Source organism: Amblyomma maculatum, chromosome 7 (genome assembly GCF_055883805.1).
Source record: "Amblyomma maculatum isolate TAMU_Amacu chromosome 7, ASM5588380v1, whole genome shotgun sequence".
Classification (NCBI taxonomy): Eukaryota; Metazoa; Arthropoda; class Arachnida; order Ixodida; family Ixodidae; genus Amblyomma; species Amblyomma maculatum.
In genome coordinates, this window is record NC_139350.1 from 132788144 (window position 1) to 132860232 (window position 72089).

Sequence of the window (72089 nt, forward strand, 5' to 3'; positions counted from 1 at the left end):
TTCAAAAAGTTTACCTCCTTGGAGCACCAGAAAAGCTCCCACTTGAAGCAATGAAATTTAATGTGTTTTTGCGGCTTCGCTCTTTGCGAAGTAAGCGAATCACGACAAGAGTTCCCAAAAGGAAAATAATTAAATTCCCTTGGAAGTATTTCACGTGTAATATCAATCTTGTTAACAATTATAGTCTGGTTACTACTGCAAAGAGCACCCGCGTCAAGTAGCCCGATTATATATAGCCCGGTAAGCAGTAGTTGCAAGTATATCCAGTCGATTACTCATATCCCCCCCCCCTCCTCATACCACACACTCAAAGAATAAAAACGCATTATGTCCGCATTTGATTTTGGCACTATATTAATTGCTTGCGTATTAGGTGCTCGTCATCTTTTTAGCATTTTTCCGCTTTCTCTCGGTGCGCGCCAAGAACTGCATTATACCTGCCAATTCGACGCGCAATTATCAGTGCTTTTATTTGTTTGTTTGCTCTGTACCATTTGATGTCAGTAAAGCGTCCGCACTGTAGTGCCTACTATGAACGTATTACGTATGTGACAGGTTTAATTCGTCACATTTTATTTGAAGTAATGCCCTAGCTTTACTAGACTTTTTTTTTCATCTAAATAGCTGGTTCATTCTTTGGTTAGTAGTAGTACAAGACTTTATTGCTTTGGTTAGTGGCACGCAAACAAATATAGTGGCTGCACAGCAACCATAAATCTGCATAAAGAAAGTAACAAAATTCCCATAAAGAAAGGTGTTAGGCAAGGAGACACAATCTCCCCAGTACTATTCACAGCTTGCTTAGAGGAGGTATTCAGAGACTTGGAATGGGAGCAGTTAGGGATAAGGGTAGATGGAGAATACCTCAGTAATCTGCGATTTGCTGATGACATTGCCTTGCTAAGCAGCTCGGGGAATGAACTGCAAATAATTATTGACGACCTAGACACGAAAAGTAGAAAGGTAGGCTTGAAAATCAATATGCAGAAGACTAAGGTAATGTTCAACAGCCTCGGGAAGGAACAGCAGTTTACATTAGGTAGCGAAATACTGGAAGTAGTAGGCGAATATGTCTATACTTAGGACAGGTAGTAACCGCAGATCCGCACCATGAAAAGGAAATAACAAGAATAAGATTGGGATGGAGCGCATTTGGCAAGCACTCGCAGATTATGACTAGCAGCTTACCGGTATCGCTCAAAAGGAAAGTGTACAACAGTTGCATCTTGCCTGTACTCACCTATGGGGCTGAAACGTGGAGGCTAACCAAGAGAGTTCTACTTAAGTTGAGGACAACCCAGAGGGCTATGGAACGAAAAATGGTAGGGGTAACATTAAGAGATAGAAAGCGTGCAGAGTGGGTCAGAGAAATAACTCAAGTTACCGACATTCTAGTAGAAATTAAGAAGAAGAAATGGACATGGGCAGGACATGTAGTGCGAAGAGAGGATAACCGCGATGGTCGCTGAGGGTAACAAACTGGATTCCAAGGGAAGGAAAGCGTAGCAGGGGGCGGCAGAAAGTTAGGTGGGCGGATGAGATTAAGAAGTTCGCAGGGGTCACGTGGATGCAGCTAGCACAGAACCGGGTTAAGTGGAGAAATATGGGAGAGGCCTTCGCCCTGCAGTGGGTATAATCAGGCTGATGATGATGATGACGCAAACAAATGTCCGCGATATACGTATATGTTAATCACGAACAAAGAATAAATGCTTGAGTCGCGTATACCTTGTTTATTTTTTTTTGCCGGTAAATACCACAGTGCTTTAAATTAGTACGGTAGTGAATAAATGTGCTTTGCTCGCACACTGTATTTGTAATTCCTATAAGCGGGGATTAGGGCACATAAATTAAGAACACCGATTTAAGAGATATATCACAGATTACTGACGATTTAAGATAAACGTTTTTATGTATTAATAAGCGCAAGCTGCAAAATGTAAGCAGGTGTTCGTAAATAAGGTTTGTAAAAAATAATTGTTCCTAAAAAGGCCTTACGAAGCACAAGCTTTGATTCGCATGTACACTGTTTTTCACCGCGTGTTAATAGCGCTCCTGGGCAGTAGCCTTTATTCCTTTACGGGAAGAAAGAATGCAAAACACCACGCTTCGTTGCAAACATTAAGTACAAATTGCTCATCTGTGCTATTTGTAACTGTCCGCAGGAAGAAATCTTAAGTTTCAGATAGCGATTGAAACATCGCGCGCTGCTCCGAAGGACTACCCAAGCGTGCACGATGTCTCCAGATAGACGTAAAAGAAGGGCAGGGATCAGTTTAAGCACCTGGAATAAGTAGCCTCTTTATTAATTATCACACTAATTGCGTAGCGTCTGAAAATCGCTCCAAAGAGAACCGCACCCCTCCTATGTACCCCCGCTATCCCGCGGCCGCTACGCGCCGAGCGGCGAACGTGGCACCCCTGTTGCACGTCGCGCCCTCTCGCGGGAGTCGGTTCTTGTCATCGCAAAAGCGGCCCGCTCTCCGGCGCCGGTCGTCACACTGCCCAATATTCTAGAGCACTATACCTCCGCGATCGGCTCGCAGCGCCGTTGCTCCGGCCGTCCCATTCGGCGCGCGCCCCAGCGGAAAATTGTAATTTCGCTAGCTCCGTAACACGCCGCGAGGTGGCGACCTTAGCCCATGGCTCGAGCGGCGCGCGCGTGGCCGGCACTGCCTGCGATTTCAGTCACGTCGTTAGTTTTTTTGGCACGTTTCCACGCGGAACAGCCGTGAATGCGTTGTCAATTTCTTTCGACTTCTACGTCAAGATCAGGTACGTTGTATAACACTTAGGATCGCCTTTGCATGCAGTTTTTGTGGCCGTTTAAAAGGTGATTGAGGCAACCGAGGCTTTTACCGTGCAGCATGTCGTCCGGTGTGCATGCTATTGTGCTGATTTTTTTTGTGTATATGTGTGTGTGCTGCAAAAGTTGCCACGCTATATGACACAACTTACGCATGCCTTTTTGTGCCTTTCAGACGACGTTTATTTATAGCGAAGCTCTCTCTGACTCGAACATATAATTACGATAAGCGCTCGTGCATTGTTATACGCCACTACGCCAGTCACAAGTTCTGACTTCTGTTTTTTGTACTTGAGTAGAGTAGTTTGAGCGAAAATACTTTCGTGGCCTTTGTTTTGCTATGTTGCATGTGCTCCCTCTATGTGAAAGTGGTTTCGCGCAGCTAATGTGATCCCGCTATTAAATTATTTGCGGTGTGACGAAAGCTGCATCGATTCTCTGTCATCCGCTTCACACGGCAATCCTATCTCTTTCTTTATTTTTCAGATAAATGTATTGCTGTGTCCCTTTCTGTCGCTCCGATAGAAAAAAGAACCACGGAATAAGTTTCCATGAATTTCCTTCAAATGATGAGCGTAGGCAAGCATGGCTAAAGGCCATATCAAGAAAAGATTTTGTGCCAAATGACAAGTCTGCTAGCAGTGTCGTCTGCAGCCATCACTTTTTAGACTCTGATTATAAATTGGGGTCCACAAAGGTGCGCCGTCTGAAACGGGATGCTGTTCCGAGCGTGTTCGCGGGTTACCCGAGCTACATGCAGCCGCAACAGCCACAAAAAAGACGTAAGATAGAGCGATTGTCGCAGAATTCCGCACCAAACCAAGAAAGGGCATCAAGTTTATCAAGCGGCCGCGATGAAGATGCAGAGTCAGCCTATGGTCGCGAAGAAAGCACAAGCCGTTCATCAACTTCTGCCTGCTCATTTTCTCTAGTGCATGAAGGCAGCCTGATTCATTCATCCTTGGAAGGAGATGAAGCAGGTCCTAACGGTGCAGCATATGAGAAGCAGCAGCCTAGTGATTGCGCAACGCAAACTACCGATGACCTTCTTCTACGCAAGCAGTCCGATGCAAGGGGTCTAAACCGAATGCGAGTGCAATTGTTCAGGAAAGCAGACACTATCAGGAGATTGCAACGAGAAAACAGCCGCCTAAAAAGAAAGCTCAATGGTTATGAAAACCACACTCTCCACTCGGCGTTGAAAAAATGCCTGGACAAGGTCGGCACAGCCCAGTTCTGCTTAGAGGACTGCCTAGCGGAACAGATCACCAATGCGTCAAGGCAACGGCCCGTGTGGTCTGCAGACTTTGTACGGGAATGTGTAGTTTTGTACTACTTGTCCCCTAAGGCATACCGTTACATACGTAACAGAGGCCTTTTGAAACTGCCATCAAAAAACACGCTACTTCGCTATGTTGGCAAATCCAATAGTGAAAGTGGGATCACACCACTAATGAAAGAACGCCTGAAGCAAGAGGTGGGGCAGTTAAAAGAGCAAGCGCGGTTTTCCTCTATTATTGTGGATGAAATGGCTATAAGCTCCAAATACATCTATGATCGTAAAATGGACTGCTTTTTCGGTCAACAAACTGCGAGAGAAGACGCTGGGACAGGGGAGAACGTGAACAACATCGTGCTTGCCAACAAAGTGTTGTGTTTCGTTGCAGCAGGCCTGTCCACGTCTTACAAGATTCCTTGCGGCTTTTTCTTCACTAACCGATTAAGTGGCAAGCTCCTGTATCAGCTGACAAAAGAAGTTATAACTGAAGTTGAAAAGTGTGGCCTCTATGTCGTCCGGATCGTCACGGATAACCACAAGATTAATGTTACAATGATGCGCCACCTGGGCAATGGCTCCCTCAAGCCAGTGGTCAATCATCCATGTGATCCAGAGAGAAGCCTATTCTTGTCCTTTGACCAGTGCCATATTATAAAAAACGTGCGAAGCCTTCTCCTGGAGGGGGACATGACAGATGGAACCCAGCCAATAACTGGACAGTTTGTGAAGCAGCTCTATGTCCTTCAAAAGAACGAGATTGTTAAACCAGTTCGATTCCTAACACAGAAGCACATAGAGCCAACTAATTTTGAGAAGATGCATGTGGGAAGAGCAGTGCAGCTGTTTTCAGATGAAGTTATCTCAGCGCTTTCTTTTTTGAAAGAATACCCCAGGTACCACCCTCAGGCAGAACAGTTCAGGAACGCTGACGCAACAATATTGTTTATGAAGATGATGCAGAAGTGGTTTTCCATCCACAATGTGGCCAACCGAACGGCACATGTGCATTTGAGAAAGCCTGACCAAATGCAATTTTTCTGTGCTACCGACGAACGCCTACAATGGCTGGAGAAGGAGTTCCCAGACTACCTCGAAACTATCTACAATGCCTGTAAAAGGAACGGGAAAAAGTTTCTTAGTGCTGAAACCTACGAAGCTCTCTTGCTGACAAGTAAATCTACTGTACTATGCATCAAGTACCTTCTCGAGAACGGCTTCTTTTATGTTTTAACAAGGAACCTCTCCAGTGACCCCGTAGAGCTCCTCTTCAGTTCTTTGCGGCAAATGGCTGGTGGGAACGACTGTCTTGATGCAAGGGCTGTGACATTTAGCCTGGAAAGGATCTTGCGGACTGGAAGCATGTGCCCATCTCAAGCTTCAAACATTGAAAATGGACAGACTGTTTTGAGGTAGGTACATGGTATTTGAGTTCTGGAGCGAGAGCTCGTAGTTGGCAGCTGGTTATCTCTTGTTTCAAAACACAAAGCTAATCACTTTCATGCCCTTGCACAACTAAAATTTCACAACGCGAGCAGCTCTACTGTTGTAGTCTGCCTGCTTGGTGGAAATGTTTAGTTCAGACCATGTGAGCGCGTAAAACCTGCTTTGCCGATGGGCAATGTGTTACAACCATTTTTTGCTTTTATGTGGCTGCTGATTATTAGTGGCGATAACTATTTTACATATATTGCAGTTTGCATGGTGCCTCCCTGAATGTGACGTCCTCCGAACTGGATGTTCCAGCTTGAGCAACAGCACAGACAACCCCGCATGCTTTGACAGAGACAGCACAAGTCGCCCCAGCCAGGTATATGTTGCATACGATTTTTCAAGAACTTACGCTTCGTTGGCTCGCTGGACTACTATTGTGTTTATTTTGCAGCCTACAGCGATTTGGCTAACACATATACTTTTCTGATATAGATACTATGCATATTTTTGTTCCAGGTTCACGGGAACTGAGGATTTTGTGATGGAAATCGACGAGCTCTTCAGATCCCTGAAAGCGATGCCTCGTGAGTACACACTCGTTCACCCACTCTATCCATGTGAATTGGAACTGAAAACCGACCATTTCGCGTTATTGCACGGCTCTAACAGATGACTGGTGGCAATGCCTAAATGTGAAATTTTTTAGAGAATGCACGCTGAGTTTGAACATGATAAACCTTTTTTATAGGTTTGTGCCATAAGCTGAATTTTTTTGCTCGCACAAATGGCAGTACATTGCAGAATGTCTAGCTCCAAATGCTAATATGGGTATATTCTATTTCAGTGCAGCGGCCACAATCAACCATAGCAAATGCCAGCATCGCTTATATAGCAGGTTTTGTGGCGAAGGCAGTTGAGGAGCGAAGAACATGCAGTTTCTGCCCTTCCCTCCATCAGTCGCATGGATCAAGTTCGGTGCTGATGCGGCTTATTAGCCTGCAGTCAAGGGGTGGGTTAATTTTCCCAAAGTCTGAACTTGTCACTGTCCTCGTGACCATTAAAAAAGCAGTTGATATTGCCCTGCCGCACATAAAAAAGACCAACGTGCGTCAGCAACTGGCTGAACTGTCACTGCCTCGACTGGAGCAGTGCCCCCTTTTCGTATGCCCAGCAAGAGACGACCACGCCACAAGCACACTAGCTGTAGTTTTCGACAAGTTCATTAGGCCACTTTTATCCAACGTCGGCGCTACTGTAACGGACCGGGCAGCATACCGCAAGAAGCTCGCCTGCAAGCCACTGCACAGGAAAGTGCTGCGCGTTTAGAATAAAGAAAATGTGAAAAACTGATGCTGAACATCATGGCTCCAATTTTGTCTTTTTAAATAAAGTGCAATTTGTATCCTCAAATGATTTCATCTGTATTCCTGCCAAGCTGTAGGTTTATTGAATTAAACCCTCTTTTTTTTGCTTGCCGAGGATGAAAAGAAAAGAAAAAGACTAAATCCGCCTTAGTTCCCTCCACTACAAGGTCAAAAAACTTTATCCATTGCAGGCTGTTGTGCACTGCCCTGGCCAAAATAGGAATGGGACAATGCATTGAGTGGCATCTGCAAGCGCTGAAAGCTAACATTTATTGCACGCATTTAAGTATAAACCAGATTTTACACCATGTCTACACAGGAAAACTGGCAGAATTCCTTGATCCCCATAAATGAAAAGTAATTTCTCGTTCTAAGCTAATATGCACAAGAATTTAAGAATTAAAATAAACCGCTCTGTTCAACTGCAAAATATTTCGTGTTTTGAAACCCTGAACAGCTACACAAAGAAAATTACCTGCATGTTGCAAAAGGCACGCTCTCATGACGATTTGCCTTTCCCCGGTTCTAAGTCAGCATCAGAATTCAAGAAGCAATTGCCTAATTGCACCAACAAGCTACTTTGTTTTTCACCAGCACTTCTGGGCGGTAATTTGCTCGTGCGCGTCGCACACAGCCTGCGATAAGTGCGTTTTCGTCGTCTGTGCCCGTCCGCATCAGGGGAAGCGAGCCATTAAAGCCCCTCCAAGGATAGAGGGGCTTTACGAGCCATGGGGAGCGCGCGCCACGCGCGGCGAGAGCAGCAGTCACACCGCATTACGCTCTCTCCGTGCGAATGGGACGGCCGGAGCAACGGCGCTGCGACGGAGCCGATCGCGGAGGCCACGCCCGAGCACGGCCGGTCTCGAGGGAGAGAGCGCGCACTCTTTCTTACGGCCTTCTCAATCGCCACGTGAACAATGGGAACATATTCTAGGCACTATAACAGTAGCACAGTAGCCGCCAGTTAACTGCACGGCGCCATCTTCCCACGATCTACGTTGCCAGCTTCAAACCATCTTCATGTGCCCGATTTAGCAAGTAAAAATCATCTGGCAACCATTAAACAGTGTGATGATGGCGGCAATCACGCGGTCACTACTCGAATGCATTGGCTGAACGGGCAGCTTTCCCTCTAGAGTCTTTGTATTAACTCTATGACAGCCGGTATCGAGGGAGAGAGCGCTTCTCTTCTCTTACGGCCTCTCCAATGGGGTCTGTTTCTACCGCCCGCCGCGCCTCGGTGGGGTCGCCACCGCCCCACTGCTGCTCCTCCGCTACAGCCGTTCACGCGCAAGGGAAATGTGCGCTCGCTTTTAGCTTCGCCCGCGTCAGTTGCAACCAGCAGGTCCTGACATTTCACCCCTTATGGTTTATACAAAATCCGTAATCAACATCGAATATTTATCGTGTACGAGGAATAAAATACAGTCAACAATCCGCTCACGCGCGCGCTCCTTCGTCAGTGCGGCCTTGCACGGTCGAATGAAGCTTCGGGAACACTTCAACATTTTTTACCCCTAAGTTTTGTACAAAACTAAATTTACCAGGCTATGCAATGTGCCTTTGAATGTTTGGATGGATGGATGGATAAGGCTGAACCCTTTGAATCGGGCGGCGGCGCCACAGGCCGCCTAGCCCTGAATAGTAATATATAGTGTGGACCTATTCTTGCCTAAGCAGGTGTAGCGCGACCTGACGTGAGTGCATGGTGAACTGTTGGGTGGAAATTCTGTCAACCGCTACCGTTTTCGTTTAGACCAAAAGAGGTACGGGCAAAAATTCAGGGCGCGTCTCAGATTCAGAATAAAGAACAAAAATTTACTCATATAGTAAAAATTTCACTTGTCTAGTGGAGTGGGCTGTTCTAGCTTCGTTCAAAACATATCAGTCAGTTGAAAGACCGAAGATGTATACGTAGTCTCGCGACTACTTTTAATCAAGGAAATCGGCATAAACAGTTAAGCAGAATCGAAAAGAGTGGCAAACAATAAAAAGATTGTCCTTCAAAGTTACACATTGCACTACGTATATGTTCATCAATTCATCAAAATGCGACCTGCGTCTAGAAAATTCAATCTCAAGATCTTCCTGCACGGCTTGTGCACATAAGGAGTTGGCCTCTCGGTCTTCTCTGTCACTTTCCTGGTATAATTAATTGAGAAGAATAATTCTGAGAAGTGTTTCAAATATCAAAGAAGCGGACCTAATAACATAGCTCTTGTCAATTCCTTTCGGGCAACTCAGTGTTGAATTCTGAAATGCTTACTGAATCAGGATCTTAAGTACTTCGAGAACATTTGTGTGTATAGTAGGTACACGACAGCTTTTTCCAAAAAAAAAAAAGCTTGTCCAATAGGGCAACAAGCTCTAGTTTCGGATAATGCAGTCCACTAGAATATTGTCCTCGTAGAAGAGCGTACTACATGGGGCTGCTTCTTTCGCTAGTTTCAAGAAGAATAGAGCAAGCGTCACACCCGAAGTTGATTACCTAAACGATATATCCAGCGGCGTAAGGTAAACCGGAATATGTGACAGTGGGAAATGGAATGGTAGGAGATGCCATAACTTCCTTCAGTGCATTGATTTTGCTCTCAGATGAAACGTCCGTCTTGACAATGTAGTCATGTGCCGCTAGCTATTAGGGCCCTCGCATCTAGCTTATGTCATTCCCTTCCGCACATTACACTTACTTTCCTGAAAAGAGCCTCAATGTGTTGCTATATAAGGCTTGAAATGAGTACCATTTTTTAGTGCTTTCATAACAAGCTTAATGTCATGTAAAAATTTCATTAAAACAATGTTTATTTGCAAAATTAAAATAATGTTTATAATACCACACATTGGCTAATATATGAATTGTAATAACATTTAAAACTCAACGCTACAATGTTTACTTTGACTGTTATACTAATACTTTATATCATGCAAGCATTTTGTAATTTACATTACATTTTTATGAAATTATTTTCATCTTCGTGCTACATGAATGGTTTCGCATCTAGCGCTGAAAGACGGTTTTGCTGTTGCAGACGAGTTGCTGTCATGTTAGCCTTGAAGAAGCTTCGGTGAGATCACTTCTCATTAAGCTTTTTTTCCCCCTATTCTTGTACAGGCTTGGGAAAAAATTCGGATTAAAATGGACAAAAGTAGCTACCATGCCGCAATGTATGCCATGCTTGTCGAACGTTTGCTGAACGACAGTGTTTTTTATATCCGTTCGCGTGTGTAGTACGTTGACGACATGCCGCTGCATCATCTACGTTCTGTGTTCTTTAATTTCGGGGCTGCACTAACCACGAAACTCGCGAGCGGCAGCGCGAAAACAGGCAAAAGCCACCCGCCGCCGCTGAAGCAGACGCGGAGCGAACAGTGAGCAGGTCGCGCTCCTTGCGGTGGCGGAGAGCGCAACTCAAGGAGAAACATTCCCATTGTTCCCGCGGCGATTGAGTGAGTGAGTGAAAAACTTTATTAAGTATATTTAAGGGAGGGGGATGTGTAGGTGGGGTCTCTAGTGCGGGACTCCAGCGGCTGCCGCTGCTACCCGCGCACGTGTCACGAGGGCCCGTTGGGCCTCTAGTCCAGAGCTGGATAGGGCAGCCTCCCACCCCTCAATTGTTGGCACTGCATTCGGATCATCTGGAGGATTGTGTGGGCAGGTCCACACCATGTGGTGCAGGCCTGCCTTTTCCCCGCAATATTTGCATTTGGGGTCGCAGAACCCGGGGTGTATTGTGTTTAAACGGGCTGGTGTGTTATATGTACCTGTCTGTAGGCGTCGCCATCTAACTTCCTCCGCTTTGGAGAGCCCCTTGGCTGGGGGTGGATATTTTCTGCGAGAGAGTCTGCAGTGCTGTAACCTCTCCGCATACGTCGCCAGAGGGCCGGGATAGGGCGGTGTGGAGGATGGAGGGGTCGAGTCCCGGGGGAGGAGAGCGCGGGCAGCGGCATGGGCGCACTCGTTCCCTTCCACGCCTTGATGTCCCGGTGTCCAGACGAGGCATTTGTCTTGTTCGGGGTGTCCATAATTTTTCAATATTCTGGCAGCCTGGGGAAAGAGCGCGCACTCTCCCCCGAGACCGGCCGTGCTCGGGCCACGGCCGGTCTCGAGGGAGAGCGCGTTTCTCTCTTCTCTTACGGCCTCTCCAATGGGATCTGTTTCCACCGCCCGCCGCGCCTCGTGGGGTCGCCACCGCCCCACTGCTGCTCCTCCGCTACAGCCCTTCACGCGCAAGGGAAACGCGCGCTCGCTCTTCGCTCCGCCCGCATCGGTTGCAACCGGCAGGTCCTGATATTTCACCCCTTATGGCTTATAGGAGGAAGTCGTAATCAGCGTCTGATTTATAGTGTATGAGCAATAAAATAGTCAATAATGCGCGTGCGCGCGAGAGCGCGCGCGCCTTCGTCAGTGCTGTCGCGCACGGTCGAATGAAGTTTCGGGTGCACTTACATCAACACTTTTTGCCCCTAAATTTTTCACAAAACTATATGTACCATTTTATGCAGTGTGCCTTTGAAAGCTGTAAGCAGGTATAGCGCGACCTGACGCTAGTGCATGGCAAACTGTTCAGTGGATATTCTGTCAACCGCTGCCGTTTTCGTTTAGAGCAAAAGAGGCACTGACGAAAATTCATAGCACGTCTCAGATTCAGAGTAAAGAACAAAAATTTACGCATACAGTTAAAATTTCAGTTGTCTAGTGAAGTGGGCTGTTCTAGCTTCGTTTAAAACAAATCAGTGGGTTGAAAGACAGCAGATGTATATACGTAGTCTCGCGACTGACGCACACGTAGACAGTCGTAGTCAGATTAATACAGTGATAAAAAACAACAACATTTAATCAAGGAAATGAGCATAAACAGATATGCATAATTGAAAAGAGCAGCAAGCAATAAAAAAAATGCCCTTCAAAGTTAACATATTGCACTCATTCATCAAAACGGTACATGCGGCTAGAAAATTAAAGTCTCAAAATCTTTCTGGACGGTTTGTGCACATAAGGAGGTGGCCTTTCGTTCCTGTCTGTCACCTTCTTAGCATAATTGACAAGAAGGAGTCTGAGAAATTTCTCACATATTAAAGAAGCGGACCTTATAGCATGGCTATTGTCAATGCCTTCCAGGCAACTCAGCAAAGGTGAGTTCTCGAGTGCTGGCTGGATTAAGATTTGAAGGACTTCAAGGACATTTGTGTGTGGTAGGTGCACGACAGCTTTTTCAAAAAAAGACACAACCTTGTCCAAGAGGGCTACAAACTCTGGTTTTGGATAATGCAGTCCGATAGAATCTTGTCATCGCAGAATAGTGTACATGGGGCTGCTTCTTTCGCTGGTTTCAAGAAAGATAGCACAAGCGTCACACCCGAAGTCACTGATTAACTTCACAATTAATGTATGCAGCGACGTAAGCTAAATCAGAATACGTGACAGTGGGTAATGGGATGACAGGAGATACCATCACTTCTTTCAGTTCCTCGGTTACTGATTGCGGCAGAGCTGAAATGATTTCGTCGGTGTCGTAGGTGCCTAGGCGCGCAATACAGCGCGACATACAACTCCTATAGTCACCTCTGAATAAATAGCACAGAGAAAAGCTTTTATATCCATTATTGAGGAGTGTCCCTTGAGTAACGGTGGCGAATGTGTAATAAGCAAAGCATTCTACCAAAATAATGGGGCAGCGATTGCTCTCAAGGCAGGCATTACTGCCCAGATAGTTACAAGGAACTATTAGTTCAAAAACATACTAGAAAAAGAAAGAAAATATTGCTAGGAATTAGTGCTTGAAATAGATTTCCTGTTTTTTTCATGAAATAATCATGATATCATGTGAACATTTCATTAAACCAACGTTTATTTGCAAAATTAAAATAATGTTTATAATACAACATAAAACATTTGCTGGTCTATAAATTATAGCAAAATTGAAAACAAAACTTAAAAGACATAAAAGCGTTTACTCTGACGTTATACTAATACTTTATGTCATGTAAGCATTGTGCAACTTACATTACATTTTTATAAAATTATTTTCATCGTCGGTGTTACCTCGATGGTTTCTCATCTAGCGCTGAAAGACGGTTTTGCCATTGTTGCTGTTATGTTTGCCTTGAAAAAGCTTCGATGTGATCACTGCTCATTCACTTTTTTTATTCATCTTCTTGTACAGGCTTGGGAAGAAATTCAGATTAAAATGAACAAAAGTAGATACCATGCCGCAATACATGTCATATGCTTGTCGAGCGTTCGCTGAGCGACAGTGTTTTTTAATATAAAGACTCCATTCACGTGTGTAGCCCGCTGACAGGATGCCGCTGCAGCATCTACCTTCTGTAATCGTTCATTTAAGGGCTGCACTCACCACGATACCCGCGGGCGACAGCGCGAAACCAGGCAAAAGCCACCCGCCGCCACTGAAGCAGATGCGGAGCGAACAGTGAGCAGGTCGCGCCCCTTGCGGCGGCGGAGAGCGTGACTCGAGGAGAAAAGTATAGTGCCTAGAATATACTGACTAGTGTGTCGAGCGCGCCGGCTGGGATGGCTCGAATAGCAATGAAAGCCGCCGGCGGCCGCATAGCGGCGCTGTGGTGCGAGAGGGTGCGAGCCGGTTTCTCGCGCACATTGCGCCGCGCTGCTGAGAGTTGGAAAGGGAGCTGCGCGTTGCTTTGGCTCACGTTTAATACTTTGTTTTAGAGCTCTTTCAGGAGCTTAGGATTGATATAACGTTTTAACATGCTAATGTTAATATCGAATTGCTTTGTGCAGTTTGCTCGAACTTGAAAGCTCAATCGGTACGTGAGCCGCACGCTAACCCGGTGAACGCACATGAGAGCTTTCGCGTTTGGAGGAATTCAAACTCAAAGAATACAAGTCACGAAACACAGATTCGGTTTAATAGAACGAAAGCAGCATGTTTAATCAAAGGTGACAATGCGAGTGGAAGGCAATGCTGGCATGTTCTTCCCACTTGTCCAGATATCGTAAAAAGTCATCCAAGAAACCCGTGTCTGGGCTACCCGGCTTAAGTGCACGCTTGGTTATCCTGGAGGTCATTACTCATATCAGGCGATTGATTAGCTTGACGAAGTCTTCTATTGGTTGCACCCGAGTGTATATAGTCTCCACATGCCGCCGGTGCAAAAAAAGTCCTTTAATAACCTCATCTCCAAAAAGTTGGAATGCAAGGTCAACTTTCATCTTTTCAAAGTTATTGGGTCTTAAGCATAAGCTAGGCTGTCATCCACGGAAGGTATCCGCATCCATGTAACCGGAATGAGAATGTCCTCAAACGGATGTTCTTCCCACTTGTCCAGATATCCTAAAAAGTCATCCAAGAAACCCGTGTCTGGGCTACCCGGCTTAAGTGCACGCTTGGTTATCCTGGAGGTCATTACTCGTATCAGGCGATTGATTAGCTTGACGAAGTCTTCTATTGGTTGCACCCGAGTGTATATAGTCTCCACATGCCGCCGGTGCAAAAAAAGTCCTTTAATAACCTCATCTCCAAAAAGTTGGAATGCAAGGTCAACCTTCATCTTTTCAAAGTTATTGGGTCTTAAGCATAAGCTAGGCTGTCATCCACGGAAGGTATCCGCATCCATGTAACCGGAATGAGAATGTCCTCAAACGGATGACGGCCTCCGTGGTGGTTAGGTGTCTGCAGTGTAGCCTGGGTGCCACTCTGTTCACCCACAATGCCCGCTTCACTGGAGCCGGAGGAGTCGTTGCAGTCTTGAAAGCCAGCTTCGAGAAAACAGGAGCCCTCGTTGATTTCCGAGCCCGAATCGCCGGGTCCAGTCCCTGCGTCCCGCTTATGGTATTTACGAGCTGGTTGCTGCTCGCATATGTTTCTTTCCTTCCTTTTTGGTGCCGTCTTGGGCACAAGGTGTGGAGGGTATAATGTTAACGTTTTGAAAATAACGATGTTAAAATAACCATCTTCTACATGCTTCTGTTTCGCACCCCAGTTATGTAACCCCCCTCACATAATACTTCAATCGGAGCCCGTGAGGTATTTGAATAAAAAAAAAAAAAAACAGCAGAACACAAACGAGGAACCTTTACTTACAGCGGCTAATTAAGGTACATCGCGGCCTGCGATTGCACAAGGTTTTGTCGAAGTCACCATCTTTTGAATGAAGAAGATGACGAAGTTTTTTTTTTTTTTCTCAGATACACAATATGCACGAGACGCGGCCGGTTAATCGCGATGAAGCTCGTTGGTAATGCCGCGCTTACGGTGAAACATGCGCCTAATATATAACTGCATCCATATGACATATGTGTAGCGCAAAAGGACAATCGAGGGACACATAAAAGGTACACAAAACAGGTGCTGTCTGTAGCGCCTGTGTACACTCTTTGTGCTACACACTGCCATGGATCACCGTTACCGACTCGCCCAGGTTTGCATCCTTGTGAATATAACTGGCACTGCATGCTCTAAAAATGTTTCTCGCCAACAAAAGCAGTTGCCGTTTACCTTCCGTCATTTCTATCGATGCTTCGTTCCCATTGTACAGAATGCGTACTTACGTAGCATCAGATAGCGCAGTAATACGTACGCTCCTTGTTCTAGCGGTAGCCCCATTTGCCAAAAAAGCAAGTCTTCTCTGTGCACCACCGCTTTCTCTTTGGCATTTTTCTTTGCAGTCTAGTGAGAGGCACTGGGGAAACAACAATCGGGAACCGCGCTTCACCACTGGCGACACAGTAAAAAAAGAAGGGATACAGGCGAGCACAAAACGCGCGCACAAAACGAGAGAAAAAAAAAAAAAACCGATGCAATCGTCGCCTAGCAGGTAGAAGTGCGGAACGACTCGCATGAGCAAACACCTACACCGTAAATAAACTACTGCACCTTCGTGAAAGCAAAAGACGCGCAGAAGCAGGTTTAAACACGCACGCACAACACCAACAGATTGCCGTATTCTGAAGAGAGAAAACTGCGTCGTCTGCTCAGGTGGCACCCTCCCGACAAGCAGCGCCCTCTGCCGCTAACGATTGGCTTTCATTGCGAATAGCGCCATCCTCGCCCATAGGGAAGCGCGGGCGCTTGTCACACTAGCCAGTATATTCTAGGCACTATACTAGAACTACTAGAACATAGAGTCTTTGTATTAACTCTATGGCCTAGAATATACTGGCTAGTGTGACGAGCGCCCGCGCTTCCCTATGGGCGAGGATGGCGCTGTTTTTAATGAAAGCTAATTGTTAGCGGCAGAGGGCGCTGCTTGTCGATAGGGTACCACCTGAGCAGACGACGCAGTTTTCTCGCTTCGGAATACGGCAATCTGTTGGTGTTGTGCGTGCGTGTCAAACCTGCTTCTGCGCGTATTTTGCTTTCACGAAGGTGCAGCAGTTTATTTACGGTGTAGGTGTTTGCTCATGCGAGTCGTTCCGCACTTCTACCAGCTCGGCGACGATTGCATCGGGTTTTTTTTTTTTCGCGTTTTGTGCGCGCGTTCTGTGCTCGCCTTCTTCTTTTTTTACTGTGTCGCCAATGGTGAAGCGCGGTTCCTGATTGTTGTTTCCCCAGTGCCTCTCACTAAACTGCAGAAAAAAATGCTTAAGAGAAAGCAGTGGTGCACAGAGAAGACTTGCTTTGTTGGCACACGGGGCTACCGCTAGAACAAGGAGCGTACGTATTACTGCGCTATCTGATGCTACGTAAGTACGCATTCTGTAGAATGGGAACGAAGTATCGGTAGAAATAACGGAAGGTAAACGGCAACTGCTTTTGTTGGCGAGAAACATTTTTAGGGCTTGCAGTCATATTCATAAGGATGGAAACTTGGGCGAGTCGGTATACGGTGCTCTATGACAGTGTGTAGCACAGAGTGTACACAATCAGGCGCTACAGACAGCACCTGTGTTGTGTACCTTTTCTGTGTCCCTCGATCGTCCTTTTGCGCTACAAATATGTCATATGGATGCAGTTATATATTGGGCGCATGTTTCATCGTAAGCGCGGCATTACCACGAGAGCTTCCTCGCGATGAACCGGCCGCGTCTCGTGCCTATTGTGTATCTGAGAAAAAAAAAACTTCATCAGCTTCTTCATTCAAAAGATGGTGACTTCAGCAAAACCTTGTGTACAATCACAGGCCGCGATGTACCTTAGCCGCTGTAAGTAAAGGTTCCTCGTATTGTGCTCTGCTGTTCATGCGATTCTGCCACGTGTGCCTGTGTTTGTTATTACATATACATAAGAGAGTGTTGCGTGAATTTGTTTCCTGTGTTGTTCGCGTATACAATATATAAATAAAACTGCGCGTACGTGTTTACTTGTCAGCAAGTGTACAGGGCACAGAAAGAACCATATATTCATGTCAATAAAAATGAAGCATTTCAATTTGTTCCAAAGATTACAAATATATTTTATATCAATAAATGCCTATGTTTTAATTGTTGTTAAAAGAGAAATTCCGGGTTTCCCTTTGTGAGCATGGGATGTCCGGGACTAAGATGCTCGAACTTCGCAGAAGCCTTCGCAAGCAAGAAGCGTTAAATACGTGCGCCGCTTACAGTCCAAGACAAAACACACACCCTGAAACTTGTAGTCTGCGGCTTCAGTTATAGCTGAGGTCTGCTGCGACTAAATGAGAGCTGAAATGCAGTGCAAGCAGCCCTCTTGGCGAAGATGTGAGAGCGCGGTTGGCAGTAGACAATGCGGCTGGTACCCACCCAGTTTGCAGCGCTCCTAGCGGCGGCCGCCGGCATTCATCGCTCATGGTGCCACCCGGGAGGCATCGGTCGGCACACTAGCCAATATATTCTAGGCACTATAGTTCTAGGCACTGTACCGCCACCATCTTGCCCAGTGTAGCCAGATTTCGCAGCGCCCCCTGTCATTCATTAGATTTATAGTGAACTAGAATACTTTCTAGTGGCGCGAACGGAAGGAAAATGGGCGCCTCTTGCCACGGCCGATCTCGAGGGAGAGAGCGCTTCTCTTCTCTTACGGCCTCTCCAATGGGGTCTGTTTCCACCGCCCGCCGCGCCTCGGTGGGGTCGCCACCGCCCCACTGCTGCTCCTCCGCTACAGCCGTTCACGCGCAAGGGAAACGCGCGCTCGCTTTTAGCTTCGCCCGCGTCAGTTGCAACCGGCAGGTCCTGACATTTCGCCTCTTATGGTTTATACAAAGTCCGTTATCAACATCGAACATTTATTGTGTACGAGGAATAAAATACAGTCAACAATCCGCTCACGCGCGCGCTCCTTCGTCAGTGCGGCCGTGCACGGTCGAATGAAGCTTCGGGTACGCTTCAACAATTTTTTACCCCTAAGTTTTGTACAAAAATAAACTTACCAGGCTATGCAATCTGCCTTTGAATGTTTTAAGCAGGTGTAGCGCTACCTGACGTGAGTGCATGGTGAACTGCTGGATGGAGATTCTGTCAACCGCTACCAGTTTCGTTTAAATCAGAAGAGGCCCCGGCAAAAATTCATGACGCGTCTCAGATTCAGAGTAAATAACAAAAATTTACTCACATAGTAAAAATTTCACTTGTCTAGTGGAGTGGGCTGTTCTGGCTTCGTTCAAAACATATCAGTCGGTTGAAAGACCGAAGGTGTATATGTAGTCTCGCGACTACTCTTAATCAAGGAAATGGGCATAAACAGTTAAGCAGAATCTTAAAGAGCGGCAAACAATAAAAACATTGTCCTTCAAAGTTACACAGTGCACTATATATTCATTAATTCATCAAAATGCGACCTGCGTCTAGAAATTTCAGGCTCAAAATCTTTCTGCACGGCTTGTGCACAGAAGGAGTTGGCCTCTCGGTCTTCTCTGTCACTTTCCTGGTATAATTAATTGAGAAGAAGAATTCTGAGAAATTTTTCAAATATTAAAGAAGCGGGCCTAATAACATAGCTGTTGTCATTTCCTTTCGGGCAACTCAGTGTTGAGTTCTGAAATGCTGACTGAATCAGGATCTTAAGTACTTCGAGAACATTTGTGTGTAGTAGGTGCACGGCAGCTTTTTCGAAAAAAAAAAGTTTGTCCAATAGGGCAACAAACTCTGGTTGCGGATAATGCAGTCCACTAGAACATTGTCCTCGTAGAAAAGCGTACTATATGGGGCTGCTTCTTTCGCTAGTTTCAAGAAGAATAGCGCAAGCGTCACACCCGAAGTCGATTAACTAAATGATATATCCAGCGACGTAAGGTGAACCGGAATATGTGACAGTGGGAAATGGGATGGTAGGAGATGCCATCACTTCCTTCAGTGCCTTGATTTTGGTCTGAGATGAAACGTCCGTCTTGACAATGTAGTCATGTGCCACTAGCTGTTACGGCCCTCGCATGTAGCATATGTCATTCCCTTCCGCACATTAACCTTTCTTTCCCGAAGAGTGCCTCAATGGGTCGCTATATAAAGCTTCAAATGAGTCTTCAGTGAGAGTGTCCTTCTTTAACGCTTTAGAAGTTTCTTGCATACTTTCGATATAGCAGGTGAACTCATTTATAAGTCACTGCATCGAGTATCACCTTCATCATTTATTGGCCTTTTTTTACCACTTCGAGGACAAGTGGTGTCATGAATATGAAACCATTTTTTGTTTTCATAATAAGCAACTATCATGTAAAAATTTCATTAAAACAATGTTTATAATACCACACATTGCCTAGTATATGAATTGTAATAACATTTAAAACTCAACCCTACAACGTTTACTTTGACTGTTATACTAATACTTTATATCAGGCAAGCATTTTGCAATTTACATTACATTTTTATGAAATTATTTTCATCTTCGGTGCTACATGAATGGTTTCGCATCTAGCGCCGAAAGACGGTTTTGCTGTTGCAGACGAGTTGCTGTCATGTTAGCCTTGAAGAAGCTTCGATGTGATCACTGCTCATTCAGTTTTCTTTTTGTTCCTATTCTTGTACATGCTTGGGGAAAATTCGGATTAAAATAGAAGTAGCTACCGTGCCGCAATGTATGCCATGCTTATCGAACGTTTGCTGAACGACAGTGTTTTTTATATCCGTTCACGTGTGGTACGTTGACGACATGCCGCTGCAGCATCTACCTTCTGTGCTCTTTAATTTCGGGGCTGCACTTACCACGAAACTTGCGAGCGACAGCGCGAAACCAGGCGAAAGCCACCCGCCGCCGCTGAAGCAGACGGGGAGCTATAGCGGAGCGAACAGTGAGCAGGTCGCGCCCCTTGCGGTGGCGGAGAGCGTAACTCAAGGAGAAAAGTTTCCATTGTTCCCGCGGCGATTGAGAAGGCCGTAAGAAAGAGCGCTCTCTCTCTCTCGAGACCGGCCGTGCTCTTGCACGCCGGACGTCACTGACCGCCGCTGGTGGCGCTGCAGTTAGGACCGCGTGCGCGTCCGCAAAGGGAAGTCAATGCTTGGCGCGCCGTCCAGTCTGCACATTCTTGCGATTTTTCCCTCTAACTTTCAGTTCTGCCTTTCATCACAGCAACTAAGACATCTCAGCTCTTCAAAAGCACGATGTGCAGTTCGAAATGGCCAGGAAAAAGACCAACTCGCACTGTTTTGCTCCGAGCCGAAGCGCGGCTATCCGGGTGCTCCAGTCAGCTTTGTTTGCTGCTCCGAGGGACAACAAACATCGCACAAAGTGGAAACGAAGCTTGTGAAGGCAGGAAAAGCCTCTCACAGAAACATCGACAGTGTGTGAGCATCATTTCGAGCCGCATCTCATCCTGCTGCGTGACTACGCACATATATACTCAACGGCAGAAGTGAGGATATACCGTGTGAAAAGCCATCACTGGCACCTGATGTGGTGCCTATACACTCTTGCCGGGTTATCCGGCATATATTACCGTCAAACCCGTGAAGCCAAGGCTGGATGTGGGCAATATTGATGTTGCAGAGAGTTGTGCTTAGTGCAGCTTCTTGCTATAAGCCTGTAGCACCAAACGATAGCCGACATATTTATACCGCGTGTCCAAGCTAACTTCAGCCAAGTGTTAAAAATAAACCATTTGAGATAAGCCAGAGAAACATCTTGCTAACAGCCACCTGGCGCACCAGGTCTGAAAAAAAGGAAGACTTCGGGGAAGAAAGCTTCGACTGTTTGCGTGATCTCGAATACTACCACTGGCTCAATAAAGCAGACAGCTGAGATTAAATTAAACTCAATTCCGCAGAGTCATGGTATGTCCTTGGATCTCTAGCTGGCCCATTTATTTAATCATTTATTCATTCTTCATATCATACCCTACTGATATCCCAAGACAATAAATATCGATAAAAAAACGGTGCAGGCAATTTTTCATTTTGAAATTCTAATTTACTAAGTATTGCTTTCAAATAAATGTGATTTGCAAAGTTGTGGAGGACCTTTTGGAACCCCCATTTCATTTATTCCCGATAAAGAAAACCCCACGTGCATAGTTTTTCCCACCTCTATAGAAAGCCCGCGAAATAAAAAAAAATCACGTGACTGACGCATTCATGCGTTACGATATTGCGGTGCTCCTAACCGTGCATGGTTTGAGTGACAGAAATTAGCTGCGGCCGTGACTCAACAGCCCAGTCTCAGCGCTATACTGGCTATACAGGCTGATAATTTTTGTATTTCGCGGGCTTTCTTTAGAGCTTGGAAAAACGATGAGGTTTCTTTATCGGAAATAAATGGAATGGAGGTTTTAGAAGGCGCTCTAAAATTTTGCAAACCCAGTTATTGTCTAAAATGGAGGTTTTAGAAGGCGCTCTAAAATTTTGCAAACCCAGTTATTGTCTAAAGGCAATATAGTCAATTAGAAAAAATAATTACTAATTACGTAACTTCAAAATTAAAAATTGCCTGGGGTGAGCCAGTTGGCTGGCAGCTGTGTACATTTGTGGTCTCTCTATCCTACCTCAAATCGTACCTCAAACTAACTGTGATAAAGGCTTTAATATTTTTTTTAAAGAAAAAGATAAGTCACATGTATTAAACTTGGCTAATTTTCCTAACTTTAAGGACAACAGAGGCCTTTTGTACCCTTCAAGTGATACCAGTTTGTGGCTGACCTTGAGAATGTGTTTACAACATGCTTCAGCCTAAATTCAAGCAGACAGCTTGTACGCAGTATGCTACTGGCCAAGCAAACCTGCTAACTTGGGTGCTCTGACCACTTAAAATTGGTGCAGCTGAAATCACTGCTTAACTACCCGCATGCACTTCTTCACAAAATGCATTAACCAGCGCAATGTCAAGCTTCAATGCAACTGAAGATGAGCAGATGGATGCTCTAAGGACTGTTTGTGTAGTCAATAATTTCACAAAACAACTCATTGTTGATGGCTTTTGTCCCATGCACTCAAATAAAATAAAACAGCTGCGGAGAAGCCTTGTGAAGTACCTAAACAAAACTGCTCTGCCCTCCTCATGTATGTATTTTTGGCATATATGTTATACATATGAGATGATGAAAGGATTTTAACACCTGGCTTACAGCGTTGATTTATAACAGATATTGTTGCTGTGAACAGAGAATAATGGTGACGCCACAGAACATCTCCGGCTGATTCGTTTCAAAGCGTAGGAATTTTTTTTTCATGACCACTTTGTCAAAAAAAAAAAAAGTAACAAATGTAATAGCCTGAAGCTGCTCCTCACTTTACCAGTTGGCAAATTTCCTAACGCTAAGCAGATATCAAGCTAAAATGAGCATTCCTGGTTACCAGTGGATACCGAATAGCGCAGTGTAATATAATCATCATTATTGGCTAAATGAAAGTTACTGCGGCGTGGTTGGAGAGATGCGAGAACCCGTGCCTGCGCACGATGCCTGGCCGCTCTGCTAACAGTCTGCTGCTGACAGTTGAGTTGGCTCTGTAATAAAGCGGGCTCTGCAGGGCTCAGAAATATACCCGTCCCATACAAATGAATGTGCCGTAACGATTTACAGTGCGCGATAACTCGTCCCGCATGAGCTGTAGCAGACGCCAGCGAAATAAGAGCGCTTTCACCATAGTGCAATGGCGAAAACCCGAATAATGTCGAATGAAACGCCTTCTATCATGGGTGGAGGTCCACATACGTCGGCATAGGGAAAAAATCACCACTTTTACTGAATAGGCGCACAAAAGCATCAGTACTATGTCGCACTATTGCAAGAAGGCAATGAAAAGTCGACTAGTAGATGTTGCAGTGGCGCCGTCTGGCGGTGTCAATGAAAATCGGCGTGCCCGAGCGTCGTCGTTCGCGCCACTAGAATGTATTCTAGTTCACTATAATTAGAGTTGAGAATCGCCAGGGCACATCGTTTGTGTCCACCAGTTGTAAAGGGGCTGCCCACGACTACATCATCAAAAGTGACGGCACAAATAAAATTTGGCGGCTGATCATTAAAGCTTGTGCAATCGCTTATCCCGCTAGAATGCGCTGTGAGGAAAAGGTAAAGCCCCACTATCATCATCATCACCACTATATATATCGCTTCACTCGCCACGTTGCCATTCACTTCTGAACACAGTGTACAGTTAGGCTGTCATGTTTTTCGAAATGGTTCTAAGCTGTGCTTGAACTATTTCGAGCCGCCGAATTCGAGCCTTTCACCCCTTTGCTATGGCCTTCGGTGAGTCGAATTTCCTTTCTTTGCCTCCAGCCAGTGCCTCTTTTCGACAGTAGGCACTGCTCGAGCGAACGTGGACGCACGTGGAGAGACGACCATGCTTAGCTGCATCGCTGCACTCTGCTCACAGAGGGAATCGGGATGCATCGGTAAAAATAATCGGTGGGCGCAATAAGTTTATTACAGAATTTGAAAGTAGGTAGAAAGGTAAACGCCAGGGGTATGGTAGTTCTTTGTGAAAGCTTCTCAAACATTCAAATAATCTTCCAAGCTGTTGGCATCGTTCACAGGCTTTCTTCGTGACTTTTCAACATGGCGTCCAATGGTTCGTGCCTTCCCAGGTAGGGGCGCAATATATCATAGTCCCTTGGACGTTATTAGCATTGCTACTCGGTTTACAGTCGCCTGTATTCTTCCGCGCCACGGCCTTGCCGCTCAAGAAGACTTCGATGATACGAATCTCCTTTTTTTGGGCTTGTATACATCACCCAATCACCGCGAGCGCCTTGCAGACGAGAGCTTTTTTTTTGATTCGAATGAGCCCATGAGTCTATCCATATACATCAGCAAAGATTACCAATGGGAGCATTTATTTTATCACAGAATTCAAAGATAATAAGCAGGTGATTGTCACCAGCATTGTATTTCTGAAACAAATCTTGTTGAAGTTATTAAATTTCAAGTACTGAGCAACGATAGCGTGTTTCCTATGATGGCATTAAACATGGCGTCCAATGGTTCGCGGCTTCCCCTGCGGGAGAATATGGCTGCTTGCCCTAGGTTTTTGTCTTAGGCAGTCAGTTTGAGAAACAAGTGTTAGAGATACTGCGCCTTTCCCTTCCTGTAAACAAATTATTATTAGTCTGAGCTGGTTTTATGACCACGGTAGAGCCAATGGCGGCTTACTAGAAGGGGTTCTGTCTTTACCAGTTGATTTGAGTTTTTTTTTTTGCCACGCGAACCCATGAGTCAGTCTATAACATCGGCAAAAATAATTGATCTATGCATATACTTTATCACAGAATTCAAAGACAATGATAGGTAGGCAGTTGTTACCAGCATTGCATTTGGGAGGTAAAGCTTGTTGAAATTAATGAATTGGTTGTTCAAGTAACCAGCAACGCGTCTTTCCTATAGGCACCCTGCACCCGCTAGGCGCCGCTGCTGTAGAAGTATGTAGGGGTAAGTTTATTGAGGGACGTTATGTAGAGGCTGCGTTCAGTGCTTCGCGCTGCCGGTTCCTCGTCCCTAATACGAAGTATGAAGGCTCTCTCGACGTCTCCGCAGGGATGCCGCCTGCTAGCGGTGTGCCGCTGATTGTAGAGTCGGGATTTGGACCTGTTATGGTTTGCAAAATTCTTTCGGGGTGCAAATATCAGAAAAAGAACGAAGCTTTTTGAAGCAGGCCATGTACATGAGGTGAAGGAGGCAATTTCATGTGATGAGGTCCATGTAACAACCTGGTGAATCGTGCAGACAAGCATCGGGTCAGCATCGAAAACTGCGCTCACTTGTGCTGCTGGGTTTATTCAATGTAACAACCGGCCTGATTTGCCGAAGCGTGATAGACAGGAACGGCAACAAAAAATTACGAGGGACTTTAGTGACTAAAGTTGTGAAAGCCGAAAGCCTGAGAAGTCTCATCTTGTCTAGTGTACCTGCCATCTGCAATTCCACACTTGAGCGCGAGCCAAGGAACATCACGCGACAGGCACTGCAAAAGCGGGACGCACTTTGTCCACGACAGTATGAGCCATTTAAGGCTTTCACCTTAAAAACTTGCACACGACGTTTCGAGTTCTTTGTGGGGTTTGTGGGGTGGTTTATTAAAAATAATCAAAGAGGAAGTAAATGAATGTTTAAGCACCTGAGCTGCGGACAGCGGTAGGGGGCAGGATGCAGGAGAGTTTTACCTTTTTTTTATCCGATGATTAGTCTACGCCGGGTCACCGAATGTAGCCCATGCATGTAAGGTGAAAGGGGAGTGATCCTGGGAACAGCTTTGTATCCTTCCTTTTGCTATGATTCCAGCAAGGTCTCCTGTGGGAGCGCGACCATCTCCACCACATTTTTTTTTCAAGCCATTCTTGTGTTGGAATGACCCGCAGTGTGCGACCACCGCGCTGTTTCTGCTCGTTTGTGTGATGTTCGCCTTGTGGTGCCCTTGTTAACTAATATGCAGCATACTGTTTCGCGCTTACAATGAATGATCTACGGAGCCTTTATCCAATGCCATGTATGTGCAGCATGCACGGCAGATGCCAAGAAACGTCCCTTTTGCGCATTTGCATTTTGCGTGCCTACTTCTACAGTATGATGTCCGTAAAAAAAATGGAAAAAAAACGCGACAATGCCATAGCATTCCGCAAAGTAAGTGTGCTGTGCGGACGTAGCGCTCACTATGCAGTACTAAAATTCTAACTAAACTGCGTTTACGTTTTTAAACAACTTTTATAGCCACCACGTCTACTGACACGTCTGAAGTAAGGAGGTTGCAGACGCGGCTTAAGCATGTCTGCTGCCTGCCTGTTTGACATACATCTGCAAATGCAGTGGCTTTTCATGCAAACAAAAGTGGATTTAAGAACGCACAGTTTTATTATTTTATTAGAGTTTTAATACTGCGTACGTAATCATACGCAAAACCCTTGCATACGATGCACGATCTGTATGTACTTTGTATATGTTGTTTGCGAAGGCAAAATTCCCTACACTGCAAAAAAAAATAATCGTAAATTATACGTACGAACCCTCAATAAAAGAGCATACAGCTGCTCATTTCTACCTAAAACGGGCAGAACGGCAATAATGCATCCGTGAAGGTGGTTGCTATGATGTAGACAAAATTCACTTAAGACTGAAACAATGCAAACCACGGTGCTGGCTTGTGTTGTGTCGTTTGCATTCACGAAATAGTGTAGATCTGCTTTCGATAAGCCTTCTAGTTCACAAATGCGATGCGTACGGGTCATGGCGGCGCTGCCTACTTTCCTTAAGGCCTGATACGCAGCCGTTTCTGCCTTTATACGTCCTCCTTTTTATGAAGTTACCGATCGTTTCTGTTCCGGTATAGTTTCGGGTTTTGAAAAATTAGGGCTGTGCAAGTGAAACAGTGGTCGCTGTGGTGGTGCGGTGATCGTTTTTGCCAGCAGGTGAGCAAGATTTCATTCTTTGTTCATTATGGTTCTGGATGCGTGGTTATTTTTTCTTCCGTTCACCACAGTCATCGTTCCACACACCCTCTCAAGCACCTTACTGTAAAAGGAATTTGAACCTACGCTGTCAGTGAATTCGTTGAGTTAACCTAGTAGCGATCGTACCGCAGCCTCTTACCCATGCGAGTTGGAAATTAGTGAGCGGGATAATGTCCACGCATTGTTGAGTTATCGAGGTTTCTGTGCGTTTCGCAAAGCCTGCAGCGGGTAGCAACATTTGTTTGGACTATGCACGGGACTTCATAACTTCGCAAAAACTGTTGGTGTCGGCACCTGCTTGAACAAGTGTAGAACACATATAAAAAAAACGCATGAGCGTGACACTTAAGCTTTAGTACAGGTGCGGGGCACAAACTGAACTCCGTGGCAGAAAAAAAAAAAAAACGAAACAAAAACAAGTGCTGCGTCGATCGACTTCACATGGCTGTCATCTCATTTGTTGCCGGCGACTGTCTGATTCCTGCACCCTAACACACTTTCTCTACGGCTTAACGCTCTGGCTGCGTCTTAAACTTGCATCGAGCCTTGCTTCATTTTTTAGTGCCTTTCTTGGCTACGGAGAAAATGTACCTGGCCTCTGAAATCCAACTAACGCTGCGCATAAGGCAGGTTAATAAACTGTCTGTTATGCCTATTATATCAAACTGGTTCACTTTACAAGTTTTCGATTTTTGCTAGTGTCAGGCCCATGGTTCTTTCATTTTTAATTGGATTAAGTTTGCGATGACTCATTTCGATGCAGGCCCCCTTAACTTTTCTTTTTCATTTTATACAAACAGGAAAACTTACACAGGTTGTGGGCGAAAATAGTTGGCTTTAAGTGCGTCTGATGGACTGAAAAACATTTTACAGGTGTATCCTGCGGATCCAGTAACTATGCTTTAAGGTTGTACTAAAGGCACATTATGCAGACGTGGTACACTCTTCCCTTCTGGTACGGCCTACAGGTCGAAGCAGTATTACTAAATATGACAGATCTCACAATATTTTTCTTTGGTAAAGCAGCCAAGGCAGAGCTTGCTTCCATCAGCTGTATATTTGTTGAAACAATGCAGATTCAAAGGACAGGTTTGCGGGCTATATATAAAAAAAAAAAACAGATCCACATGTCACTATGCGAATATGCATTGCAATATTGAGATGGGGCCATCTTCACCCAATTCTCACTCACAGTGAAAATAACAGGTCATTACCTTATTGCTTTGCGCTTAACTTATGCTGACCTGTTGTGTTTTTTTGAACTGATCTTTCCGTACAGTGAAGCATCCACAAAATGTGATGGGGCCATTTGCGAAGAGGCACCTTTGCTACTACAGCGTACTGAAAACAGGGTCGTGCGCTGACAATTCTGGTCAACATAGGATGTAATCAGTGTGGTTTTTATATGCATTGATCTGAAATTGTACCCAAGTGTAAAAGTAAAATATTAAGCAAAATGACTGGTAGTGTTTTCTCCCAGCGAGATCGGAACCGAAACTAAATTTTACCTGCAGACGGCCAGCTGTGTTTTTTATTTCTTGAACGTCACTTTAGTCACTGCCTCGTCTTTGTCATTGCTTGCTATTCCAGATGTCAGCAAACTTAATGTTTGTTTAATGAACTTCTTTAATTTTGAGTTGTCATGAAGTGTGCTGTGTTCAGTGTGCGATTACAACTGTACTAGTGCTTTCGCTCATGTAGTGCTGTCAAAGTGCAATATTCGACATAAAGGGCCATTCCGAGTCTTGGTAACTTCTCAGTGTGTGTGCTTCATTGTGCTGTGCTTTGTCTAAAGGATGGGTGCTCTGTTTCCAGTTCAAAACAATCAGAAGGAGCAGGCCTGGACAGTTCCGCTCAATGCGACTACATGTTTGATCTGCCAAATATGCAGCAGTACATTTTGCTGAACCTGGATAACATTGAACAGCTGTCTATATGACTACGCAATTGTCTTAAGAGGTAAGCAATATTTATAATCTGAATTTGAAGTACTTGTACACATTGCAAAGTGAGACCGTTAGAGGGATGACGATTTGTATTGTACTGCTGCAGTATTTGTTTTTACAGCCTCTAAGTAGTGTTATAGGCATTTAATTTCGAGTGCCATGAAGTGGTCACAGCATTTGTGGGTTAAGTCATGGTGATTTGTTGCGAGAAGGCATGGTGCAGAAAAGCTGCAGCTTTGGTATAGACCTGGTCGTTTTTGTATTTAAAAAATAATGCTACCGTGTGTGTGCAATGCTTTTTGTGATTGTAGCTTTATTAGCAGGAGGCAGATTGGGTCTTTTTTTAGTTCAATTGGTTGGTGTTAAGTGCTAATCTGCCCACATCTGTCTCTCATTCTACCATTTTAGCTCATGCTAGTTCCCATATTCTTGTGCGTGGGTTTGTTTGTGTTCATGTATGCCCATGCTAGTTTAAATTTATAGTTGGTGGTAAAGATAACAGCCGTATTTTGTTGACACGGGCACTCAAATCACTTTAGCATGCACTTTTTTAGCCATGTCAGTTGACTGCTGGATCCATCCAACCTAGGATCGGGATCCTGTTGGTATTACAAACAAAGGTAAATTTTTTGTATCTGGATTTACATTTTTCATCGCATGAACAATTTTTTATGCCCATCTTGTGTCTGGCTGCCTAGACTGTAGGTTTTGGCATTTTGATTGCATTGGATTTGTTATTGGTTTTGTTCTTGGTATGGTTTTGGACACGCATAGGCAGATTTTTCTCCACAGCAGCACAATGATATGCTTACAAGATGAAGACAAGTCCCCTTGTCGAAATGTTGACTTGACTTGAAAATGCTGGTTCCCCTACAACTCATGCTCAGTGCTTTTTCATACTGTCTTTCGCTTGTTCTACCTTTGATTTATTGAGTCACATAAAATGATGAGTTACCATTCTCTTTTTCTTAAAATTATTGCTTGAAACAGAACAATACAGTGCAGTAGTGACAGGGGCAAGGAAGACGAATGCAAACACTAGAGCTGACTAACAACACTGTTTGTAGGCTTGAACCAGCTTATAGAGCTAAAGAAAATAAACAAAAAGCATGTCATGCAACTGTTAAATGAGTACTTCGTTGCTCCAATCCTTCCCTCTAATATTTAACATGTTCATGGGCATTTAAAAAGAACTCTTTTACACTCAAGTGTATGCATGGCATGGTAACACATTTAAACAATTTTGAAATTGCCTGAGCTTCTGCTATCAGTCTTGTGTCGGTATCACAGCATTTGTGCATAACAGCTGTTCTTTGAAAGGCAGGTGTGAAGTTCTTACACTTGATACAGTGTTTGCTTACCTCGCTGGAGTTTCCACCTGAGGTTTCTTGAGTGATATATATCATGCTCTCTGAGACCTCATTTCTCAAAAGTGGAGTTCAAGTATGTTGAAAGCAACTCCAAAAACTTATCTCCATGCATCTTTGTACAGCCTCGTCCACTTCTAGCTAGAACACGGTCACTGCTTTTAAAGCAACATTGCATCCGACCCGGCCACGCAGTAATCTAAAGTGGCTGGCCATGTGAAGCAGCACATCCGTGTCTCTGTGTGCTTGCATCGCTTTGCATCGATATCTGCCTGCGTCAGATACAATGTTGCTTTAAAAGCAGTGACCGTGTTCTAGCTAGAAGTGGACGACACTGTACATACAATAGGAAGGTCATATTGTTTCTGAACGAAGTGGAATTTGAATTAGTACATGTCACGCCAGCCTTGCATCATATATATCTGTCTTTCCGAGACTACAAGTTTCAGGATCAGTGTACCGAGCTCGAAGTAACCCATGGTCTTTATGTTTATGGATGCCTTTGTTGTAGTTCTGAATGACGTCAAACGGTGTCTTGAGACACAAGTGTCCCAAGTTGTAACCATGTTCACTATTTGCCTTCAAACATTAAAGGTAACAGTTCAGTGCTGAGCTGATGGCCACATTTAGTGTCTGGGTTTGTGCTTTCATCTTGGCCCTGAGCATGTATGCTGAGCTTATGAGCTAAGGGGCAACAAGACAGTTCTGGTGCATGCCTTGGCACATTCGAAACAAGTAAAGAGATCTAGAATGTTTTGTTTCATGAGCGCTCTTGAGAAATCATGCAGATGCCAACAGGAAGATGCAATTCAGAGCCAGCTGCACCATCTTAAAGAAGCCAGGTACCCAGCAAATCCTTTAATTTCTGTTGCAGAGAGCATGCTTTTTTAGTATGCTCTCAGCTATCAGGAAGCAACCAAAAGCAACTGTCAAAGAAAAACGGCAATGATACTGTGTTTACATACTTGGCAGAACAAGAGAAAAGAGATGGCTTTACAGTATAAAAAAGCACTGAACAAAGGTTGAGAAGGCTGTTTGCAAGCCGAACCAACATTTTGACACGAGGACTTTCCTTCATCTGGGCGCAGATGAAGAAAAGTCTTCTTGTCGAAATGTTGGCTTGGCTTGTGAACTGAGGCTCCCATTCAAACCTTGTTCAGTGCTCTTTCATACTGTGTCTACATACTGTATTACTCAAACCAAACAAGATTGGAAAGAGAGCATTAATTTATGTCTTCTCCGTGCCAAAGAAATTGAACCAATGGTGCAAAAAAGGTAATTCTGAGAGCAATGTAGAGCCACATTGTGTGGTCAAAGATTGCCTGTGGCAGCTAAACTGCAAAAAAAGTGTCTGTTCTGTTCCTGTGTGATGTGAAAGTATCTATCAGCCAGTGTCTAAACACTAGGCTGCAGGAGCACAGGATCTGAAAGACATCAACTGTAGTGAGCTCAGCCAAATTTGCAGCATGTGTAATTGCACACCTACTCTTGGAAGACCAGCTGCTCTGTACAAGTGCTATGACACCCCCACATGAGTAATAGCAAAAGCGCAGGCCTTTTCAAATTTCTTTGATAAGTGTGTCAACACACCATCCATGCACCTGATGAAAAGTTTTCGTGCACTTGTCGGCATGTTATATTAGATTGGCAGGAAGGGGCTGTTATTCATCATGGGCATCAGTAGGAGGGTGCAAAGGGTTTGAGCCATACAACCAGCTCCCCCCCCCCCTCCCTGTATGATGCAGTTGAATTGGTTTTGCCTCCCCCTCACTCCCAAGAAAAAAAAGTCCTGCTGACACCCATGTTATATTTCTGTCGCACGGTCCATTGAGTGAATGGTGATCAAAAGTTTCAATGGTCGAGATGCACCACTGCCACACGGCAAATTTCAGTGGTCATTGAGTAGTGTGTGGGATCCAATAGATTGAGCCATGGGTGACAACATGTAGTAAAAATATGAAGTCAAACTGGACAGAATGAGGTGGATATCACACTAATTGCTATTAATAAATGAAAGGTCCTTCAGAGATGGGTATTCAATGCCTCACAGCACAGCATAACCGAAGGCACTGCAGGCAAGCAACACCGACAAACAATTTGCATTTGCCACATTCGTTTTGTGCCAGGATGCTGCCACAGCTTGGAGGTTGTCTTCGCTGCATGTCTGGTTGCTATTGTTAAAAGCACATATGGGGTTTTTCTGTGTCAGACGTTTTGTTTCTTTTAAATTTTGTCTCGTTATTTCACCTCGGGGTGAATGCGGGGCTGCTCTCAATGTTCCTTGGCATTCTAGTAGTAATTCATAAACCTCTTGAGTCAATACTAATCAAGTTCAAGAGTCATTAAAAACTGATGTGTGGAAGTGGTCGATCCCCATCGATTTCGATGTCCATTGACTCAATGTGCATTGAAACTGCCCGTGTGATGGGTGTTACTAAATGCTTGTGTTTGCATGTCTTTTTTGTCCCTGCTACTACTGTGCTGTATTCTTCTGTGTCATGAACCAACATGCTAGGCAGTGCATACTATTGATTGAAGCTGTTCGAATGGCTTTGCCCCTGTATATTTATCTCTTTCTGTAAGCCAAATGATAGTTGGAATTTTCACATTTTGTGGTGATTAGAGCAGTATGTCTAGTCTTGAACATATAAACATTGAATTTCACGAATCAAGTGTCAAATATGTGCATGAGTGAGGTTGCATTCTATAGTGTTGTTTCCAGCTATTTTTGATAGCTTTTTATGAGGCTCAGTGTTGCTTTCCTTTTGAGAAAAACATTCTTTGTCTCCCATTTTGTAGCAGCTGTGGGTGCCGACATATAGCCAGTGATCAGTGGTATACCATACAAGTTGGCTTTAAATTATGAGGAGGAAAACTAACCGCATATATAGGGAACTTCGCATTTTATTCTTCCGTGTTCTCTAATTTTTGTGCGGGAAAAGAACTAAGAATTAAGAAGGTTCCCCTGCAGTTTTCTGTAAGCAGGTCAGTATGAGGAAGCCACTTATCAGCAATTATGAATCAGTTTTCAAGCACACAAGATACATCTGGACTTTCTTACTTCTGAAACTTAACCAGTGGTTCACCACACATTGTGCTTTTTTAAGCAGAAATAGCTAGCTGGCTTTATTATTGGAAAAATTGGTGCATAGTACATGTTTTTCTGCAAAAAATTATTCCCCTTGTTAGTGTAATCTCAAATGATAATATTGGCTGTAAGCATGCTACTCATGGACTTCTAATGCATGGCAGTAAGGCCTGTTAGGCCTATTATGTTGCAAGTTTACCCCATTGATGTTTTTTAAGACCTATAAAAATGTCATGCAAAGCTAGAAAACAAAGAGCACAGAGTTCAAACTGAGGTTTATTAATTTATGTATGGACAGCATGTGAAGGAGAAGTGTTTTCGATAGATGCAAAATGTCAGAAAAGAAAATCATTTAGTGCCACGTGCAGAGATATAAGTAGGGGTTGGATTTTAGTTACAGAAATTTCGGCAGACTTTTTCGGTATTTATTTGCAAACTCAACTTCCGTTTTTTTGGTTATTATTTTCTGCTGAAGAAATATTTTTTTTTTTGCGGTGAGCTAAGAGGCATCTGTTCAGTTAAGAGTGACAGTGTTTATTTACAGTTTTTTCTTGCATGTTGTTTTATGCACATTTATTAATGTACAGTTGGTCATATATACAGCTGAACTCCTGCAAGAAAATGATATTGCATTGAAGGAAATTAGTGTTATGACAAAACGCATATGTAGACAAATTCGCACGTTACACAAAGTAACTGAAATGTTTTTTACGATCATTTGCACAACCTAAAATCTTCTCTCGGCTTATGTCCGAGAAGTGTCACGTGGCAAGAAACTGGTGGGCTTTGGTCTTCACGTTTTTGGGAAGCACTTGCTGCAAATTCTCCAGTTTCTCCTTTGCCCCTCGAAGTGTCTGCCTTGATGTTGGCGTCCCTTCTCAGGAGTTCCTCCTCGGACACTTGATATGTTTGAGGGTCAGAAAGCACGGCTGCCATTCTTTCTCCATTCGTGAGGCCATTAATGATGCCTTAAAACCCTCAACCACTGTTCTTAAATCAAAGATCCCACTGCCTTACATCATACGCCTGGATTTAACACTTTTGTAATTTTCTGCTGTCATCGAGAGTTTTTGGTATGCATAAAATGTACTGACCTTTTTTAGTTTATACCAAATTTTTTAAAATGCTTTCGGCATACCTTTATCAGTTTTTTTTGGTTTAAACCGAAAATCCCACCCCTAGATATAAGGGTGAACATATTAATGCTCATTATCTTTCATACCAGAAGCAGGCTTGATTAAAGCTCCAGTGACAGATTTTTGAGATGGTAGACATGTTCATGGGACTTTGAACGACATACATATTCAGTTCGCATTTTCTTGCTACTCTTTATTTTCTGTGTCAGTAATGCATAACTGCACACAATGAATTCTTTGATTTATAACATGTTTCATGAGACCCACTCCCTTGTGCCAGTGGGTCTCTGTCCCGTCATCTGTCTCGGCAGCGGGACAGATGATGCGAGTCGCTGCTGGATCCAGTCTTGTACATCCATCTATTGCCTGCAAATTACTGGAGTTTAAGGAAAGTGGACCACAAACAAAATACAGACCTTAAGTGGAAAAAGTGGAAAATTAATAAATGGAGTTTATTCGTTTTGTGTAAAATAAAGATAGGGGCAAAAGTTCACCCTGCCGTAAATACAGAAAAATTATTTACTGGTCTGTAATGAGAACTATGTTGTTGTGAGGCTAAATAGCATGAGAAGGCAATGTGAACAGGGCCCGATACTTCTATCATGCTGAACTCTTGCAGGAGATGCTTAAGCGTCCTCCAATTAATTTTCTTCTTTTTCACTGGGCTTTTAATCACCACTTGAAGTATCATCCGCTTGCTTTTGTCCTGCATTTGTTTATTATCCTTCCCTTTTTTTTGCTTGTTCGCAGGTATCTCACAAATCCACAAAATAACTTAAAAATATATTGTTGGCTGTCAAAACTACTTTTCACACGATAACGTGTGCATCATCCTGGAGCTGAGATCCACACAGGTACGAATTACCTTTGACCCGCTGTAAAATCTTGCAGAAAAAAAATTAAGGAGCAAAATAACAGAAACTCGCCAAGTTCTCTGTTCTTCCGGATATCGTTCCTTATTCTGCGCGTGGACCTCGTGGTGTATCTTTCATTTCCTACTTGTCTTCCTCGCCGATTTTGCGAAAAAAAGTAACTCTGCTAGCTTTTGGTTTTCTTTTCGTTATCTTCCTTGTCTGTAGATAATGTCTATGACAGTGCAGATTTTTGGCTGTTGTAAGAATACACAGGTATGCCAACCAGGAATTCAACAGCTGCAAAAAAGCATCCCGAAGGAAGACATATGTGCGCTTTGTGTTTTTTTCTCTGCATGCAGGCAGCTTTATGAGAATAGGGTGCCAAGAGAACAGTCGATGCCTGGTTTCACCATACCACGAGCTAACTTGTTACTTACAGCATTGCAGTAGGATATGTTTTAGAGCCAATTGAACTGCTAGGCTTCCTGGTGCTAGTTAACTCATTTCGCCCGTATTCTTCCAGTCGTAGTTCAAGGTGAACCGGCTCCGAAAGACATTAATGGAGACCAAAGCATGACAGTTTTTCGGCTTTTATTTGGCTACCAATACCTGGCGGTTCTGCAGGTCATCTAGAATGACATTTAGTTGGTGAACCTGCTTATAAATGAAAGGGTGGAAAGTTCAAGCTGGCTGACTTTAGCCACCTTTAGCAACGGAACTGCATTGCTTCTCTCCAAATAAAATTAGACGTAAGTATGCATGTCCTTATGACTGCCAGCAAATGTTTAGTTGGGTCGATATTAGAAAGAAATTAATAACTGAATCAAAAGTTAGCAAGTAGCAAATAAGATTTCCGCTTTACTTACCGACCATGCGGCGTTGACTGTAAAAATACTTCGACCACACGGCGCTGCCGCAACAGATGGCACGAGATTTCTACATCCATCCATCATCTTCAAATCATTGGGGTTTAAATGCTATTGTGTTTAACTTTAAAAGACAAAGGTTCAGCATCCTCCAATATTTTTTTCGCGCCGGGTCTGGTATCGGGCTCGTAGAAAAAATCATTTTACGTAAATCCAACCTTGGTGCGAACAATGTAGCTAGCCGTTCTGCGAGATCTACAGCCTTTACAATGACATTTTTCCTTTTTATGACACCGAGTGTACTATTGAGCTTGTAAAAAATCAAGTTACATAAACTACCTTTGGTGGGAACAACTCAGCTAGCCATTCTGCGAAAAGTTAAATTTAGCATTAAGATTTTTTCTCTCAAGTTTATAAATAGGTAATTAGGAAATATGTTTACTAATTACCTTTAGAGAACGAACATTAGCATTGTTGACTCTGAATAGCTCTTAAATTGTTCGTGCTCTGGCGCGAGATTATTTTTTAACCTTTGCTACTTTTAGCTGTGCTCCCGGTATATCCTCGCACACAACACAAGTCGAGGGGTGAAAGAGATCCCGTACGAGAAGGCCGTAAATTGGCTTATCTTTTTGTTCCTTTGGTGACACGTGGCTTCTAGGGCGACTTTAGGAAAAAACAAACAAATGGCTGAAGACTGCTTCTTTGAAGTTGTCTTGAGGTCTCGAGGAACTCTATTCTTAATGGATGCAGTAAAAGCGCTTAATGCGCCCTCGTTCCCTATGACACCCACATGTGAGGGCATTCCCTGGAAAAGCATTGAAAAAGCCTCTGGTGTGCAGAGTATGCACCAAATTCAGAGTGTTAGGGACCATGTCATCAATAGGAAATCTGCGCATCTAACCTTTGAAGAGCAGATTTAGAATCCGTCAGGAACACAACAGCTTGAGTTGGTCATGAGGGTAGATTGCATTAAGCAGTCTCAGTGGAAACGCTCTCAGTCGATGTGGAGGACGCGGGTACAGTACACTATATAGACAGTGATATTTTCAAAGTAGGAATGTGAGAAGCTACTCCGCTAGCTCCTTTCACTTTGTGCACAGTTCCACCAGTGAAAATATTAGAAAGGCAGCTGTACTCAGTTTCCAAATGGTCAAGCACGTGTGAACGTCTTACCACCAAAGAACTGCTTGTAGCACGCACATGAGACATAGTGAATGCACAGTCAAGACTTGATAATGACCAGTGCGGATTCAAACGGCTCTTTTGGCTTGTGCCGACAAGCAGTGCTTGGCGCAGGCACGCGCATGCGTGCCTGCTAACTGGAGGGAGCAGCTCACGCGTCCAACCGCGCCGGCAGCTTAAGGCGACACGAAGCGGCGGCGTGATCGCATGAGATTGAAGAGCGGCGCAGGTCTGTTCCCTCTGAAAGTCACTGAAGGAATGCATGAATGATGCCATAAAATTAAGTATTACTCTTGACAAAGTTTACCAAGAAAACGTTTGTTTTATTATGAAAAAAGGCTGAACCCACGATGGAGCCATAATAGCGTCATATGAAGGGAACGCGAGTATTTTAGACTGACAGATCTGGAAGTTTGTTTACGTACTTTTTTCGTGGACATGGACCACCAAGCAGCTGGGTGTTTCCACGAAACAGCAAATCAAGCATGTTCGGTCTACCTTTTATATTTACTTTAAATTTTTATATCTTGTTGCCCGATAGGACTGGAAAGAGGAGATCTGCAATTGGTTTTGCTGAGAGAAAAATTGTTTCTAGGCACGGACAATTAACGTGACGTAGAGGTTGGGTGTCGCGCTTATCTTGGTGCGGTATTGGCCAGCTTTGTTAGGGATCACCCAAGATATATAAAATAAGACAGCTGAAAACTGTCCAAATATTTGCATGTTTTATTTGTATTGCTGTCCTAGGAATGTTGGTTGAGGAAACAGAATTTTTACCATCATTTTAAGCCTTTGTCTCAAGAAAGGTTTATGGCAGAGCAGCAGTAATACTGCAGGATGTTGGCAGAATACTTAATCTGTCAATTTGCTAAAGCATATAGTTATATGTCGTTTCAATACAGAGATACTATCGCGCCAATATCAAGCAAACAGCGAACAATGAGAGGTTCTGAGGACAGTTAAAAAAAGACTGTTGCTTCGATGGTTGCTCTGCTATAGTGTTCCTCCTAATATTGATTCCCCTAGTGATTTCTTCCTGTCTCAAGAGGCAGCACCACTAATGGAAGGGCTACTTTAGCCATTCTTTAGGCTAGAGGCACATTCCTTCAGTGCCGTGAGTTTCGAAAGCCATCTTTAGGTAGGTGCGCTGGACACGGATGCCTTAAGCTTGATGGACACGTAGTCCTGACTCCAGCAACATACAAAACATGCCTTTCATAAAAAAAGCCATGTTCCAAAAAATTCATCCTAAATATTTCTGGTCTCTGAAGTGAACATTTCCACTGGTACCACTTTTTCGTGCAGGTAATTGTGACCACCTACCGGGTGACGCCTGATGGGAACTCAGAAAGCGACAAGAAACACGAAACGGCAACTTATGCACGAGCAGTGGAACATTAGCTGCTGAGCCTCCAGCACAACAGGAGCACCATGCTTTTGACAAAAAAAAAAAGGTAAGAAAGCCTTGCATGATTGTGCTAGAGTGCACTATCAATGGCACACAAGTCATCGCGGCAAGCAGTCATCTTTGCTTTGCAGTATGCTTAATAGTAACAATTTCAGGTACCACAAGTCAGGCACAGGTCTGTTCCCTCTGAAGGTCATTGAAGGAATGCATGTATGATACAATAAAATTGAGCATTATTCTTGACAATGTTTACCAAGAAAACGTTTGCTTTATTATGCAAATACTGAATAATAGAAGGGAACGCGAGTATTTTAGATTGACAGATCTGGAAGTTGTTTTCACGGACATGGACTACCAAGCAGTTGGGGGTATCCACGAAACATCAAACAAAGCAAGGTCGGTCTGCCTTTTATATTTATTCAAAATTTTTTATCTTGTTGCCTGTTAGGCCTGGAAAGAGGAGATATGCAATTAATTGGTTTTGCTGAGAAAAATTGTTTTTAGGCACGGGCAATTAACGTGACGAAGAGGTTGTGTGTCGTGCTTATCTTTTTGCGGTTTTGGCCAGCTTTGTTAGGGATCACCCAAGATATATAAACTAAGAGAGCTGAAAATTTTCCAAATATTTGCATGTTTTATTTGTATTGTCCTAGGAATGTTGGTCGAGGAAACGGAATTTTTACCTTCATTGCAGGCCTTTGTCTCAAGAAAGGTTTATGGCAGAGCAGCAGTAATACCGCTGGATGTTGGCAGGCTACTTAATCTGTCAATTTGCTAAAGCTTATATTTATGACGTTTTAATACAGATATACTATCGCACCAATATCAAGAAAACAGCGAACAATGAAAAGTTCTGAGGACAGTTAAAAAAAGACCTCTTAATATCTGATGCTGGAGCTATCCCGGGCTTCTGTTACTAGGCCGATAGTAATTGAGCGTAGAAGCAAGTGGACACTTCTGCTTGCTTGCAGTGCGACATCTTACACGCCTAGTAAACAGTTTTGTTAACTCCTGCTGTTCTCCTTAGTACAGAAATTATGGTACAGCATTAGCACCATGCTTTAATGCAAATCGGCAATTGAAGAGTCATACCTAGCACAAGTGAGTGTGAAGGACTGGTTCAGGCCGGTTAAAAATGGGGCCAAGATCAATATACCCACACTGAAATAGTACATGTAAGCAGGGGCTCTTTTTTCAAATGCGTAATGCTCTTGCAAAACCTTCCTATTTCAGTGAATTGTATGCGGTTTGGGCTTTTTTATTTTTACAGAGAGCAGTGGGGGGGGGGGGGGGGGGTTCTATACCTGCATTATTCTAGGGCGCTCAGGTAAAGATATTTATTTCTTTGGAAGTGTTTACAGTATTTGATAGCCTTTCAGGGGGTTTGCATCATGAGACTGTGCAATCTTTTTCAGCCAGAGCTATATTACGCCAGGTATTCAAGCCGTCAGCGTGGTTGCGCCGTCACAGTGCTGGTAGGCTGTAGCTGTCAATAGAAATTATCTAGCACCTTGTTGCTTGACGAAAAGTTTGGCAGGAGCTACCAAATTGGGCCTCTTTCCAAATGGAGGATATCTGAACTAGGCTGTCAGGGCTGTTGCATTCACCTTACCCCTAGGCCACGCCACATTTACAGTGCTTTGTGGAAGTGGTGCTTTACATATCTGTGTTGGTAGCCTACGATCTCGTGTCATACCCTTTTAGGCAGAGATTGTGTCCCCCATATTTAAATAAATGTTTCAGACGTGGGTAAGGATAATGTTCGCTGCGAAAAATTGCAGATATTGTAGATTCAATAGCAGATTGCAGCTAAATGAAAACAATCCGCAAATCATTTGGGATGGCCTAATATAGGCGAGGACACTCCTCAGGCAGATCGTTACCAAAAAGCCTTTTAGGCAGTTCTAAATGTTTTAATGTAGAACATAGGCGAGGACACTCCTCAGGCAGATTGTCACCAAAAAGCCTTTTTAGCCAGTTTTAAATGTTTTAATGTAGCTAAATTGAGACCTTTCATTGCATACATTTTTTTGGGCAACTTTGCACATGAGCGAAGCCAACCAATAAGTCAATAAAATAATTTATGTACTGCGAATGATTTACGTTTCTTGAGGTCAGTGAATTGCCATTTGTGGTGCTGTGACCTCCAGCAGTTAAAGTGCAGCATTAAAGTTTGTTTCTTTTGCTTTGAATTGTTTTTGACCTTAACAGCTGCTGCAGCGCTGGACGTTGGTAAAACACTATAATGACGGTTAACCGCTCCTGCTCGCATAAAACATGGTTGAACCATGCGCAGGTTTCATAATAGCACGTCTTTGACAGATAGTGGTGACTGTAGTCTGGTCGGTGTCTTTCCTCGGTGAACAGTACAGTTGGCACAGTACTAGCTTCAATAGTTAACAGCGAGTATGACGTGGTGTGTCCTCCTGCTCGAAGGCAGCACGAAAGAGGACGCAAACAATGCAGCCACTGGACATAGCAGAGCACACTTATCACAGCTGTATGGTTTGCACGTTGTTGAGGAACCAGCAACAGATGCGTGGTTGAAGGGGGTCACAAAATTATGTGAGAGACCACTTTCTCGAGCAGTGAGAGCTGGGTCGATAAGGTAGAGGTGTGATGGACCGATGATTTAGAATGAGTGCAGGTGAATGTCGTTCTTATTTTACCATCTTTAGAGGTACATTTCGAGGAATTGTGCACAGTCTTCAGTTTTCAAATCCGAAAGCAAAGTGGAACAGGTTACAGACTGCTACACTGATTCTCGTATCTTCATAAATATTGATCTAACTTTGCAACTGGTTGGGGTGAAATACGCATGGAAGGCATGCATTGCAGCTGTAGCTGGCTAGCAAATCTTGTGTCTGTAAAGTGACACAATCTTCACGGCTCTTTGCGTACAGCCAGGCACCAGCTTCCTGGGGAAGAAAACTGCGTTTCTATGGTGGATCCCTGATTCGCCACCCTCGCATCGGTTCAGGACTCGCAGCAGAAGTGCATCTTACGGTGAGTATTCCCTTCATACGAGCACTTCTCACCGAAGATGGTGCACAAAGAGCAAATGCTGACGGAAAGTGGGAGTCGCATTGCACTAATGCGCACATTTTAGAACACAAGCCAGTTAAGTGGAAACCGGGAACATTTTTTCAACGGTGCTGGAACTGGAGCGGAGCGAAAATAATCTCTAAGGGAAAAGGCCCCGGTGCAGCTAAAGTCACAAATAAAGGACAATGTCGGTTGAAAATTACAGGAGGGAAATAAGCTGAATCATTTCTTTAAAAGCTCCTGTACGACTTGGCTCATCTTAACTTATGACATTGCTCCTCAGCACCAAATTGTTCTCTGAGTAGTTGCCAACCACTTGGTCAGATTAATTTCAATGTGCACAGTCATCTTCAAGCACCCTGCAGCGATGGAGAATATTTAGTATTTTATTCCCTTTACGCTCAATTCTGGTTCTACTGTGTTAATAATGTTGAATGGTTAAAACGATTTATTGAAAATCTTAGGATACAGTGTAGCAGTATGCACTCATATACCAAACCCCACCGAGCTCCCATAAACAAAATATTCATTATGTTAAATGGCACTCCATGCCCGTGTAAGAGATGGTCGTCCTCATAAAATGGCCGCATTCATCGCAAGCGAGAGCAGTGCCATGTGCATCCTTGAGTGACAGTGCTAACCACGTGGGGATATAATAAAAGGCTTTGAACGTCCGCCTCGCGTGCAAGAGGACCATGGTACGAATCTGGTTGCGAGCAATTTTCTGCAAGATTGCAAAAAAAATACGGGTGTCGGAGGCGTTGTGTATCAGGTCTGGGGTGGGACTTCATCTCTGCGGACAAGTCCGAAAACGTCCTTTGTCACTAAAACTTGACTTACAACAGCCTCATTATGAATTACCGATTGAAGGTAGTTCCATTCTGAAATGTTCTTGTTTGCGAGTGCCTTCAGATGCTTTCTTGGCTCGTAATTAGTGTACCACCTGCGTGTCGAGATTTTACCCTTTTTTGCTGATTAGCATCAGTAATATTTGTATAGCCTCCTAGACTGTCCCTCTTCAAAGTGTATTGATAATCACAGCATACCCGGAAGGTGAAAGCATGGGCAAGCTTATGAGCTCCCTCATTTCACTGGAGCTTTGGTGGGCTGGTGCCCATATTAGCCGGATTATTCTGTCATCCGGACATGTTTCCAGTACAATTTTTGCTAGAGAGACACTCCCATTGACAAAATTGCCTATTGCTGCTTTTGATTCACTTCTAATTTTAGTAGCCACTGTCCCTGATATCAGAGGGGCTATGGCCAACTATTTAGCTGTGTCAACTAAGCTCGTCCTGATCAAACCACTTATTCCTAGGTTTTGTTGATCATCTGTTAGTACCGTAACCATAACATGCCTGTCATCATCGTCCTGATCAAACCACTTATTCCTAGGTTTTGTTGATCATCTGTTAGTACCGTAACCATAACATGCCTGTCATCATCGTCCTGATCAAACCACTTATTCCTAGGTTTTGTTGATCATCTGTTAGTACCGTAACCATAACATGCCTGTCATCATGTTCGCGGTGTCGACATATACCACATCTTGTCTTCCTTGATATATCTTCTTTAGCGTTTTCACCCTTCTCTTCTTTCATTCTGGATGATGCTCTGGATACATGTTCCGTGGCAGCGGAGGGATCTTTTGTCGCCTCCTCACTTTAATTAGGTTATCCGCCTTCTGGGCCCCATGGCTTTCATACTGTCACTTGGCGGTGACAAGACCGATGACAATAGATGAAGAGTCTGGGAGTGCACTGAAGACACTGTATCGAGCTGACGTGCGTCCGCAAAAGAACTAAGCAACTCGGCTGCGGCGATAGCAACAATCGTGCTCGACGGTCGTCGAGCTAAGAATGCGGTTTCAGTCGTCAGTGCTCAATTTAAAGGCGTCGAAGAAAGATATGGATAAAACAGCGAGTAATGACGAGCATACTCTGGAACATTGTACAAACGCACGTGCGTGGCTGGAGTATTTCCAGATAAATCTCAAATTATCTGCCGCAACAAGAAAACAAGGCCGCATCTCGCGACGAGCATGACAAAGAATACAGAAGTGACCCGTGCGCTATGTTCGCAACGATAACAACGCATGCCGGTGGCTGTCGGAAAAGAACAAATATTTTAATGGTTGGAGGCAATATCGAATGTCTAGTCTTGGTAGTATGCTTCTTGCCGTGCCAGTCGTTGCCAATCTTGCTATCGGGAGATTTGCTTGGCCTATATCACTTCTGCCAGCAGATTGGCGCGAACCATTCAAAGCTCTATTAGTTGTTTTTTAGTACCGGCCAACAAGTGGCCTTACCAGTGTGATTGTAGCGTGCGGACCGTATATTTTTTTGTTTGTTCATAGCCTTTGTCGCAAGACGCGGCATTATAACGTCTTTGTTTCGGAAGGTGCTTCGAGATGCATCTCGAAAGATTCGAGCCACGTTGTTTTGTTTCTAATCTCTACCAGGTTATGCTAGTTGTCATTCACGGATTTATCCACATCTTTCTTTGCCGCCTCTGAATTGAGTGCTGACAAGTGAAACAGGCATTCTCTCTTCGACGACCAGCGAGCACGTTTGCAGTTACCGCCGCCGCCAAATCTCGCAGTTATTTTGCGGGTGCCAATCAACCCAATAAAGGGTTATTAGAAAGGCTGTCACCAACAAAATAAAGCGAAATCTGCAGGATACACGTGTGCTGCATGTAGCAAAACTCTGCAACTTATTGCCTATTGGTTCCTACAGATGGAATGAAATTTCGCTGCACCAATCTGCGCCGAACACACAGAAAAAAACTCTCTGATCACAGCTGACTTCTCTTAAAGAAAGGTGGATTGCAAAACACGAATCAGAAAAAATTTGTGGACACAAAATTGGGAAGAATTTCGGGAGTGCGCATCACCAATGCAGTTGGCCTATATTTTGCCCGAATTTACAAACACTATTATCCAACCTTTTTGAAGTCAATAAACCAAAAATACGTTTTCTAGAATAGAAAAATGACTGCATGTGATTCAAAGTCAGCAGCAATAGCACGCTACCAGTTATAATTACGGGAGCCCCAGTTACCATAGTTAATTATTTGAAAAGCATTTATTGCATATTTAAACATTTGGGTGAAGTGAATTTTGCAAATATATATGAAGAGTATCGGCGTTAATATTTTTTTATGTCTAGGGAAATAACTTATCGACACCAAGCAGTTAACTTAACATCACTTTCAAGATTCGGGAGAGAGTTGAAAATTGTCATGCGCCAAATAAATGCTCCTCAGTTCAGTTCAGTTCAGTCGTTCAGTCATGTCGGACTCTTCATGACCCTATGGACCATATCAAGCCACGCTTTCCGGTCTCTCACTATCTTCCTAACATCACATAACTTCATCTGCAGCGCCTCAAGGATGCCATCTAACAATCGCGTTCACTGCCTACCCCTTCTCCGGTGACCCTCAATCTTTCCCAATATGAAATATTTCTCCACTGACTCCTCTCTTCTCATCAGATGACCAAAGTAGGTGAGCTTTAATTTTAGAATTTGACCCTCCAATGAGTAGTCAGGGTTTATGGTCGACAATATGGACTGATTTGATCTTCTGGCCGTCCAAGGAACTCTCAAGAGTATCCGCCAGCACCACAATTCAAATGCGTATATTCTTCGGCAGACAGCCTTCTTCACAGTCCAACTATCGCATCCATACATCACAACTGGAAAGACCATAGCACGAGTTATACGTATCTTAGTTGGTAGATTAAAGCGTCTCTTCTTTACTAGGCGATCAAAGCTAACCATGGCTCTTTCCCAGAAGCAGGCGTCTCCTAATTTCATGCAAAGAAAAACTGATGTCTGCTATAAAATCACGTGATATTCGTGTAGGTCATCAAACTATACAAATGTTGCACTTCGCCTCAAAGTACCGTGCTCTCTGTCCTCGCTAATACATATGTGCCAACGCCAAAATTACAAATTCTCTTTTTTTCTACGCACGCGCTTCAGCAGACGTTCTGATCCATTCGTCTCGCTGCTAGGCTTCTGCAGAAAAGAATAGGCAAATCGTGAATGGCTAGGAGCAGTTTTTCTAATCGAGAAGAAAGGTATCAGTTCTATACGCTGCAAACGTCACCTACATAGAACATTTTTCCCTGCCTGTGAAAATTGTGGCTGTGAAGAGACAATCGAGCATCTCTGATATGAATGCTCTGCATTTGTGAGTGAAAGACACAAGCTGTGTTGTGCGTTGCACCGCCTATATCCTCGCCCTTTAACGGCGGATAAGATCCTTGGTCCGTGGCCACGGCAGTCGACCGCCTTTCAGGTATACAGGGCACTGTTTAGCATTCTAACAGTCACCGGCTTGTGTGACAAACTTTGACTGTGCTCCACTTTCTCTTTCTCTTCTCTTTAATCCCCTTATCCCTTTTGCCCTGTGTAGGGTAGCCAACCGGAGGCCTTTCTGGTTAACAACCCTGCCGCCCATACTCATCCCTATCTGTCTATCTAGGGTCAACACAGGTATATGTAAAACATTTGCTATTATGTTTTGACTGTTACCTGTAGCTGATGCCTTCATTATGTTCCTTATTCCATGTCAGATCCCGCCGTAAAAGGTAAGTACAGCCGGTGAAGCACCGACTAACACATTTCACAGATTATGAAACACAGTCATAGTATAAAGTATTTGCACTATTGTCTACAGCTCGTGGTTTTTTCTTTTTCCCGTACGAGCATGTTCTGTGGGGGAGGGAAAGGGGGGGGGGAGGGCTAGAGGGTGGCGCTTGTCATAGTGGGGGCGCCCCATCTCTTTGCGCAGACGACGCTGTATTTTCGCCAAATGTCGGTGGTACTTACTGGTCATGCTGTCAGATAACGGCCCTTTGCACGATCCCTTTTTCACGCATTTAGAAAGTGTTACGGCCCCGTAGATGACGCGCGGTATGTTTCGCCGAGTGCTTTAGCCTTACCGAGACAGTTTCGGCTTATGACTACTAGAGATGGAAAAACAGCGCGAGAGACGAACACACAGAAAAGGAACACAAGACGAGCGCTGTTTGTCTGTTGCGCTGTTTTTCCATCCAGTATGTTCCACCAACTCGCCCGTTTGGCTATTATGTGTGACTACTAGAGAGGCCATCTGAAATATCGCAATAGTTAACATTAGTCGCCCTGACACCTCCTTGCCAATTCAGGCCGCTCGTTATGAAGTGCCCGTGCATATAAGCTTTGATACTGACTTTGGTCTCTTTTTCTGCAGAGAAAAGTTCGAGATTGTGCTGATGCAGACAGCAGCTGAAATGTTCTGGCTTGCCTGTTTCTTCTGGGCACAGGGCTTTATTTGCTCAGTACACTTTGCTGTGAAGCCCTACCCAACAGATTTTGGTAAGCCTTCATAATTTTCGCTATTTCTGTTGTGTGTGTGGGGGGGGGGGGGGGTTGATGAAGGTTATTTCACAGTAAAATTTGTTTTGAAGAAAAGTCTTAATTTGAAGCTCGAAGTCTAAGCTCGGTTGTGAGCCTGGAGAGGGTAGAAAAAAGAAGGGGGACAGAGGAGCCATCCTGCAATAGATACGCCTACCCATACTGTGGCGTAGTAATATTCATAGTATAAAGTATTTGCACTATTGTCTACAGCTCGTGGTTTTTTCTTTTTCCCGTACGAGCATGTTCTGTGGGGGAGGGAAAGGGGGGGGGGAGGGCTAGAGGGTGGCGCTTGTCATAGTGGGGGCGCCCCCATCTCTTTGCGCAGACGACGCTGTATTTTCGCCAAATGTCGGTGGTACTTACTGGTCATGCTGTCAGATAACGGCCCTTTGCACGATCCCTTTTTCACGCATTTAGAAAGTGTTACGGCCCCGTAGATGACGCGCGGTATGTTTCGCCGAGTGCTTTAGCCTTACCGAGACAGTTTCGGCTTATGACTACTAGAGATGGAAAAACAGCGCGAGAGACGAACACACAGCAAAGGAACACAAGACGAGCGCTGTTTGTCTGTTGCGCTGTTTTTCCATCCAGTATGTTCCACCAACTCGCCCGTTTGGCTATTATGTGTGACTACTAGAGAGGCCATCTGAAATATCGCAATAGTTAACATTAGTCGCCCTGACACCTCCTTGCCAATTCAGGCCGCTCGTTATGAAGTGCCCGTGCATATAAGCTTTGATACTGACTTTGGTCTCTTTTTCTGCAGAGAAAAGTTCGAGATTGTGCTGATGCAGACAGCAGCTGCAATGTTCTGGCTTGCCTGTTTCTTCTGGGCACAGGGCTTTATTTGCTCAGTACACTTTGCTGTGAAGCCCTACCCAACAGATTTTGGTAAGCCTTCATAATTTTCGCTATTTCTGTTGTGTGTGTGTGGGGGGGGGGGGGGGGGTTGATGAAGGTTATTTCACAGTAAAATTTGTTTTGAAGAAAAGTCTTAATTTGAAGCTCGAAGTCTAAGCTCGGTTGTGAGCCTGGAGAGGGTAGAAAAAAGAAGGGGGACAGAGGAGCCATCCTGCAATAGATACGCCTACCCATACTGTGGCGTAGTAATATTCATAGTATAAAGTATTTGCACTATTGTCTACAGCTCGTGGTTTTTTCTTTTTCCCGTACGAGCATGTTCTGTGGGGGAGGGAAAGGGGGGGGGGAGGGCTTGAGGGTGGCGCTTGTCATAGTGGGGGCGCCCCCATCTCTTTGCGCAGACGACGCTGTATTTTCGCCAAATGTCGGTGGTACTTACTGGTCATGCTGTCAGATAACGGCCCTTTGCACGATCCCTTTTTCACGCATTTAGAAAGTGTTACGGCCCCGTAGATGACGCGCGGTATGTTTCGCCGAGTGCTTTAGCCTTACCGAGACAGTTTCGGCTTATGACTACTAGAGATGGAAAAACAGCGCGAGAGACGAACACACAGCAAAGGAACACAAGACGAGACACGAGGGCGACAGTATGCAGCCTTGTGTCACTCCTTTCTCAATCGGAAACCAATCAGTAAGACCATGCCAGTTCTGACTGTGGCCTCTTGCCCTTGATACAAGTTCCTGAGGAGACAGATGAGGTGAATTGGAACTCCCATCTCTTGGAGAGCTTGCCACAATCTGCTGTGATCTACGCAGTCAAACGCTTTCGCAAAATCAATAAAGCAGAAGTAGCTGGGTTTTTGGAACTCTTGCTTTTTCCAAGATCCAGCAAAGATTTTCAATCTGGTCTCTAGTTCCTCTGCCCTTGCGAAACCCAGCTTGCACGTCCGGAAGCTCCCGATCCACTACTGCGGCAGCCTACTTTGGAGGAGTTTCAATATCACCTTGCTAGCATGCGAAATAAGCGCTATCATGTGGTAGTTGGAACAATCTTTGGCACTGCCTTTCATTGGAATGGGGATGTAAACTGACCTCCTCCAATCCTGTGGCCACTGCAGGGTTGTCCAAATTTTCTGACATAATGTATACAGAATGTTAAAAGCGTCTTCATGGTGTAAGATTTTAAGCAGCTCAGCTGGAATGCCATCAATTCCGCTAGCCTTGTTTAAGGCCCATTCAACTTCACTCTTCAGGATGCCCTGCTCGAGATCAGTACTCACAACCGTCTTATGTTGGGTTTGCACATACGGGTCCTTCTTTTACAGTTCTTTTGTGTATTCCTGCCACCTCTTCTTTATCTCTGAGGCTTCAGTGAGGTCCCTGCCTCGTTTGTCCTTTATCATGCCCAGCTTAGCACAGAAGCTTCCTTTGACATCTTTCTCTTATACAGAGCTCTTGTGTTCCTCAAATGGCTGTTGTCCTAAACTGCTTGGAACTGAATGTTCAGCAAGGCATTCTTATCTCTTGCTATTTTTTGAACATCCGAATTGAGAACCTTGTATCTTTCCCTTTCCCTCATAACTTTTGCAATCCTTCTTTCCTCAGCTATTTGCAAAGCCTCTTCAGGTAACCAGTTGCTTTCTTGCTCAGCTTTTGCTTTGGAACTACCTTATAGTAGCAACTTTTTGTGTTATATCACGAACATCAGTCCACATCGCTTCAGGCTCTGTCTTCTAGATCTAATTCTTGAGATCGATTCCTCACTTCCACAGCATATTATGATGCAATTTGATCCAGATCATACCTGAAAGGCCTTCTAGTTTTCTTCATTCTCCTCAATCAATGCTTAAATTTGGCAACAAGAAGCTGATGATCGGTGGCACAATCGGCCCCAGGCCTTGTTTTTATGGCTTGTTTAGCGCTTCTCCATCTCTGCCGTCAAAGAATGTGAAAACTCTGATTCCTGTACAGATTGTCCGGTGAAGTCTATGTGTACAGGCGCCTTTTGTGCTGTTGAAAATGAGTATTCAGTATAGCCAGGATTTTTTCTCGACAAAACTCTGCTAGCCTCTGCCAAGTTTCATTTGTCTCACCAAGACCGAACTTGCCTGTAATTCTGGATAATTCTTCATTCCCCACCTTAGCATTCCAGTCTCCTATGAGAAAAAGGACGTGTCATGATGGAGTTCGGTCTAAAAGTCATTGCAGGTCAGCATAAAATCTATCAACGTCAGCTTCTTCAGCAGTAGTGGTTGGTTGGTGCATAGGCTTAGATAACTGTTTTGTTGAAAGGGTGTCCTTGGATTCGAAGTGAAATCATTCGGTCGTTTTTGGGGTTGTACCCTAGCAAAGCCCATACGTCTGTTTACTATGAGAGCGACCCCATTCCTTCTCCTGGATTCGTGCCCACGATAGACACAATGGTCGCCGGAATTAAACTCCCATTCCGGTCCACTTGAGCTCGCTGATATCCAAGATATCAATCTTCAATCTGTCCATGTCTCGCGTGACGACATCGTTTACCTTACGCCGTGGATCTTACATTCCATGTTGTTATGTGATATATCTCTTTGCAACATCGGATTTTCCGGTCGCCTCCCGACACATCCACAACTGAACGTCCTTTTGGCTTTAGCCCAGCTCCTTCATTCGTCCTGGTGCTACTAGGAATCGCCGTTTGTTCATCCCCAGTAACCTGTGGGACGCCTTCCAACCTGGGGGGCTCATCTTCCGGCGCCTTATCATTAACGCTATTGTGACTGGTCATAGGATTTTCTTGGCAGGAAATACTGGAGTGGGTTGCCATTACCTTCTCCAGTAAATCACATTTTGTCAGAACTCTCTGCCGTGACCTGTCTATCTTGGGTGGCCTTACACAGCAGAGCTCACGACTTCCAGTTTCGCAAGCCCCTCCGCCCCGACAAGCCCGTGATCCATGAAGGGTATCCTAATGAAGCCCTCTTCGTGCTCCTAGTGAAGACCGGAAGGTGGGCTAGATACACTAAGAATAGGCCTTTTTATTTACCAAGAATGAAAAAAAATAGTCTGCAAAAGCATTCCGAGTCCGTTCGTGCACCCAAATGAACCGCGATTACAGCAGGCTCATCCGCTACCTGATAAAGCGGTTATTCGTGCCTTCAGTGTTGGCCAAGGCAGAGATTCGCTTTAAAGCTGGTTGCAAGAAAAGCACCAACCACTACCCGCAGCATGCTTCGCCTTCATGTCGGATTAGCGCTGGATCATAACGAAAGGGTCGCTTCTGCAAATCACGGAAAGCATTTATTTTTCTCCATTTATCAGGCCACAAATGAGAGAACTTTACATGGCCTCTTGGATTTTAGATGTGGGGCCATTTGTCCTGATTCGGCCGTAGAGTTATCTCCAAGTTTGGATTCTGAGTGCCTTTTCGCTAGGTGCACCCAGAACCTAGAAATTGAGAAAAACTGTATTTCACAAAATGGAACCTAATCTGTGGTGCATCCTTTCTTTGTGAAGCATACAGTGTGAGGTCATATCATTTGGTTTCCATCATCCTACAGTAAAATTGAAGGCTAGTTATATAAGCACCTTAGAGTAGTGCAGGTGTCCAATGGAAGCTGCACACGACATTGTGCCTACCTCTCGGTTAAGCAGGTTGAGCACAGAATACAAAAGTTTTTGTGGAATGAACAAGTAGTTTTAAAGGCCCTTTGCAACTGTTTCCAGGTCGACGTTTGCTGCGATGGTTGCTCTGCTATAGTGTTCCTCCTAATATTGATTCCCCTACTGATTTCTTCCTGTCTCAAGAGGCAGCACCACTAATGGAGGGGCTACTTTAGCCATTCTTTAGGCTAGAGGCACGTTCCTTCAGTGCCGCGAGTTTCGAAAGCCATCTTTAAGGAGGTGTGCTGGACACGGATACCTTAAGCTTGATGGACACGTAGTCCTGACTCCAGCGACATACAAAACATGCCTTTCATAAAAAATGCCATGTTTAAAAAAATTCATCCTAAATATTTTTGGTCTCCGAAGTGAACATTTTCACCGGAGCCACTTTTTCGTGCAGGTAATTGCGACCAACTACCGGGCAATGCCTTATGGGGACTGAGAAAGCGAGAAGCAACACAAAACCGGAACTTATGCACGAGCAGTGGAAGATGAGCGGCTAAGCCTCCAGCAGAAAAGGAGCACCATGCTTTTGACAAAACAAAAACAAGGTAAGAAAGCCTTGCATGATTGTGCTCGAGTGCGCTATCAATGGCACTAGTCGTCGCGGCGAGCAGCCATCTTTGCTTTTTAGTATGTAGTATCTTTGCAGTATGCTTAATAATGACAATTAGAAAGGAAGCGTAATAGAAGGGAACGCGAGTATTTTAGACTGACAGATCTGGAAGTTGTTTTCGTGGATATGGACTAACAAGCAGTTGGGTTTATCCACGAAACATCAAACAAAGCATGGTCGGTCTACCTTTTATATTTACTTCAAAATTTTATATCTTTGTCCTGTTAGGACTGGAAAGAGGAGATATGCAATTAATTGGTTTTGCTGAGAAAAATTGTTTCTAGGCACGGGCAATTAACGTGACGAAGAGGTTGTGTGTCGCGCTTATCTTTTTGCGGTTTTGGCCAGCTTTGTTAGGGATCACCCAAGATATATAAACTAAGAGAGCTGAAAATTTTCCAAATATTTGTATGTTTTTTTTGTATTGTCCTAGGAATGTTGGTCGAGGAGACGGAATTTTTACCGTCAGTTTAAGCCTTTGTCTCAAGAAAGCTTTGCGGCAAAGCAGCAGTAATACCGCAGGATGTTGGCAGAATACTTAATCTGTCAATTTGCTAAAGCATATATTTATATGTCGTTTTAATACAGAGATACTGTCGCGCCAATATCAAGCAAACAGCGAACAATGAAAGGCTCTGAGGACAGTTAAAAAAAGACCTCATATTATCTGATGCTGGAGCTATCCCGGGCTTCTTCTGTTACTAGGCCGATAGTAATTGAGCAAGAAGCAAGTGGACACTTCTGCTTGCTTGCGGTGCGACATATTACAGGCCCAGTAAACCGTTTTGTTAACTCCTGCTGTTCTCCTTAGCACAGAAATTATGGTTCAGCATTAACACCATGCTTTATGCAAATCGACAGTCATACTTAGCACAAGCGAGTGTGAAGGACTGGTCCAGGCCGGTTAAAAATGGGGCCAAGATCAATATACCCACACTGAAATAATACATGTAAGCGGGGGCTCTTTTTTCACATGCGTAATGCTCTTGCAAAACCTTCCTGTTTCAGTGAATTGTACGCGGTTTGGGCGTTTGTATGTTTACAGAGGGCAGTGTGGGGGTTCTATACCTGTGTTATTCTAGGGTGCTCAGCTAAAGATATTTATTTCTTTGGTAGTGTTTACAGTATTTGATAGCCTTTCAGGGGGATTGCATCATGAGACTGTGCAATCTTTTTCAGCCAGAGCTATATTACGCCAGGTATTCAAGCCGTCAGCGTGGTTGCGCGGTCACAGTGCTGGTAGGCTGTAGCTATCAATAGACATTATCTAGCACCTGGTTGCTTGACAAAACGTTTGGCAGGAGCTACCAAATCGGGCCTCTTTCCAAAGGGAGGATATCTGAACTAGGTTGTCAGGGCTGTTGCATTCACCTTGCCCCTAGGCCACGCCGACACATTTACAGTGCTTGGTGGAAGGGGTACTTTATATATCTGTGTTGGTAGCCTACGATCTCGTGTCATACCCTTTTAGGCGGAGATTGTGTCCCCCATATTTAAACAAATGTTTCCGACTTGGATGAGGACAATGTTCGCTGTGAAAAATTGCAGATAGTGTAGATTCAATAGCAGATTTCAGCTAAATGAAAACAATCCGGAAATCATTTGGGATGGCCTAATATAGGCGAGGATACTCCTCAGGCAGATTGTTATCAAAAAGCCTTTTTAGGCAGTTATAAATGTTTTAATGTCAAACATAGGCGAGGACACTCCTCAGGCAGATTGTCACCAAAGAGCCTTTTTAGGCAGTTCTAAATGTTTTAATGTCGATAAATCGAGACCTTTCATGCATACATTTTTTGGGCAACTTTGCGCATGAGCGAAGCCAGCCAATAAGTCAATAAAATAATATATGTACAGTGAATGATTTATGTTTCTTGACGTCAGTGAATTGCCATTTGTGGTGCTGTGACCTCCAGCAGTTAAAGTGCAGCATTAAAGTTCGTTTCTTTTGCTTTGAATTGTTTTTGACCAACAGATGCTGCAGTGCTGGACGTTGGTAAAACACCATAATTATGGTTAACCGCTCCTTCTTGCATAAAACATGGTTGAACCATGCACAGGTTTCATAATAACACGTCTTTGACAGATAGTGGTGACTGTAGTCTGGTCGGTGTCTTTCTTCGGGGAACAGCACAGTTGGCACAGTACTAGCTTCGATTGTTAACAGCGACTGTGACGTAGTGTCCTCCTGCTCGAAGGCAGCACGAAAGAGGATGCAAACAATGCAGCCACTGGACATAGCAGAGCACACTTATCACAGCTGTATGGTTTGCGCGTTGTTGAGGAGCCAGCAACAGATGCGTGGTTGAAGGGGGTCACAAAATTATTTGAGAGACCACTTTCTCGAGCAGTGAGAGCTGGGTCGATAAGGTAGAGGTGTGATGGACCAATGATTTAGAATGAGTGCAGGTTAATGTCGTTCTTATTTTACCATCTTTGGAGGTACATTTCGAGGAATTGTGCACCGTCTTCAGTTTTCAAATCCGAAAGCAAAGTGGAACAGGTTACACACTGCTACACTGATTCTCGTATCTTCATAAATATTGATCTAACTTTGCAACTGGTTGGGGTGAAATACGCATGGAAGGCATGCATTGCAGCTGTAGCTGGCTAGCAAATCTTGTGTCTGTAAAGTGACGCAGTCTTCACGGCTCTTTGCGTACAGCCAAGCACCAGCTTCCTGGGGAAGAAAACTGCGTTTCTATGGTGGATCCCTGATTCGCCACCCTCGCATCGGTTCAGGACTCGCAGCAGAAGTGCATCTTACGGTGAGTATTCCCTTCATACGAGCACTTCTCACCGAAGATGGTGCACAAAGAGCAAATGCTGACGGAAAGTGGGAGTCGCATTGCACTAATGCGCACATTTTAGAACACAAGCCAGTTAAGTGGAAACCGGGAACATTTTTTCAACGGTGCTGGAACTGGAGCGGAGCGAAAATAATCTCTAAGGGAAAAGGCCCCGGTGCAGCTAAAGTCACAAATAAAGGACAATGTCGGTTGAAAATTACAGGAGGGAAATAAGCTGAATCATTTCTTTAAAAGCTCCTGTACGACTTGGCTCATCTTAACTTATGACATTGCTCCTCAGCACCAAATTGTTCTCTGAGTAGTTGCCAACCACTTGGTCAGATTAATTTCAATGTGCACAGTCATCTTCAAGCACCCTGCAGCGATGGAGAATATTTAGTATTTTATTCCCTTTACGCTCAATTCTGGTTCTACTGTGTTAATAATGTTGAATGGTTAAAACGATTTATTGAAAATCTTAGGATACAGTGTAGCAGTATGCACTCATATACCAAACCCCACCGAGCTCCCATAAACAAAATATTCATTATGTTAAATGGCACTCCATGCCCGTGTAAGAGATGGTCGTCCTCATAAAATGGCCGCATTCATCGCAAGCGAGAGCAGTGCCATGTGCATCCTTGAGTGACAGTGCTAACCACGTGGGGATATAATAAAAGGCTTTGAACGTCCGCCTCGCGTGCAAGAGGACCATGGTACGAATCTGGTTGCGAGCAATTTTCTGCAAGATTGCAAAAAAAATACGGGTGTCGGAGGCGTTGTGTATCAGGTCTGGGGTGGGACTTCATCTCTGCGGACAAGTCCGAAAACGTCCTTTGTCACTAAAACTTGACTTACAACAGCCTCATTATGAATTACCGATTGAAGGTAGTTCCATTCTGAAATGTTCTTGTTTGCGAGTGCCTTCAGATGCTTTCTTGGCTCGTAATTAGTGTACCACCTGCATGTCGAGATTTTACCCTTTTTTGCTGATTAGCATCAGTAATATTTGTATAGCCTCCTAGACTGTCCCTCTTCAAAGTGTATTGATAATCACAGCATACCCGGAAGGTGAAAGCATGGGCAAGCTTATGAGCTCCCTCATTTCACTGGAGCTTTGGTGGGCTGGTGCCCATATTAGCCGGATTATTCTGTCATCCGGACATGTTTCCAGTACAATTTTTGCGAGACAGACACTCCCATTGACAAAATTGCCTATTGCTGCTTTTGATTCACTTCTAATTTTAGTAGCCACTGTCCCTGATATCAGAGGGGCTATGGCCAACTATTTAGCTGTGTCAACTAAGCTCGTCCTGATCAAACCACTTATTCCTAGGTTTTGTTGATCATCTGTTAGTACCGTAACCATAACATGCCTGTCATCATCGTCCTGATCAAACCACTTATTCCTAGGTTTTGTTGATCATCTGTTAGTACCGTAACCATAACATGCCTGTCATCATCGTCCTGATCAAACCACTTATTCCTAGGTTTTGTTGATCATCTGTTAGTACCGTAACCATAACATGCCTGTCATCATGTTCGCGGTGTCGACATATACCACATCTTGTCTTCCTTGATATATCTTCTTTAGCGTTTTCGCCCTTCTCTTCTTTCATTCTGGATGATGCTCTGGATACATGTTCCGTGGCAGCGGAGGGATCTTTTGTCGCCTCCTCACTTTAATTAGGTTATCCGCCTTCTGGGCCCCATGGCTTTCATACTGTCACTTGGCGGTGACAAGACCGATGACAATAGATGAAGAGTCTGGGAGTGCACTGAAGACACTGTATCGAGCTGACGTGCGTCCGCAAAAGAACTAAGCAACTCGGCTGCGGCGATAGCAACAATCGTGCTCGACGGTCGTCGAGCTAAGAATGCGGTTTCAGTCGTCAGTGCTCAATTTAAAGGCGTCGAAGAAAGATATGGATAAAACAGCGAGTAATGACGAGCATACTCTGGAACATTGTACAAACGCACGTGCGTGGCTGGAGTATTTCCAGATAAATCTCAAATTATCTGCCGCAACAAGAAAACAAGGCCGCATCTCGCGACGAGCATGACAAAGAATACAGAAGTGACCCGTGCGCTATGTTCGCAACGATAACAACGCATGCCGGTGGCTGTCGGAAAAGAACAAATATTTTAATGGTTGGAGGCAATATCGAATGTCTAGTCTTGGTAGTATGCTTCTTGCCGTGCCAGTCGTTGCCAATCTTGCTATCGGGAGATTTGCTTGGCCTATATCACTTCTGCCAGCAGATTGGCGCGAACCATTCAAAGCTCTATTAGTTGTTTTTTAGTACCGGCCAACAAGTGGCCTTACCAGTGTGATTGTAGCGTGCGGACCGTATATTTTTTGTTTGTTCATAGCCTTTGTCGCAAGACGCGGCATTATAACGTCTTTGTTTCGGAAGGTGCTTCGAGATGCATCTCGAAAGATTCGAGCCACGTTGTTTTGTTTCTAATCTCTACCAGGTTATGCTAGTTGTCATTCACGGATTTATCCACATCTTTCTTTGCCGCCTCTAAATTGAGTGCTGACAAGTGAAACAGGCATTCTCTCTTCGACGACCAGCGAGCACGTTTGCAGTTACCGCCGCCGCCAAATCTCGCAGTTATTTTGCGGGTGCCAATCAACCCAATAAAGGGTTATTAGAAAGGCTGTCACCAACAAAATAAAGCGAAATCTGCAGGATGCAGAGTTTTGCTACATGCAGCACACGTGTAACTTATTGCCTATTGGTTCCTACAGATGGAATGAAATTTCGCTGCACCAATCTGCGCCGAACACACAGAAAAAAACTCTGATCACAGCTGACTTCTCTTAAAGAAAGGTGGATTGCAAAACACTAATCAGAAAGAATTTGTGGACACAAAATTGGGAAGAATTTCGGGAGTGCGCATCACCAATGCAGTTGGCCTATATTTTGCCCGAATTTACAAACACTATTATCCAACCTTTTTGAAGTCAATAAACCAAAAATACGTTTTCTAGAATAGAAAAATGACTGCATGTGATTCAAAGTCAGCAGCAATAGCACGCTACCAGTTATAATTACGGGAGCCCCAGTTACCATAGTTAATTATTTGAAAAGCATTTATTGCATATTTAAACATTTGGGTGAAGTGAATTTTGCAAATATATATGAAGAGTATCGGCGTTAATATTTTTTTATGTCTAGGGAAATAACTTATCGACATCAAGCAGTTAACTTAACATCACTTTCAAGATTCGGGAGAGAGTTGAAAATTGTCATGCGCCAAATAAATGCTCCTCAGTTCAGTTCAGTTCAGTCGTTCAGTCATGTCCGACTCTTCATGACCCTATGGACCATATCAAGCCACGCTTTCCGGTCTCTCACTATCTTCCTAACATCACATAACTTCATCTGCAGCGCCTCAAGGATGCCATCTAACCATCGCGTTCACTGCCTACCTCTTCTCCGGTGACCCTCAATCTTTCCCAATATCAAATATTTCTCCACTGACTCCTCTCTTCTCATCAGATGACCAAAGTAGGTGAGCTTTAATTTTAGAATTTGACCCTCCAATGAGTAGTCAGGGTTTATGGTCGACAATATGGACTGATTTGATCTTCTGGCCGTCCAAGGAACTCTCAAGAGTATCCGCCAGCACCACAATTCAAATGCGTATATTCTTCGGCAGACAGCCTTCTTCACAGTCCAACTATCGCATCCATACATCACAACTGGAAAGACCATAGCACGAGTTATACGTATCTTAGTTGGTAGATTAAAGCGTCTCTTCTTTACTAGGCGGTCAAAGCTAACCATGGCTCTTTCCCAGAAGCAGGCGTCTCCTAATTTCATGCAAAGAAAAACTGATGTCTGCTATAAAATCACGTGATATTCGCGTAGGTCATCAAACTATACAAATGTTGCACTTCGCCTCAAAGTACCGTGCTCTCTGTCCTCGCTAATACATATGTGCCAACGCCAAAATTACAAATTCTCTTTTTTTCTACGCACGCGCTTCAGCAGACGTTCTGATCCATTCGTCTCGCTGCTAGGCTTCTGCAGAAAAGAATAGGCAAATCGTGAATGGCTAGGAGCAGTTTTTCTAATCGAGAAGAAAGGTATCAGTTCTATACGCTGCAAACGTCACCTACATAGAACATTTTTCCCTGCCTGTGAAAATTGTGGCTGTGAAGAGACAATCGAGCATCTCTGATATGAATGCTCTGCATTTGTGAGTGAAAGACACAAGCTGTGTTGTGCGTTGCACCGCCTATATCCTCGCCCTTTAACGGCGGATAAGATCCTTGGTCCGTGGCCACGGCAGTCGACCGCCTTTCAGGTATACAGGGCACTGTTTAGCATTCTAACAGTCACCGGCTTGTGTGACAAACTTTGACTGTGCTCCACTTTCTCTTTCTCTTCTCCTCTTTAATCCCCTTATCCCTTTTGCCCTGTGTAGGGTAGCCAACCGGAGGCCTTTCTGGTTAACAACCCTGCCGCCCATACTCATCCCTATCTGTCTATCTAGGGTCAACACAGGTATATGTAAAACATTTGCTATTATGTTTTGACTGTTACCTGTAGCTGATGCCTTCATTATGTTCCTTATTCCATGTCAGATCCCGCCGTAAAAGGTAAGTACAGCCCGTGAAGCACCGACTAACACATTTCACAGATTATGAAACACAGTCATAGTATAAAGTATTTGCACTATTGTCTACAGCTCGTGGTTTTTTCTTTTTCCCGTACGAGCATGTTCTGTGGGGGAGGGAAAGGGGGGTGGGGGAGGGCTAGAGGGTGGCGCTTGTCATAGTGGGGGCGCCCCCATCTCTTTGCGCAGACGACGCTGTATTTTCGCCAAATGTCGGTGGTACTTACTGGTCATGCTGTCAGATAACGGCCCTTTGCACGATCCCTTTTTCACGCATTTAGAAAGTGTTACGGCCCCGTAGATGACGCGCGGTATGTTTCGCCGAGTGCTTTAGCCTTACCGAGACAGTTTCGGCTTATGACTACTAGAGATGGAAAAACAGCGCGAGAGACGAACACACAGCAAAGGAACACAAGACGAGCGCTGTTTGTCTGTTGCGCTGTTTTTCCATCCAGTATGTTCCACCAACTCGCCCGTTTGGCTATTATGTGTGACTACTAGAGAGGCCATCTGAAATATCGCAATAGTTAACATTAGTCGCCCTGACACCTCCTTGCCAATTCAGGCCGCTCGTTATGAAGTGCCCGTGCATATAAGCTTTGATACTGACTTTGGTCTCTTTTTCTGCAGAGAAAAGTTCGAGATTGTGCTGATGCAGACAGCAGCTGAAATGTTCTGGCTTGCCTGTTTCTTCTGGGCACAGGGCTTTATTTGCTCAGTACACTTTGCTGTGAAGCCCTACCCAACAGATTTTGGTAAGCCTTCATAATTTTCGCTATTTCTGTTGTGTGTGTGTGGGGGGGGGGGTTGATGAAGGTTATTTCACAGTAAAATTTGTTTTGAAGAAAAGTCTTAATTTGAAGCTCGAAGTCTAAGCTCGGTTGTGAGCCTGGAGAGGGTAGAAAAAAGAAGGGGGACAGAGGAGCCATCCTGCAATAGATACGCCTACCCATACTGTGGCGTAGTAATATTCATAGTATAAAGTATTTCCACTATTGTCTACAGCTCGTGGTTTTTTCTTTTTCCCGTACGAGCATGTTCTGTGGGGGAGGGAAAGGGGGGGGGGGGGCTTGAGGGTGGCGCTTGTCATAGTGGGGGCGCCCCCATCTCTTTGCGCAGACGACGCTGTATTTTCGCCAAATGTCGGTGGTACTTACTGGTCATGCTGTCAGATAACGGCCCTTTGCACGATCCCTTTTTCACGCATTTAGAAAGTGTTACGGCCCCGTAGATGACACGCGGTATGTTTCGCCCAGTGCTTTAGCCTTACCGAGACAGTTTCGGCTTATGACTACTAGAGATGGAAAAACAGCGCGAGAGACGAACACACAGCAAAGGAACACAAGACGAGCGCTGTTTGTCTGTCGCGCTGTTTTTCCATCCAGTATGTTCCACCAACTCGCCCGTTTTGCTATTATGAGTGACTACTAGAGAGGCCATCTGAAATATCGCAATAGTTAACATTAGTCGCCCTGACACCTCCTTGCCAATTCAGGCCGCTCGTTATGAAGTGCCCGTGAATATAAGCTTTGATACTGACTTTGGTCTCTTTTTCTGCAGAGAAAAGTTCGAGATTGTGCTGATGCAGAGAGCAACTGAAATGTTCTGGCTTGCCTGTTTCTTCTGGGCACTGGGCTTCATTTGCTCAGTACACTTTGCTGTGAAGCCCTACCCAACAAATTTTGGTAAGCCTTCATAGTTTTCGCTATTTCTGTTGTGTGTGTGTGGGGGGGGGGGTTGATGAAGGTTATTTCACAGTAAAATTTCTTTTGAAGAAAAGTCCTAATTTGAAGCTCGAAGTCTAAGCTCGGTTGTGAGCCTGGAGAGGTCACTCCAGCTGAAGACTCGTCCAGACCGGCCGTCCTCACGATGCACTCAGCATATAGGTTAAGTAGGCAGGGCGACAGTATGCAGCCTTGTGTCACTCCTTTCTCAATCGGAAACCAATCAGTAAGACCATGCCAGTTCTGACTGTGGCCTCTTGCCCTTGATACAAGTTCCTGAGGAGACAGATGAGGTGAATTGGAACTCCCATCTCTTGGAGAGCTTGCCACAATCTGCTGTGATCTACGCAGTCAAACGCTTTCGCAAAATCAATAAAGCAGAAGTAGCTGGGTTTTTGGAGCTCTTGCTTTTTCCAAGATCCAGCGAAGATTTTCAATCTGGTCTCTAGTTCCTCTGCCCTTGCGAAACCCAGCTTGCACGTCCGGAAGCTCCCGATCCACTACTGCGGCAGCCTACTTTGGAGGAGTTTCAATATCACCTTGCTAGCATGCGAAATAAGCGCTATTATGCGGTAGTTGGAACAATCTTTGGCACTGCCTTTCATTGGAATGGGGATGTAAACTGACCTCCTCCAATCCTGTGGCCACTGCAGGGTTGTCCAAATTTTCTGACATGATGTATACAGAATGTTAAAAGCGTCTTCATGGTGTAAGATTTTAAGCAGCTCAGCTGGAATGCCATCAATTCCGCTTGCCTTGTTTAAGGCCCATTCAACTTCACTCTTCAGGATGCCCTGCTCGAGATCAGTACTCACAACCGTCTTATGTTGGGTTTGCACATACGGGTCCTTCTTTTACAGTTCTTTTGTGTATTCCTGCCACCTCTTCTTTATCTCTGAGGCTTCAGTGAGGTCCCTGCCTCGTTTGTCCTTTATCATGCCCAGCTTAGCACAGAAGCTTCCTTTGACATCTTTCTCTTATACAGAGCTCTTGTGTTCCTCAAATGGCTGTTGTCCTAAACTGCTTGGAACTGAATGTTCAGCAAGGCATTCTTATCTCTTGCTATTTTTTGAACATCCGAATTGAGAACCTTGTATCTTTCCCTTTCCCTCATAACTTTTGCAATCCTTCTTTCCTCAGCTATTTGCAAAGCCTCTTCAGGTAACCAGTTGCTTTCTTGCTCAGCTTTTGCTTTGGAACTACCTTATAGTAGCAACTTCTTGTGTTATATCACGAACATCAGTCCACATCGCTTCAGGCTCTCTGTCTTCTAGATCTAATTCTTGAGATCGATTCCTCACTTCCACAGCATATTCTGATGCAATTTGATCCAGATCATACCTGAAAGGCCTTCTAGTTTTCTTCATTCTCCTCAATCAATGCTTAAATTTGGCAACAAGAAGCTAATGATCGGTGCCACAATCGGTCCCAGGCCTTGTTTTTACTGCTTGTATAGCGCTTCTCCATCTCTTCCGGCAAAGAATATGAAAAATCTGATTCCTGTACAGACCGTCCGGTGAAGTCAATGTGTACAGGCGCCTTTGTGCTATTGAAAATGAGTATCGCTATGGTCAGGTTGTTTTCTTGACAAAACTCTACTAGCTTCTGCCAAGTTTCATTTGGCTCACCAAGACCGAACTTGCCTGTAATTCCGGATAATTCTTCACTCCCCACCTTAGCCTTCCAGTCTCCTATGAGAAAAAGGACGTCTGATGATGGAGTGCGGTCTAAAAGTCATTGCAGGTCAGCATAAAATCTATCAACGTCAGCTTCTTCAGGAGTGGTGGTTAGTGCATAGGCTTAGATAGCTGTTTTGTTGAAAGGGTGACCTTGGATTCGAAGTGAAATCATTCGGTCGTTTTTGGGGTTGTACCCTAGCACTGCTTTGCCCATACGTCTGTTTACTATGAGAGCGACCTCATTCCTTCTCCTGGATTCGTGCCCACAATAAAAGACATAATGGTCGCCGAAATTAAACTCCCATTCCGGTCCACTTGAGCTCGCTGATACCCAAGATATCAATCTTCAATCTGTCCATGTCTCTCGTGACGACATCGTTTACCTTAGGTCGTGGATCTTACATTCCATGTTGTTATGTGATATATCTCTTTGCAACATCGGATTTTCCGGTCGCCTCCCAACACATCCACAACTGAGCGTCCTTTTGGCTTTAGCCCAGCTCCTTCATTCGTCCTGGTGCTACTAGGAATCGCCGTTTGTTCATCCCCAGTAACCTGTGGAACGCCTTCCAACCTGGGGGGCTCATCTTCCGGCGCCTTATCATTAACGCTATTGTGACTGGTCATAGGATTTTCTTGGCAGGAAATACTGGAGTGGGTTGCCATTACCTTCACCAGTAAATCACATTTTGTCAGAACTCTCTGCTGTGACCTGTCTATCTTGGGTGGCCTTACACAGCAGAGCTCACGACTTCGAGTTTTGCAAGCCCCTCCTCCCCGACAAGGCCGTGATCCATGAAGGGGCCCCTATTGAAGACCTCTTCGTGCTCCTAGTGAAGACTGGAAAGTGGGCTAGATACACTAAGAATAGGCCTTTTTATTCACCAAGAATAAAAAAACAAAACAAAGCATTCTGAGTCCGTTCGTGCGCCCGAATGAACCGCGATTACAGCGGGCTCATCCGCTGCCTGATAAAGCGGTTATTCTTGCCTTCAGTGATGATCAAGGCAGAGCTTCGCTTTGGAGCTGGTTGCGAGGAAAGCACCAACCACTACCCGCAGCATGCTTCGCCTTCATGTCAGATTAGCGCTGGATCGTAACGAAAGGGTCGCTTCTGCAAATCACGGAAAGCATTTATTTTTCTCCATTTATCAGGCCACCAATGAGAGCACTTTACTTGGCCTCTTGGATTTTAGATGTGGGGCCATTTGTCCTCATTCGGCCGTAGAAAATTTTTTGTCATGTCTACTGTCAGTGTTTAGAAGTATATCCTTCTCACGTCACTGCATCTTCTACTTAGCCAATTCTGTGCGTTAGAAGCTTTGAGTGCAAGGCGACCGTTATACAGAATTCCTATTTTTAAGAGTGGATGAGACATATAGGTAGGCTCTGAAAAGTAGATTACTCATGGCCTTTCATAGCCTTATTCTTTCGAGTGGAAGATGAAGGGTTCCAGAAGGAGGGAGCAGCAACCTTGCATCTGAAACAGAATTCAGACACTCAGCTGTTTCTTCCCACAACTGCCAGATACAGGCCCCACCTGGGCGGTTCTGTTGTCATGCACTTGATAGCCAAACCAGAGGAGGCATACTCATTATTTTTCAATCGGTGGCAACCTTATCTATGTGGAGGCGGGATGCAAGGCTCCAGTTTTTTGCGCCATTTCATTCCATATCAAAAATCCTAAGGTGGCTGAAAATGTCATAGGCTCATAACTGTGCCGCTTTGGGGCATTCATAATCTCCATATGTCATATCATTTGGTATATTCCCTTAAAGGTACTGTCTTGAAAAACGTTCGATACTTTTCTTTCTCGCCTTAGGTAGATTTTTTGCTGCGTAGTCTTGCTACGAAAAGAAAATGTGGCTCATTTCATGCAAAATACAGCGGTTCTCTCTTTACCAGTGCAACCGTGAAAGTAGAGCCTCTAATGTGGTAGCACATTTGGGTTAGATGATTGCAGTCCTTATTGTAGCCTGAAAAGCTCTCAACCGCTCTCACCTGAATTTGTTCCGGATGCTTGTGCTATGTTTTTTGAGTCTTCAACGTCGTTTTCAGCTCCTATTTTGGGATCTTGAAAATCTTCGCACAACTTAGAAAAACTTGAAAGGTAAGTGTAGAATCAACTGTGGGCTTCAGTATTTCATGCTGAAGAAACATATGCGGCGTAAAAGCTTTTCTGAAAAATTTGAACCACAACTTTTCCGTAGGATGTTTATGTAAGCAAAGTACTGCTGTATTCTCTTCTAGATCATTGAATGTAAATATGGTTGAAATGTGACCTGCCTGACCCAAACATACGCTGTTCTCAAATTTTGCCAGAGTGCATGTAGTAATTTAAAGGCTTGGAACTATTTGTCGTTTGTGAGTGAAAGTCCCTTTTTTTCTTTTTAATTTCGAAAAGCATTTCACAAACCTCACTAAACCCGTAGACTGTTTGCATAGGAGGATGTGCATATACAAAATATTGAGTAGAGAAAGGCCAAGCTTTTCCACCGTACAAAGGTACGTAAAAGCACTGCTGTCATCAAAATGTGCGATGAGCAAATTGTGTACAAAATGAAACTTACAAGTTGAGACAAGATCAAATCTAGGGTAAATTTAGCAACGAATATAATATCTTACATCAAATGCAAAATGGTTTTGGGTTTTAATTTCATAAGCAATCACATTTAAAGGTCCACTGAAACGGGTCATCAAGAAGCCACTGATAAACATGTTCAGTGTGTAGAAAGAATTCTGAGTATTAACCCAAAGTATTACGCCTTGGAACAAAGCCAGCGATTTATTATTAATTTTTAAAAACGGCGTTTTTTGAAATTCGCGGGCATAGAAGTTGTCACATGGAGCTATTTTCTTAAACCGTGACCTCACGGGTGAGGTGACTGGCAAGGTGCAGCCATGTCATCACGGACACACTTCCGGAAGCTGCGAAAGTTGTCTGCTCGTGCGATGCGCGAGCTCCTCAGGCACCTCCTGAGGCGGTCAAGCACCGTACGATGGCAGCACCTCCTCGACCGCCATAAACACCGCCGCTGTGGGCTGTGGCCCCTCCTCCTGCATACCTTATACGAACAACACGGCGGATCGTTGGCGCCGATGTTCGAAATAAAGCGTGCTAAAATTTGTTGCCGTCTGGAATACTGAGCCGAATATTAATTATGAAGCCCTCGTGAGGATCACTGAGCAGTAGCAAATTGCTGGTAAGAGTGATTGCATTTCGACTCATCCAATCTGCTCGTACTAGCTCTGTGATTAATGCGTCGTTAGAGTTGATTTACGACAGCATTGCAAAGCTATGACCGCCAAGCAAAACAATTTAGGCCTAGCGACGACTAGGGACGGCCACGCACGGCGCCATCGTTCGCCGTGCTCGCATGCCCCACCCCCGCGGTAAAGTGTAACATACCTCATCCTGCTCGCGGCATCCTGTGCTGCAAGCGTTGCAAGCTCGTGTACTTTTATTACAGGTAAGGCCGCACATTTGTTGACGTTCTGCTCAGCCACAAGCCGTTCAAACTATACTGCAGGCAGGACAAGGCTTCAGTACGCAGTCGCTGCGCTGTCGGCTGTAATCGAAGACGTCGGGAGGCACAGTAGACACCGCATAGTCTATACCGATACAGTGTATAGACTATGCGCGATACAGTGGGCAAATGAATAACTTTGTAAAGCAGACCCGCTCGTAAGTTTCGGGCACTCTGGCGCCGACGAGTAGCCTCCCTCAACAGATGCTGCCATAACCTCGGCTAACGGCTCAAACCGAGGTCGCCAAGCTCTGTTTGCGATAACCGCGGTTAGTGGTGTAACCATGGTTTGGTCCGCCGTGTAACATGGGCTAACCACGGTTCCGCGTAACCGCAGTTACACTGCACAAACTGGCAAACTGCTTAGTATGCGAGCGAGGACGGGTTGACCCGAGTACGCCAGCGAGCGAGCAGCAACCGGAAGTTCATCGAAGTGACGTATTTCTAGGCGGAGCTTTCTTTCTTTATTTCTTTATTATTCTTTATTTTTGTATGACTCCCTTCAGTGTACGAGTTGAGAGGGAAACTTGCAAAGGTCATTTTTAATCTTCGAAAGCTCTGGTGGTGCAGAAGCTAGACCGAAAATGTTTGCCAGATAATGTGGGTGGTTCATTATCTATCAGTCTTATGACGTAGCTTACCCTTCTTGGTGACCCATTTCTGTGGACCTTTAATCTCCTGGCACCATTCTATTGTAAATGTATTTCAGTATAGGTATTGTGAAGTGGTGTTTGGTTAAATTTATTATTAGTCCCGGGTCTTGTTTTTATCAGCTGTGAATGTACTGGAACAAGAGTTTATTGTTTATCAATACTTTACTGATCACTTCTATTGCCTTTAGTTTGTATGCACCTGATACAGGGAATATTCTCAGATGATGAGAGTGACCGGCTAGCTGCAGTTACCTTTGCGAAAGTTACTGTACAACCACTGTGTATCGGGAGGCTAATGACTAGTTCCAGGTTTTTTTATAGCTACGGCTCAACGTCTCTCAGCAGCGTCGAAAGTGATGGTGTGCAAATACAAAAAGCATTATGCGCAAAGTTGGGGCATGAAAGCATTACCTGGCTCTTAGTAAAGTATGCAACCAAACAATTTTTTTGAGATTTGATTGTTGCTTCTAGCACATATTCGATTCCAGGTCAACGCCTAAACACTTGGAGTAAGCGGCATTATGAAAATGGTTGCCACTCAGAGATAGCTTTAAATGGTCCTTTTTATGGTGCCAGGTGTTCTATTCAGCTTGTAAAAACTGACGTAACGTAAACACTATCTTGGTGGGAACAATCAGCTAGTCATTTTGAGAAATGTAGAGTTTTGAATTGCAACCTTTTCTCTCAAGCCAGCTAATAGAATTGGGTAATGTGTTTAGTAATTACCTTCGGTGAACGACCGGACTACTGCAGATTAGCATTGGTGACTGTGACCATCTCGTAAATAGTTTTACTGTGCTAGGGCTCGGCGTCTTTTTATATAACGGTATAATTGCGTTCAGATTTGATAGGGAGCAATTTGCGTATGCGACAACGAGTTGATTCCCGTCATGCCGTTGTATGAGCAGAGCGCCCACCGCATGCATCAGTGTGGAGTTGCGTGAGAGCTATTAGGCTGAAATTATGCCGTATGGACAGTGAGGTAAGAAACTTGAGCTGGCGAAACGTGGAATCAAATTGAGGAGCAGATTTGAAAGGAATCATTCGTTCTTATCTTCCTGCAAGGGGCATGTGAGCAGGTAGGCTACATCAGCAAACTTGGGGATGAAGCGAAGAAAGTAAATCAAAGTTCCAGGAAACTCTTGTGTTCTTTCACAGAGTTGGGCTCTTTGACACAGCTGACAGCTTCAATCTTATGTGGACTGGGCCTCTGTCAGCCCGAGCACAACAATCTGGCGTTCACCGAAGCGGCACTTCTTAGAGTGCAGCTCGAGACCGGCTTTTTCCATGCAGTTAAAGAAAACAAGCTAAACGGTGTGGTTTCTACGTGGTCATAGGCCACCAACCACTGCGGGTTCGAGCGTCGCGCGAGCCGAAGCCCCGAGCAGCCGTCGCCGCGCGCGCACTGAAACACTGCAGCGCGCACTCAACCTCCACCGGGAGGAGAGCACTTCGCTGCAAGGACACCAACCTCCAAGTTCACAAAGGAGACGTTTATCGAAACGCCATCCTCCAGCGGCACACGCACACACATACACATATTTACAAACGCACATACGCATATTTACAAACTCACATACACACATATGCACGCACACACACACACGCGCGCACGCACATACACATATTTACAAACGCACATACGCACACACATACACATATTTACAAACGCAGATACACACACATACGCAGTCACCGTGTCAAGGGAGTGCGTGAGGAGCAAGGCTCCCCTGCGCGCACGAAGTGACACGGAGTGCGCGCCGCAAGCACGCAAGGGCGTGCTGTGATCTCTCTTGCAGTGACCAGAGGGTTCCTTTGAGAGAGAGCGGGCAACCACCGCAAGGTACGCCTGTCGCGGATCGTTGGATCACGATCGACAGGCTCGAGCTTCGTTCTCAGGTAAGACCCGGAGCAGACGAACTCGAGTACACGCTGGTCTGCGCGGACAAAGGCCGGCAGTCAAGAACAGTTGCGTACGCACCTTGCGATGTCTCGGAGGGGTCTCTCTCTGCGCTCCGCTCGGACAGTCGCGCAAGCGCGGCCGTCGAAGCGGTGCCGTCGAAGCGGTGCCGTGTTCCTGTCAAAAGGCGCCAATGAGAACAGCCACTGGGACGCCAGGGCGGAGTTGGGGCCCGAACGACAGTGACAAGTCGTCCGAGCCCCTCTCCGCCGCCTCAGGCGGGAGAAAGGGAACGGGGAGAACTGGGAAGCGGGCGGCAGCCGCTCAAAGGGCAGCCGCAGCAAGCCCGAATCCCACATCCTCCTCTCCTTAATTGCCCTCCTACCCACCAGCGAAAGCACGCGGCAGGTCCCCAGCATGAAGAAAAGAATGCTATCCTCACGCAACAAGTCAACTGCACTTCAGTTCCAGCAAGAAAAGATCTCGAAAAGACAGACACTCAAGAAAGACAAACATTAGCAAGGCGCACAAAAAAAAATGAACAAGATGACATGAAGAATAATGTACAAAGTTCGGGAGGCTAAGTAACAACGACTATGTACGGAACACAATCATGTACAGAACACAACTATGTACAGAACAACTATGTACAAACACAACTTTGTACGGAAGTTCCAAAGTTCGTCGGTGCAGCTCAGGGAGCCTGCGGTGACTCACCGCTCGACTTCTGGGTGGCCAACGTTCATCCTTGGCTGCAAGCGATCTCGGTCGGTGGTGGTACAGGGTAGGTGCAGGGACAGCGAACACGCCGAAGGGGCCCCGGGTGTGGAAAGTCCGTGACTCCGTGGCGATCCAAGACGCACATGGGAAGACCGCGCGGGGCTTCCTTTCCACCGCGCTCCGCACATGCCGGCAAACACACATGGCGAGACGTCTCGCCTCCACGCCCACTCACGCACACGCACAGCCATGCCGACCTTCAGCGGCGAACCTGTCCCGAGCACCTTCGCAATTGCGGCGGCCTTGGGTGAAAGGGGCATCGTCCATGTTCCCCGTCCCCAAATGGCCCCAACTTCATCTCCACACACACCGGAAACGCCCCACGTCGGGCCTGCCTAATGACCAACCCTCGCATAAAAAAAAAGAAAACAAAAAAAAAAACAAGAGATGACGCGCTGTACAAAAGAAGGCACTCACTGTACAATATTTACAAGTTAAGAAGCAAGAATGGAAACAGAAGAAAGCGAAAAAATGGGAACAGAGGCACACAAAACAACAACAAAACAATAATAAAGCGCACAGGCTGGAACTGAGCGAGCCAGAAAAGGGGGATACCAACCTTGCTTGCGGGTAAGGTTGAATGAGCAAGCTCGCTCGGTGAAGCGGTATGCCTTCGGTTGCGGAAAAGGCCCGCCGTCCGGCATCAATCACACAGGTGAACGTCGCCTCACCTTGTACCGGTGCGGGGCACGGCTGCGTTCCACCGCATCGGGTGTGCCTTGGCGCTTGCCTGTGGTGACAATGGGCACCAGCGCAAGCTCGTCAGACCGTTACGCATAGGCCTTCAGGTCTGCAATGTAGGCACAGCTGGCTTTCCCCATAGGGGGATTCTCCAGCAATGAACCCCTGCTTGTTACTGGGGAAATGCCCCATGAAATCGCAGGTGGCCATCTGCCACGGACGCACGCTGTCAGTTGGTTTCGTCATGCCCGGTGGCTTGCCACCCCTCGACTTCTCCATTTGACAGACATGGCAGGAACGGCAACAGCGGAAAATGTCGCGCTTCATGCCGGGCTGCAGTCACCGATTGACTCAGTTTCTGGAAACCTTGGAGCCACTCAGATGACCAGCCAATGGTTTGTCGTGAGAGAAACGCAACAGAGCGCCGCTCAGACAGTGGGGAATAGCCACTTCAAATGGTTCATGGACTCATCATCCGTGGCTATGTATTTCAGCGCGAGCCCGTCGTGGCCCAGCAAATATGAATCCCCGGGGCACGCCGTGACACGCTGGCTCGTGCCCCCCTGCGCCCGCTCAATACAAGTAGCGTAACGCGTAACGGCGCTGCGCCCGCTGCAATACAAGCAGCGTAACGGCGCTTCGTCTCCCAGAGACCGTCGCTGACATCCCGACAAAACGGGTCATTCTGCTGGACCGTCGTAGCTCTTCGTGGCTGAAAACGATCCCAGACATCCAAAAGGAGAGCCTGGTTTCGTCCCCCCGCAGGTTCGCAGCAAAACTTCCGCTGGCATCGGCGTCTCAGATGTGCTCACAAAGAGCTTTCACCCTCGCCTGCTTTAGCGAAGCGCTGCTTACCCGGATAGCGGAATGGGGAACCCGTCTGCGGGCGTCCCCTCCGTGCCGATCTGCGGCTCCTCCGCTGTTTCGCCCCCTTCGCCTGCCGGCGTAAAGACGCCGCCGCGGGCGAGTGGGGCATGGGATAGCGCGTCAGCTACCACGTTCGTTCTCCCCTGTAGATACTGCACCGAAAAGTCGAAATGCTGTACCAAGAGAGAATGGCGCACCAGCCGGCTCGCAAGTTCACGGAGCCGCATCAGCCAACTGAGCGCGCTGTCGGTGCGGTTTCCAGAGGGAGCCCGGCCGACGCCTCGCCGTTCCCCGAACAGAAATGACTGCAAGCGGGGTACGGGTGCTGTTGTGCGGAGATGCCGGCAGTGGCGGCGTCGCGCACATTGCTTCCGCAACGGCGTAAAGCTGAAACATCGGAGGCATATGGTCAACGGTCGCACCGCAGGGTGGTCCGAAGAACCATGTAGCGTGTTTCAGTGCCTTTGCCGAGTGCCGCGCAAGGGGCGGCAGGCATGGCGCATGAGCTTGATCGTCAAGGCGACCGGCTCGGCCGATGTGCTGTCCAACGACTCATGGAGCCAGGGACAATTCACGTTGGGCGCCAGTTGTGGTTTCTACGTGGTCATAGGCCACCAACCACCGCGGGTTCGAGCGTCGCGCGAGCTGAAGCCCCGATCAGCCGTCACCGCGCGCGCACTGAAACACTGCAGCGCGCACTCAACCTCCACCGGGAGGAGAGCACTTCGCTGCAAGGACACCAACCTCCAAGTTCACAAAGGAGACGTTTATTGAAACGCCATCCTCCAGCGGCACACACACACACGCACA

At 45.1% G+C, this 72089-nt stretch overlaps 1 protein-coding gene and 2 long non-coding RNA genes across 3 annotated transcripts; all 3 read left to right on the forward strand.

The window, feature by feature from the left end:
- Positions 1–6222: 6222 nt before the first annotated feature.
- LOC146184781 (uncharacterized) lies at positions 6223–7148 on the forward strand. The gene has a single exon (XM_084608837.1). The coding sequence runs from the start codon at positions 6333–6335 to the stop codon at positions 6840–6842; it is 510 nt and encodes a 169-aa protein (XP_084464963.1). The 5' UTR covers positions 6223–6332; the 3' UTR covers positions 6843–7148.
- Positions 7149–23305: 16157 nt separating this feature from the next.
- On the forward strand, positions 23306–38392 carry LOC146184782 (uncharacterized). Its single transcript, XR_014708589.1, has 4 exons — positions 23306–23431; positions 28438–28581; positions 34910–35013; positions 38370–38392. It is a non-coding gene; the product is annotated as an uncharacterized LOC146184782 (long non-coding RNA).
- Positions 38393–47763: 9371 nt separating this feature from the next.
- Positions 47764–54818, forward strand: LOC146184783 (uncharacterized). Its single transcript, XR_014708590.1, has 3 exons — positions 47764–47816; positions 51832–51982; positions 54713–54818. It is a non-coding gene; the product is annotated as an uncharacterized LOC146184783 (long non-coding RNA).
- The last annotated feature ends 17271 nt before the right edge of the window (positions 54819–72089 follow it).

What these genes read in the sequence shown, in the direction of transcription:
- LOC146184781 (XM_084608837.1), top strand. Translation starts at nt 6,333, where the DNA reads ATGCTAATATGGGTATATTCTATTTCAGTGCAGCGGCCACAATCAACC.